The sequence below is a fragment of the Poecilia mexicana genome, unplaced genomic scaffold, assembly GCF_051168715.1.
Source record: "Poecilia mexicana isolate PSO_F unplaced genomic scaffold, ASM5116871v1 scaffold_5, whole genome shotgun sequence".
In the NCBI taxonomy this organism is placed as follows: Eukaryota; Metazoa; Chordata; class Actinopteri; order Cyprinodontiformes; family Poeciliidae; genus Poecilia; species Poecilia mexicana.
Genome location: NW_028263374.1, coordinates 42,864 through 114,952, shown reverse-complemented (window position 1 = coordinate 114,952; position 72,089 = coordinate 42,864).

Sequence of the window (72,089 nt, the reverse complement as noted above, 5' to 3'; positions counted from 1 at the left end):
GCCTTTCTGTAGATTTTATTTTGAAATGTTCATATATTTTATGAATTCATTGTTCAGTGGTCATTTAATGTATTATTAATGCACCAGATAGCTGCTGTATATGATCATACTTTCCATCTTCCAGGGATCTGCAACCTAGATCTCTGGAGACAAAAGTGGCTCTTTGGCTCACAAATTATATCAAATGATGAAATATTGCTCTGATTTTTGTGTGTTTTTTTTCTCCCCCCATTCTTTTGGTGGAAAAACACCAACTATCCTGGCCTCTGTGGTAAATTTGGTCTTGAACCAGCCTCCAAGCCTAACTCCTTATTTCTATAAATATTTTAGTAATACTCTTTACAGTACCAGAATGTTCACATAACTTTTATACTTTTGGCTCTCTGATGACACATTTTGAATATTAAATCAGGTGTTATGATCAGTTGATCAGTACTTGAGTAGTTTACCAAATACTTTTTTACACTTGCTTAATTAAATGTGTTTTTAAGGTATGCTACTCTGATTGGAGTACAATTTTGGGGTACTCTAACCAACTATGCATGAATGATTGCTCTAGGGATCACTTTTTAAAAACAAAAAACACCGCCATAAAATAATGTCTATCACTGCAGTGGAAATCCCACCCCATGAGAGTAAGGCGACGCACCGTGGGGAGCGTCCCTTATTTTAAATTATGAAAGGTGGCAACCCTAACCTACAGTCACGGGTGGTTCTAGATGGAGGCCAACGGGGTACCAAAGAAGTTATACTAAATAAATGTCTTATGCTAATACAGTGGTGGATTTTTTTAACCTTCACAATTTTACTTTAACAATGAATTAAAAATTATAGTGCTGCATTTTAGCTGCTGTATAGGATCATGCTTTCTATCTGCCAGGGATCTGCAACCTGGATCTCTGGAGACCGATGCGGCTCTTTGGCTCACTTATTATATATAAAATGATGAAATATTGTTCTGTTTGGGGGTTTTTTTTGTTTCAAAAAACACTGACTACCTTGGCCCACGTGGTGAATTTTGTCTAGGACCAGCCTCCAAACCTAACGCCTTTTTTGTGTAAATTATTCTGGTAATATTATTTAAAATACCAGAATTTTCACAAAACTTTTATACTTTTGTTCTGAGGATATATTTTGAATATTAAATCAGGCGTTGCGATCAGTTACTCAGTACTTGAGTAGTTTACCAAATACTTTTTACACTTGCTTAATTAAACGTATTTAAAGTATACAACTCTGATTGGAGTACAATTTTGGGGCACTCTAACCAACCTCTATACATGAACGATTGCTCTATGGATCACTTTTTAAAGACAAAAAACACTGCCATAAAATAATGTCTATCACTGCAGCGGACATCCCACCACATGAGAGTCGAGCGACACGTGCCGTGGTGGGTGCCCCTTATTTTTACTTCTGAAAGGTGGCAACCCTAGGTTCGACACATGGGGACACATGGGTGCTTCATCATGCAAGTTCCATTGAAAACGAATGAAGGGACCGATGTTTGTTCATTTCTGTTGCCAAAACATAAGAGGCTTGTAAACCCCAGAAATTTCACAATGTTTGCTATGCTATTATTTTCATATAGTAGGATCCTTAGCACTTATGTAGCCCATTATTATAAATACCCCTTATATATGTATTTTTTTATGGTCTTAAATTTCCCTCAAAATTAATTTTTTTTTATAAAGTTTTAAGTTTTACTTGCTCAAACCTCTTACCAACTCTGCTGGGTTTCTGTTGCAGGCATGGGAGCTCGGGGTTCTGGAGCCAGCAGTCTCAGAAGTTTGTCTTGCTCCTTGGTCTTTATTGGTGCATTCTTATGCTCCGTCTGGTGATGTCACGCCTCTGCCTGTCTTCTGTCGTCCCTTCATTCAGCTTAACGCCCCTAAGATGGATAAAGATCCTGGTTTCAGAAGGGGGAAACAAACCAGACCACGCTGAATTTTGTTTAAATAGCCATCCAAAAGACAAGTGACGAATCACTTGCATGATATATTTTTTTTCTTGCTTGCAAATTTCTTCCTTTGACAAAAAAGTGCCACCCTCCTCCAGATTTCCTTTTTGAAATTGCTTATATGTCCCGAATTAACCTTGGTTTATGATTTTAGACATGGAATTGCCTTAAGATCCACTTTGATGAAATGGTCCACACAAAAGTAGGCAACCTTAAACAAACATGTTTGCAAAAAAAATTATACATTTTTCACCACAATGTAGCTTACATATTAATCATTGGCTGCGCCCATAATTGACCTTGTCAGGTTAACCTAAAAGCATTCATTCAGAACATGTGGTTCACCAAATTGATGGCAATACCTTGGAAAACTATTCACACCCTTTGAACTTTTTTTTTATTTTGTCAGAAAATCAACATCAGTATATTTTTATTAATATCTTATTTTACAGACTAAACAAGTGGAGCACATTAAATGGAAGGAACTTTATGAATTGCTTTCAAAAACTTACTAGCGATGCACCAATATTAAAATTTGGGACGATATCTGATATTAATATTGCTCGAGGCAGTTGAGGATATTGCTGGCAAGCTGTTAATAAATCCTTGCTAGCTAACTAGATGCTTTTTTGCATCTATTGTTGGTAAGTGCAAATGATGGTCAGTTGGGCTGGATGACATTCATCTTTGCCACCTTCTCACTTCTGTTGGAACCCATTCAAGGTTACGTGCATTTTGGACATAAAAGCTCAGCTCTATTACATTTAACCATAAAATATGTAATTTTCTTCTGTACGTTGTCATGATGCAGGTCTTAAATTGCATTCATACTGGTCTTAAAAAGTCTTATATTCACTCCACTTCCCAGTTATGTGCTACTTTGTGTTGGCCTATTTCATAAAATGCGAACAAAATACATTGTATTAATCTGACATAAAAATAATAAAAAGAAAACGTCAAGGGGTTTGGATAATATTGCAAGGTGCTGAAGTCATATCCATTGCAGCTATGAAAAGCTTTCCCAGGCTTTGTCAAATATACGAATGCTGCATAATTGATCAACTGTGCCTGAAACCCACTTATCTCTGACGACTGAAATATTATTAAATCTGTTAGAGTCACAGGCTCGTGAGCTTTAGACCCCTTCCACAACACTCTGATAGATCTTGGCATTTTGCTCTCCATCTCGTGCTCCTCTAAATAATTAATGCCTATCACACTCTGCATTCTAAGTCCAGTGGGGGAAAAAAAAAGAGCAGACGTGTGGTGTAGCTACATCGAGCCGATCTCTCGTGTACTATTCCATCTCTTCATGGAGATGGCTGGCATTCCATGATGAGCACCTGCCACTGCGCACAATGGACCGCCAGATAACAGTGCCTTCACTAAAGTTTCGCCCCAGTGTTTTTCTTTCTTTCTTCTCCCTTTTAAATAGAGTACAGAAGGATTCAGGTTGCTACAGGGGAATTGTTTGCTTTTCTGAAGAGCATCGCCAACAAAAGACAGGAAACTCGGATTGTAAGAAGCAGGCCCTTATCAGAAATGGATGATTACATTTTCATCAGGGCAGGGAGAATCTTTGATGAAAAAAAGGTCAGCTGATTCACAAAAGCTTCAATAGATTTAAATTTTTGATCTTAGTGTTTATGACCTGGAGCATAATAAACGTACGACTCCATCCGTATCATGATTTAGGAGCTATTAATGTATGGGGTAATGGCAGGGTCTTGAGTGTAAGCGGTGCCTAAAATCACAGCCAGCCCCTCATTTTTACCTCCATGTGTTGGACACGCTGGGCTGAAGAGTTAACACAGGAACATTAGTGCTCTGCTGAGGAAGCCCCCATTTTCCAGCCTGTTGTCATTCGAACTGGAGCCGAGGTTTGACTCGTCTGGTCCGGGCAACATTAGCCTGGAAGGTTGAACTTTGAAAATTGAATTATTGTGCCTTTGCCAAATGTTGGGGTTATGTATAGTCCTAAGCTTACAGCCTTTTTTTGTTTTTGTCTGGATTTTGAACTTTCTAACCCTCCCAAAAAACCTCAGTCAAACAAGGACTTGTCGGTGACTGGAAGTTATCACGCCAGTGTCTAAGCAAGTGTTGTGGGACACCAGAGGAATCATAAAGCTCAGAACAGCCGATGTGATCAGGCTGTTGTATCTGCTCCTCTAACTGGATTCATAAAACTCTGCTCTCGTTGATTAGACTCCTGCAGACCAGTCAATGGATTATTGATCTTCCCAGCCCATTTTTGCGGCTGTCACAACTCGGCCGTTTGGCTGAATGATGGCTGAACCCTTATGCACCTATTCTATTGTGTTACAGTCTGTAATGTTTTAAATGTCCTCCACCATTTTCACTTCCTCTTTCCTGTTTGACGACTTTGAAGTCATTATTTTTCTTTTATTGTTTTTGCTTTAACCAGAAGACATCCCATTCCAGGTAATTTTCTGATTTTTTTTGGAAGCTTCCTTGCTGTCCATTTAGAGACATATTTTCAATGTAGTGGTGAATCGTGAATTGCAGCATTGACCTGAAATCGACTATCTAGTTGGCTCTTTTGAGTTACATGTTAAAACAAACCCAACAGTAACTGCGCTTCCATTACAAATGGGCACCAAATTTTTAGCTTTAGACGCCTTACACAACACTCTGATAGAGGGTTGTGTTAGTTTTTTCTACTAATGTAGAAAAAACAGTAGAAGATATAATTTGGATGCAAATTATATTTAAAAAAAAGAAAACAGCACTGATCGACAAGTCTGTATTTCCTGAGTTGAAGGTGTTGTTTCTACTAATGTAGAAACAACACATTAGTGTTGTTTCTACATTAGAAACTTCCTGTTGTCTTCTTCATGGTTTGTGCCAGTGCCACATGTTGATTATTTGACCTGTGTGAGGAGAAAAAAGTGTTTCCATTGAAGTTTTGATAAATAAACAGTTTTGATACATCTAAAAACCCACCTCATCATAGCACCAAAACTTTTTTTTTTTTCGAAATTGCCATTATGCAAATTTATTTTCCAAATGTCAAATTGCACAATTCTAATGGAAACACAGCTATTGTTCTCTAATGGTAGTTGAGCTGTTTTTATTATTGTCAGTAGTATATGAAGTCAGTCACACTAGGACTTAAAAACTGTAACATCCACGTTTAGATTTGCTTTTTCCATTGAAATCAAGTTGTTTTTTACCTTCATTAATGTTTGTGAAAGATTGTAACAACTGAAAATTAAACAAAGGCCACTGGGAGTAGTGTTGGACATATGAAGAAATTGATTTTAAAGAATGTTTTCTGATGCTTTATGCAAATCAGCTGGTTTATTATTAACTCATTGCCAAAAATAAGCTCATTAGCAAATATTGCAAAGAGTGGTAAAAAAAGTTTCACAAAAATAAATTGTACTGTTATAAAATATAATATTCCACTGAGCACATTGGGGACAAAATTTTTAAGTGAAAAAAACAACACAATTTCATCATAAACAAGACATAGTCAGATCTGACTATTTTTGCAAACAAAAAAAAAAATCTAAAGAGTTGTCCTAGAACCAATGAGAACTTTCAGAGAGAAATAAAAGGTAATTTTTTTATATGAAGATAAAAAATAAACAACTCCACTACACTCACTGCACAAGACTCCACTGCTGAAGGAAAAGGCTGCTGAAGCTTGTTTAGAGTTTGCTGTAGGGGATTTAGACAAGTCTGTGAAATACTGGAGAATATAATCTGGTCAGATGAGGCCATAGCTGAACTTGCTGCATGTCAATTCGCCATGTCTGGACGAGTAATGGTGCCGGACGCAGCATCGTATTATACATGGTTCTGGCAAACGTCACGTAACTGAAGGACGTATGAATGGATAACTGAGCACTGGAACTGTTTAAGAATCAATATGAAACAAGTGTGACTTTCATCCCAAACACAACTAAAAGAAAGCCTTAATTAGTCTCGGAGAAGGAAACTAAAAGTTTGAATGGTCCTTGTATCCAATTGAAAATCTACAGAGATTCTATATCCATCACTTCATTTGTGGACTAATTTGCTTTAATCCCATGTATGTGTGGGATGTCTTATCTGGTGTGAATTCACTCTAAGTGTGCTCAATATTTAGACAATATTGAGCACACATAATATTTTTTTCATCATTTTGTGTTTAAGTCTCAAAATGTTTATGTAAGTCATAGAATCTTTCCTTCTCATTCTTTTTAATTGTCCAAGTGACCCTAATACTCTGTTGTACATCTCGAAGTTGCTGTCACACAAACGATAGAAAAATTAATCTTATAAAATAAATAGTTTTTAGCCAGCTTGATGTTATGTCAGTGGTTCTTAACCCTAATACACAGGCAAACAACTTCAGGACTATTTCTCTCCTTGCTTAAAAATACGAGTCTCAAAAATAGACAAAACTGAAATAGCAGCTTTACTTTTTCAATAAATAGTGTGGCTTTTTAAGATCACAAAATCTTATGCCACATAACCTACATCTCATAGCAAATCTGCTTTTTGTTTCCAGTTGGGAGTCCAATCATGTTTTTCCAGACCTAAACAGTCCTAAAAACAGTAAAAAAAAATGTATAGTTCAACCACCAGATGTGGTCAGTTTGTTTGATTATTTTCCTTTTTTTCATACTTTGTTTTCTGATATTAATTTTTGCTAAGTACAGCTCAACATCAACATTTGACACTGTACATTGTTCTGTTGTGACTCGGCTTCAAAGCTCTTTGATAAAAGTGGTCTACTGAATTCTCAAAGGACATACCCTAAGTGTCAAAGAGTATGCTAACATGTTCATATTTTACGTTGTGCAACTGTGGGCAGAGTTTTTTTTTGCTATTATTTTTGTTAAAACATAGTTATAGTTAAGCCTAATGTCTTTAATGTATTCTCATGCTCAAATAAGAAAAAAAAATCTGGCCTTGTGCTTTAATTAATGTTACAAAGTACAATCTAAAAGGAAGAAAGTGATCAGTCAGCTTTATGGATTAAAACTAAAATGATCACAGAGAAACAAGATGTTTATTAATATCCATAAGGTAAGTACAGATAGATTAGCTTCTGTTGTTGGAACAGAGGAGACAGTGTATAATGTATATAGCTTGCATATGATTTTTAAAACATGGCCATCAAAGACAACCTTACTTCTTTTATATAGTGTGTTCTCTGGCTTTAATACTGATGTATTAATCAATGATCTCTGTGAGATACTGACATGTAGAGTGGTATTTTCATATTGAAAAGTAACTGTATTGTCTTGTATACTAAAGTTGTGCATGGTAATAATTGTTAATTTGTGTTTTTTTTTCTATAACTGTAACTTAGTAAAAATGTTTATTCCAACCAATGTTGCCTTTCTTCGTTAATGAAAGATATACCTGCAGGCTGTAGGCAGCCAGTCTATGCATATTAAAGAATAAGTATTTATAGAACAACATATAGGTTCGATTTTTGGTGGAAAACAATTAGGCTTTGAAATTTGTTTATAGAAGAATGCAGTGGTAGAAATACCTCTGCTAATACCAGAGCAAATGTTTGGTTTGGTGCATTATCTTTCTTGCTAACTTTGAAAACACTTTGCAGACTTAGCTTGTTTTTTAAACTTTCAGTTGAATAAAGTTCAACACCTGTGTTGAAGTTTTTGTTGTCAACTGTCAAGAATTCTAGTAGGTAGAAGTTTATATTCACTCTCTTATTTTGAAGTGAGTGAAGATTGTTTCCTTTTCTCGTTTTCTCCACCCCAAAACAGTATAGCAAATGACACTTTGTACCCAGAAAAGTTGCTAGTTTGTAAGCTAAATATAAGCTAATAAGTGTCTCTGTGGAAGTTTTATTAATAATGCTCCATAAACAATAAATAAGGCTATTGACTAAAGCCTTATTGTGGTCAATTAGGCTAACTCAGCGATACTCAGCAATAATCAGCGATAAAACTGAATGTGTTCCAAAGAATCACTTCCTGAAGCTCTAACCGTTCTGATAGGCAGGTAATAACAAATTTTACCCAGCTGAGAACATTAGCTATGCTACAACATAGCTAATGGTAAAGCGTTGGATTTAGCGCTTTACCATTAGCTTCCATTGAACACCATGTTGGTAGCGGAATGATTAGTGCCTTAGGGTTAGTGTATCTAACTTTTTAGCTAGCAGTGCCCACCACTGGAAGATTGTCTAGTTTTTTTTCACTGCGTTTTATCTAAATATATTAAATTGTTTGATCATTATTGTTGCATCATAATGCAGTAATTTGGAACACAAACGCTACTTTCCTTCCATCAAAGATAACAGTTTGGTTCAGAAGAGTGAAACTGTGGTAAATGTTTAATTGAAATTATTTTACATATTGCTGGTATTCCCATGCCAAATTATTCTTCATGGTGTAAAAAGATCACTACTTATTTCCTTTATTACATCACATTAGCTAACAATTACTTTGATGTTTTAATACATAACCTAAAAAAAGGACGTAATATCAAAACTTCATTTTTTTTAAAAAACATTAGAAAACACTCTTGTTAAGATATTAATAGTTTAAATATTTACTGTTTTTACATTGGTTAATGTCTTGTGACACTTTGAAATTTACATGTAGAGTGGTTTATCAATGAAATTTTATTATTATTATTATTATTATTATTATTACATTTTGGCTTATGGGAACTTGCTCTTACTCCCCAACAGTCAGAACATCTAGATTGTCCTTCAACCTTGAAGAATAAACTTTTTAGATGGTAGAGAAGAAGAAACGCATATTTGGAGTTGCTGATAATCATCCCATAATACAGAGAAATAAAGCAGCTGATAAATAAAAGCTCTCTTATTTGAAATTAATTAAAGCATTTGCAGTTTGTACTTCATTGTACTTCAAAACCCCCATCTGATTAAAATGCTTGCTTATGTCATACTCTGTATTAAAAAAAATCTATAGATCCATAAGCCTTGCCATTGAATAATTCATTAACTTTCACAGGGAGGATTTAGCAGATACCAAGTGAAATCTAATGAGTTAATGAGATGTATTAACTGGGAACACAGACGGGTGAGATCACAGGAATGCCTGATCAAACTAAAAATATCCCCTCCCTTAATCCAAAGCAAGAAAAGTTGCAGAAAGCGGCTTCTTGTGGGATTGGCACGTCTCTGAAAGCGGCCCTTTTTGGAGTCCAAGAGATCTAAACAGGATTATGTTATGTCGCGGCAGTTTGTAGAGCAAAGGAGTGTTTCAGAATATAATCACTCAATTTATCAAAGCACCCACCCACTGCCTGTTTGGCTCTGCATTTTATCCATCATTAGAAATGCTCCGTTTGTGGGAAAATAAAGTTTCATTATTGCTAAGGGAAGCTTGTGTTGAAGCTGTTTGATTTAAGCTAATGTGATCAGTATTTGTTTTAAGCTGAATGCAAACTTGTAACTGTCCCTGTGAAGGTTTTATTAATAATGTTTCATACTGTTCATAAAAAAAATATTCTAAGCACAAGGGCAGGACAGTGATGTAGAGCTATCCTTACAGTAGGGATATTTAATAGGCTGCCTTTCTAGAAGCATGAACGTTAGATTAATTACTGCTAAGTAGACCTTCAGAGTGAGACTGCTTGTTTATTTGTATATCCTCATCCATCGTATGCACCATGCTTCTCCATGTATGACAGTCAGGACAGGCTCTAGCACCCCCACAACCCTGAACAGTATCCTGTTCAGGGTTATCAGCTGGAAGTGAATGAATGGATCAGTACTGACAAGGACGAGCTAGCTAGCAAACTGTCTGTAAAAGGGTGTTTTATCCCAATTAGATGACTGACAGCCTAAATATGACTTTATGTTTCTTTAAGATAAATGCAGTATGTACCAATACTTTGGAACTGCAGCCGAGTTTCTTGGGGCCACTTGGTAAATATCTTTAAAAAGCTATTTACCAAATAGCTTTTACCAAATTTTACAAATTTGAAATAATTTAATTTGTCATTGTGTTGTGACAGTGTAGCATGAGACAGACAATTTTTGAAAAAGCTCCTCTGCCTCAGAGTGCTAACTAGAAACAACTAATCACTACAGCCAAGAGGAGGGTCTTAGCGCTATCAATTTTGCTCATGTACTCACCGCTCACCCATACCTCCACTGCTCTTAATCACTTTCAGGGGGAATGAATAGGGTGCAACACAGGTTCATTTCTGTTAACTAGCTTAGCCATATTATCCACCACACAAATTGATCAGGAAGGGAATGATAAACATACAAGCACTGCCAAGCGCTCTAACTACCAACGATGGAGGTGGGCGGAGGGTTGGTTTGAACCGGCAACCCACTGGTTACAAGACGAACTACCACCATTACACCAAACCTAACAAATGCAAGAGGTGCAAAAGGTAAAAAAAAGAATTCCAAACCTCAAGCGTCATTTCAGTTTTTTTATGCAATGCCATTTCATAACAAATGTCATAAGGCACAATCTATACCAAACACATCCAACTTGTACACAGAAATATAAAGTGAACTCCTGGTATTAGCACATTTGAGTTCCATCCTCAAATAGCTGAAATTGGGGAATACTCATCAACTCATCAACCTAAAAATGCTTAGAACTGCCTGCTTTAACAGTTTAAACACCAAAAACACCTTCATATGCATTATTACACACAATGGAAACCATCTTAGCATCACCACAGAAGCTAATACGACCTTCCTGACCTCTTCTCTTGTGGATACAGTCAATCATTCTCAAGGGAAATGAAGAGTACTCCCACAAATGGCAGTCATTTGTGGGAGTACGCAGTACGCAACGCATGTAAACTAGCATTTGCAGCTAAGTATTTCATCTTCCCAAACTGAATTTTCTATTGAATAAAGAAAATCTGTGAACAGGTGAATTGTCCATGTATATTTTCTATGAATAATTAAAATAATTTATGGAAATTAGAATTTGGTTGGAATTTTTAGATCAAAAAAGTTTTCGATCTATAGACCTATCGATCTATAGTTGCTTAGGGGGGGAGGCCTCCTTACAGAAAGAAGAAGAAATATCATTTAACACGGGTTATTGTTGGTTGGCTGGGTGTCCATGACAAATTGGTGCAAAACTTTGTCAGTATTTTGCTAATGTTGAAAAAATACACTTTCCCAAATACAGTGTTTAATTTAATAAGTGGACACAATTAAAATCACATGAATAAGTTTGCTCACATGATAAGTAATGACCCTTCTGTTGATTATGTGACTTGTGATGTGAAAAAAAAGTGTTTCCATTGCAGTTTTGCAAAATAAACCAATTTTGATTTGGCCAAAAAACCACTTCATCCTAGTGGCAAGACTTTTTATGGAAAAAATAATTAATTAATTAATTAATTAAATAAATAAATAAATAAATATTTATTTATTTAAGGGTTCACACACACACAATATATGTGTGTGTGTGTGTGTGTGTGTGTGTGTGTGTGTATATGTACATTTTCAGTTAAATCTTACAATTTAAATTGTTTAGTTTATTCTTATTTTTTGTTTATTTTCTAGTTGATTTATCATCAGAATTTTTGTTTAATTCATTATTTACAATATGTTTTTTGGTTAGTAATTCACTTAATTAGTTAATTAATTTCAGGTTGAGATGTGGGTATTTCACGGTATAAACAGGTGGGTCTCTTATTATGCACGTGGGTGGTCACAAGGTTTTATACCAGTCACTTCAGTCATCAGTCAGAGAACAGGTGCAGGAATCAGAGCAGGAGAATCCTGTGAAGCCTGTAACCTTTTGCCTGAACTGTGAAATAAAACAACCAAAGAACTGCATTTCGACTTTTTGATCTTTTTGGGCTGTGTAAAAAAGAATCCACGGTGAAAGAATCAGGTGACTATTTGAGTTGGATTCACTTTTTGTTTTGATCACTTTTGAGTTTTGAGTTTTTTTGATTTTTGAATTTAAGTTTGGGGTACAAATAGTCATTATATATATAAAAATCCCCTTCTCACCCTGAAGGTGAGAAGGGTGGTCTCTCTCTTTCATCCTCTGAGCTCAGGTCCTCTACCAGAGGCCTGGGAGCTTGAGGGTTCCTCCAGTATCTTGGCTGTGCCTAGAACTGCTCATTTCTGGACAGAGATGTCTGATGTTGTTCCTGGGATCTGTTTTAGCCACTGCTCCAGTTTGAGGGTGACTGCCCCGAGGGCCCCGATGACCACAGACACCACTGTGGTCTTCACCTTCCAGGCCTTCTCCAGTTCCTCTCTGAGGCCCTGGTATTTCTCCAGTTTCTCGTGCTCCTTTTTCCTGATGTTGTAATCACTTGGTGTTGCTACATCCACCACAACGGCTTTCCTCTGTTGTTTATCCACCACCACAATGTCCGGTTGGTTTGCCATTACCATTTTGTCTGTCTGGATCTGGATGTCCCACAGGATCTTAGCTCGGTCATTCTCCACCACCTTTGGGGATGTTCCCCACTTTAATCTCGGGGCTTCCAGTCCATATTCTGCACAGATGTTTCTGTACACTATGCCCGCCACTTGGTTATGTCGTTCCATGTACGCTTTCCCTGCCAGCATCTTGCACCCTGCTGTTATGTGCTGGACTGTCTCACGGGACTCCTTGCAAAATCTACACCTTGGGTCTTGTCTGGTGTGATAGATCCTGTCTGGACGCACTCATCCAGATTCGCTGAGCACATCGTCTGTTGAGGCCTTGTCCTTGATGTACTTATGGATCTTGGATGTTTCATCCTGGACAGTGGCTCTCACACTCACTAGTCTTCTGCCTCCTTCCTTAATTGTTATACGCTATATCTATATCTATATATCTATATATCTATATATATATATATATATATATATATATATATATATATATATATATATATATATATATATATATATAGCAGCTCCAGGGCCTGACATGATCCATGCCTACTAGCTAAAGAAACTCACTGCCCTCCATGAGCGACTGGCAGCTCAACTGAACCAGCTGCTACAAAATGGGACTCACCCTGAATGGTTAACTGAAGGGCGCACAATCCTGATCCAGAAGGATCCCTCAAAGGGTTCAGTCCCATCCAACTATCGGCCGATAACCTCTCTCTCTACAACATGGAAGCTCATGTCAGGCATCATAGCGGCTAAGATAAGCGGACACTTGGATAAATACATGAGCATGGCACAGAAGGCCATCGGCATAAATAGCAGAGGAGCCAAACACCAACTCCTTGTAGACCACACAGTCGCCCGAGACTGCAAAACCCGACACACCAACCTGTGCACCGCTTGGATTGATTACAAGAAAGCCTATGACTCAATGCCACACACTTGGATCATTGAATGCTTAGAGATGTACAACATCAATAGGACTCTAAGAGCCTTCATTGCAAACTCAATGGGGCTGTGGAAAACCACCCTTGAAGCCAACTGCAAACCACTTGCACAAGTCTCCATCAAATGTGGCATATACCAAGGAGATGCTCTGTCCCCACTGCTGTTCTGCATAGGCCAGAACCCCCTCAGCCAAATCATCAACAAGACTGGCTACGGATACCGACTCAAGAATGGGGCCACAATCAGTCACCTCCTCTACATGGATGACATCAAGCTGTACGCCAAGAGCGAGCGACACATCGACTCACTGATCCACACCACCAGGATCTACAGCACTGACATTGGGATGTCATTCGGACTAGAGCAGTGTGGTTGGATGGTTACAAAGAGAGGGAAGGTCGTCCGCACAGAAGGGGCCTCACTCCCAGAGGGAACAATAGCAGACATAGAGCACAGCTACAAGTACCTGGGAATACCACAAGCAAATGGCAACCTCGATGAGGTCACAAGGAAAGGAGTCACAGCCAAATACCTCCAACGAATAAGGCAAGTCCTGAGAAGCCAGCTCAATGGCAAGAACAAGATCCGTGCAATAAACAGATATGCCTTACCAATAATCAAATACCCTGCCGGAATAATTAGTTGGCCAATGGAAGAGATGAAGGCCACGGATGTTAAGACTCGGAAGCTACTAACCATGCATGGAGGGTTCCACCCCAAATCCAGCACCCTGAGACTGTACACAAGCCGTAAGGAAAGAGGCAGAGGACTAGTGAGTGTGAGAGCCACTGTCCAGGATGAAACATCCAAGATCCATAAATACATCAAGGACAAAGCCTCAACGGACGATGTGCTCAGCGAATGTCTCAGGCAATGGGGAACAGAAGACGAGGTGCTAGAGGTACCATTATGGGAGGACAAGCCCCTACATGGGATGTACCACCGACAAATAACTGAAGTGGCTGATATCAGGAAATCCTACCAATGGGTGGAGAAAGCTGGACTCAAGGACAGCACAGAGACACTCATCCTGGCTGCACAGGAACAGGCCCTAAACACCAGAGCAATAGAGGCTCAGATCTACCACACCAGACAAGACCCAAGGTGTAGGTTGTGCAAGGAGGCCCCTGAGACAGTCCAGCACATAACAGCAGGGTGCAAGATGCTGGCAGGGAAAGCGTACATCCTTGTATATATTTTTGCACCTGCCATCTTTGTTCACTTGAAGAGCTAAATAAACTTCACCAAAGTGAACTCTGGCCTTGGGCAGTCATATTTCTGTTTGTCCAAGTCATATGAGAACCCCGTCACACACAGTAAAGCTTCCAAATGGGAATCAGCCATACCTTGTTGTGCTTAGCATAATGCTTTAACTGTTCAGATAAATGTAGTCTGAAAATTGAAAAAGTGTCTGGCTTTTTTGTATTTCTTTGACATGTTTTCTCTTGATGCCAGATTGAGAGAAACCTGTGTATCTGAGAAAATGGGCATGAAAATTGAAACTCAAAACACATGAAAATTTGTAATTCTTATTTAAGCCTTGGGTTGAAGTAATTCAAATCACATTTCATCCATGCTGTCTGACTAACATTAAAGATGTGAGCAACATTAGGTGTTGCAAAAAAAATAATTTACATTTCACCTTCATTCATTACTTCACTGGTACTGAAAGTAACTAAATGTTAATCTCCCTACTAAAGGCCAGAACTTAAATCAACAATCAGAGAAACATAATTTATTTTTATTTTTAATTGTAATCAAACATAAAAATGGCTTTCTAGTTATGCCATTTGTGTTACCAGGTTAGATTTAATAGCACATACATATTTGTATGCATACAATGAGTTGAAGTTGTTCATGTCATTTATACTTTTACATTTTCAGTAATTTCTCATATTAGAGTTTATTTTTAAATGATTGTAGATAATGCATGACTGTTTGGTTGTTATTGCATCCCCTTTTTTGTTGAACCTTGAATCTGAAATTATGTTTCTATCTATACAGTCTGTCAGATAATTAGGAATGCATGTAACTCTGTGCAGTAAAGTAAATGTCCCTTAATCAGTCTTCCCACAAATCTCTTTGATAAATACTTTGCAATAAAGCAGTTTTTATTTGCATGATCCTAATAAACAACATTCTTATCTCCTCAAAAATTTTCAAAGTATCTAAAACAACATGCAGCATTTAGTAAGTGAAGACTTCTGCCACGGCGAGCATTCAAAGACTTTTCTAAGCATCAGCAGCGCTTTGTGTCTGGCCTTATAGAGGCCCCATCAGTGTTCACTAATTAGGAGGGCACCATTTTTTTTCTTTTACAGACAACAAGAACAGGGACACAGGAGGGAGGCTTAGAAATTAATCACCAAGGTTTATTAATGAGGGAATACCGGCCTTGTGTGCCCAGAGAACAATATGAGAAGGAGCGTTCAGAGGTTCGCTCCATCCATCACTGTGGAAACAGCATCCAGCCACCTGCCGGGTGAAGCTTTTACAGGCAATCTGTATTGTAGGCACTAGCGCTGAGAAGAAATAATTTTCCCAATGAAGTTCCTGACCTTTCTGTTTGCTTGTTTGGCTGCTGCATGCATTACATTAAAGGGACGGATTTGGTAGTGATGGGTCCAGCAACACCGATGCGTCGGCGCATGTATCAAGCCCCAACACTCGTGTCGGTGCGCGTATTGGTTTCAGCAAGTCACGTGACCAATACAGGAACTGTTTCAAAATGACGCTGGATGCCAAACTGTGTTTATAAGGAAGCGAATCTGTCAATCTGTCAAAAGCATTTGCCAAACAAATTCTTGATCTTTTACAGCATCAACTACGGAGCAGCTTCAAAGGAAAGGTTCCGCAGAGTGGGACCATTTTGATCTTATACTGGAAAATAAATTTGTTTTCGTTTTTGTCGTTTCATCCGGTTCTTGTCAGTTTCTACTTGATCTATCTGAACCCAAATTCAGCTGAAACTGACTCTTAGTTTACTTTCATATTATGTTCTGCAGGTTAAGTGTCGCATTTGTTTAACTAAGCTGTCTTATTTAAATAAATCCTCCTCCTCAATGCTGAGGCATCATGAGGCATGAGAATGAAGTCCCAGATACACCTAGAATAAACTCTGATATACAGCCATTCTACAAATTACTCAGTTGCGTTTTATAAATTATTTCATATACAGTGATCCTTCGCTATAATGCGGTTCACTTTTCACGGTATCGCTGCTTCGCAGATTTTTTTGTGCTGTTTTTTTCCCCACAGTGTTCTTCGTCCTGATTGACCATATGATTGTTAAAAACAGTCTCCGCGCTACCTGAGTGCCAATAACGTTACGGTGTTTAATACAGATTGGCCACTCAGGAGATGGAAACTGAAACTTTCGATGTCTCCTGAAAAAAAAAAAAAAAAACTGTGGCCAGAGGCAGCGCAAAACCCGACTGTAGGCTCGTTTGATGAGATCCATCGCTCTGCTGTAGATACAACTGTGAATCTCGCGGGGCAGGTTGGAGGAGACGCTTTAATGACATGACTGCGGATCACATTAAGGCCCGATTGATGCACACGCACATCCGCTGACCTGAAAACAGGTTTTGTTCTTTGGTTTCAATGTAAAGTATTTATTTATGCTGTGTAATAACTGTAAAAATGAAGGTAATTATGTAGAGGAATATAATTCTACTAATAGTTAAAAGGCATGTTGTTGGTTGATTCACATTAAGATATGTTTTGTCTGAAAAGAAATGTACTGTGTCAAATGTACTGGGTCAATCTGACCTACAAGTCAGAAAGGAACTCATTTCATGAGTATAGCACCTTTAAATTCCTCTATAACTACTTCACGGATTTCGCCCATCACGGGTTATTTTCGGAACGCAACCCCTAAGAAAAATATTCGCTGTAAATGTAATGTTATGTAATGTTTACTTAATTTTTTTCTACAGCAGGAGAAGTTTTGTCAAAAAAGCGTAACAGGCTAAATTTCAAAAATGTTGTAAAAACTTTTTTTAAAATAAAAATGTGTGGGAAAAAACAGTCCATATTCCAAACACATTCACTTAAATTTTCACTTTATGGTACATATTCACATTCTTTATTGACTGTATATCAAATATATTTTAAATGTAACTGAAGATATGACATAATACAACATATAATATTCAATAAAATACAAAGACTTAAATCTTACTAGGTCATCAAATCACTACGTTGCCTGTAGGAATTTTTAATGTCCAGCAGGTGTCAGTATTGAGCGACACAGTATCAATACAGTGTTGCTATGAGTCGAAACGCCTCATGACGCCTCATTTACTCATCACTAGGATTTGGCTCTCAAGGGCTTTTGATTCTCATTCAGCGAGCACTGCCAGGCAACTTTTACTTCCTCTAAATCCTAAATCAAATGCTTACAATTTCATCCACTGAAGTGCGATATATGCATGTCACAGGGCTCCACAGTCCATCAGAGAGCAAAGGAGCAAGAGCCAAGAAATGTGCAAGTGCTTAATTTCCTTACTGCTTTGCTTAAGAATGTGACCATCTGGATTTAACTAAGCAAAAATTGCAAAAGCCTCACGCTGCAAATGTGCAGCGATAATATGTTTTCAGTTAACATGTTATTTAACACAAAATGATGCATAGAAGAGGTTTTAATTGCTTAATAAAATATCTAGATGATGGGCTGTGGTATTTTTTATTATTAGAGAAGGGGCAGATTTATTGTCTGTGTAGTAAAAAAACAAAAAAAAAAACAGATACTGCTGAAAAAAAGTGTCCGCACTGTAGTAGTGAACCATTGACTAAGTGTAAAATGTGGTCGGGTGAAAAATTTTTACAGTTACAGATGGAATAAATATTTGAAGACATCTAATTAAAATATCCACTGTATAAACTCTTAATGTTTCATTATGAATCCCCATTTCCTTATGCAAGTCACATATAAAAACCTTTGAACTAAAAACTACTGGAACTAAACATCTATAAGTAAAAAAACAAAACAAAAAAACACACACCTAATCAGAATTAAAGTTGTGGTATGTAACTTTTATTAATATTTAATTGATATTTGTCAAAACTCTCACAATACTGTGACAGTATATATGAGACAATTAATCAGAGCTACTATTGCTGTCTGTTTTCATCACTCTCAACCAAAAACAAACAATCAAAGCCAGGAGGAGAATCTTAGCGATGTCAATCGACTTCAAGTACTTGCTGCTAAATGTCCTAACAACTGAGAAGCCCTTAGCACACTGAAAAGTGTACTTCATTAGCAATTACAGCAAACCAAAAGTGTAATTGTAGCATACTGTGAACACACTACGAATATATAAAATATGTAATGCTCATCTACTTAATATACATAGGAAAACCGTTACAAGAAAATTTGCCGGCATGTTGACTAGCATTAGCATTCACAGCAGGCTTTGCTAGCTACAGTATAGCAGAGAGCAACGGGGTAGAAGGAAAAGGGGGATAAACAGCAGCACAGGGGGGTGATTGACAGAACCCGCCTCCTGGCTCTAATTGGTTGTTTCTAACTAGCATTGGGAGAAGGCGGATGAGCTTTTTTTCCCCCAGTACCACAGATTATCTGATTCATATTATTCTGTCCTGTCATAGTGCCAGGTTCAACAAATATGTAAAAAAAATATTTTTTAAACCAAATTACATACTGCAGCTTCAAAGGATTAATTTGCAAGAGAGTAATAAATTGAAGCAAATGTTCCAATGTGAATGACATAGCACCCAGGTTAAAAATAAATGTACTAAGGATGTTAAATTTTAGCATACTTGAAGCCAGACTAATCATCAGTATGCTTGAAGTATGCCATTTTGGAACAACTAATTTTGTGTATTGTAATAGTAACTAAATTGTAGAAAAATCACAATTTAAAGTGTACTAAGTGTACATGCTTTTTTGGAACAACTAAAGTTATACTTTGTATACAGCTTAGACGTGCTTCAATAGTATATTTTAGGTGTACTATTGTTGTGATTGAATTACATTTAAAATATATTTAGGATGTATTTTAAGTAGATGAGCATTACATCCCAGGCAGCCGGTCTCTCTCTCGCAACCGCTAAGTAAGCAGTGACTTGGTGCAGGCAAAGCTGCAGCGTTGTGTGGCAATCAGTCGAGATTCCTAAATAATAAAACAGTTTAAAATAAAGGAATAAAAAACAAGATTTGTCACTCATTCCACCTACCAATTAGGCCAAGCTCTCCACACTTGCACCCAAATGGGAACGCTCAAATGTTGGCACTTTTTGCAGGAACCACCTCACCCACGATCAACGTGGAGGTAAATACGCCCGTCCGTTTCTGCTGATAAAAGGCTCTACATGACTACGATGTATAAGCAGCTGTAAATACGCAGGTAGCCAACCTCACCTGTACTCGGCGCACAGACAGCTCAACACAGAAGCGCGGCGTGTCAACAGCAAACAACGTCAGACTCTTCTTCTTCTTCTTCTTCTTCTTCTTCTTCTTCTTCTTCTTCTTCTTCTTCTTCTTCTTCTTCTTCTTCTTCTTCTTCTTCTTCTTCTTCTTCTTTTTGTTTTATGGCGGTTGGCAAACAACTTTTAGGTGCATTACCGCCACCTTCTGGACTGGAGTATGAACCAGATGTCTAATCCCTATAGTCTCCCTATTAGACCTGTTTTTCTAAGAAACCTAAACACGGAATTAAAAACCACATCTCCAGATGATTTTTGTAGCAGATCTCTAATATTTAATTTAACTTTATTCCTATTTAACTCTTCTACTAATTCCTCTCTTTCTAGATTATATTTATTACATTCCATAAAAATATGTATAACTGTTTCCATCTTTCCACAAAAATTACATAACCCCGTACTATGTTTATTTATTATTTTCAAAGTGCTATTTAACCCTACATGTCCAAATCTTAACCTAGATATAATATCTTCCTCTCGTTTATTCCTATTTTCTTTTCTACACTACCCCACTTTTTTTTTGAATATTATAATAAAACCTTGCTTTCTTTTCACCCTCCCACTGTTCCTGCCACTTCTTTTTGTAATATATTTTACTTATACTCCTTATCTCATTTTTACTATACTTAACTTCCAATTCAATTTCATTTCTCTTACTCGCACTCTTTGCAAATGTATCTGCTAATTCATTTCCAACTATTCCGGTATGAGCCGGAATCCAAATAAATTTAACAGTAGATCCATTTTTTCCCATTTTATGTATTGATTTATTTATATCTATCAGAATGTCTTGTCTTGCTTCCGACTCTTGTTCCATAATACTTATTAATGCACTACTTGAGTCAGAACAAATTAACACTTTCTTTTCGCTTAATTTTTCACTCCATTTTAACGCCATTGAAATGGCCATTAACTCTCCTGTGTATACATTCAAACTATCCGTTAACCTTTTATTTTCCATAATGTTTAAATCTGGAATTATAAATGCTATTCCTACTCTATCATTTATCATTTTTGATGCATCTGTGTATATTTGTAAGTATTCTCCATATACCCTTCTTATGTATCCTTCCACCTCTCCTTCTACCGTTTGTTTTCCTTCTTCCAACAATGTTAAATCAACTTTCATCTCTTTTTGTATCCAAGGCGGATTACATGAAAAATCCACCACCCGGCTAATTAAACATTGATTTAATCCTATTTCCTTTATGTCCTTATTTATTATCCATCCAAAACTATTTACATTTACACTCTTAACACTTTCTTGGCATGGTTGTAATATATTATTTATAGGATAATTTCTTTTATGCCCTTTTACGTTTGCCCAAAACCCTACTCCTAATTGTTTCCTTCTTAACTCCAATGGCATTTCCCCCATTTCTACCTGTAGTGCTGACACTGGTGTCGTCTTCATTGCCCCACAGCAAATTCTTAACGCTTGATACTGTATTTTATCTATCTCTTTTAATAAGTGACTTGAGGCAGACAACACAACGTCAGACTGGAGCTCACCTCTACTTTTATACTGAGCGCCCTCTGGCGCTATTGGCCCACTTGCAATCACCCTGCCAGCAGGTGCAGTCTCCACCTCTTCCTGCCACACTACGTAGCTCCGCACAGCAGCAGCAGGTCTCCTTCACAGGTGTAAACCCAGCGCGAGCGTCGTAGCTCTCATGTTGCGTTTAAAGGCGGGTCGGAAAAACAGGTTACAACATTTTAACAACGGATTAAACAGTTTTAACTGCTGATAAAAGTGACAGAGGACACAAATATGGGAAGTGTGGAAGCCTCTACTGTATCAAATTGACATAGGAATAACAGAGAGTTGGCCATTCTAAGGTAAAAACCCAGCGCATACAGTGTTCATGTTTTGTTTTTTGTTTTTTCATCCAGACGACTTCCCACGCCCCCCCCCCCCCCTGCAATGACACGGCGCCCCCTTTAGGGAACACACAGTTTGGGAACCTCTGTGCTAAGATAACTTTCATGCTAAAATATTATCTGTGTTAGCATAACTTCTGCTGTGGCTTTTGCAATTTTATACATATTCTCTATCTTTGTCACTTATTTGGTTTAAGAAAAAAAAGAATAGTCTGCAAAGTCACTAAATGAAATGTTATCTCTTGAGTCTTCACGTCAGTTGATTTAAACAAAAAAATATCTGGACGTGCTGAGGCATCTTCTGCTGTTTTGGTTTAGCAAATTAGGAGGGACGACCACTCCAAGATGGCCACCGTATTTCCTGCACCCGAGCAGCCAATGCAGGGTCTATTATTCACTATGTCTATGCTGCCATGTCCCTCAGTGTCTCTTGGCTCTACCCACTTTATGTCATCTTAAGATGATGTAAAGTTAAAGAGTCAATTTTACACAATACTGTCATTTAAAACCAACAACTGGAGCTCTCTAAGCTATGAGATATTATGTGCTGCATGTGTAACAACACAGCCTTGATGTTAGCTTGTGTCTTGCAAAGTAAGAAATCATGTAATATTTCCAGAATTTTGTGTCAGCTGATGATGGCTTGTCAGTTGTCTCTGCTGGATTATCACAGGTTATTCTTCCACTAAGTCTGTCTACATGGGTTTCTAGTAAAAAGGTTCCTCTTTTAATTCCCAGAACAGGAAGGGGAAAAATCTGAGCCAGAGATTTTTGTTCCGCCTCCCAAATGGCCTCCATCAAACTGCCCTTAACACACTCACTTAACCCCAATTTGCCCTTGTGGTGCGTCTCAGTGGCCAGCAGCAGCAGCAGCAGCAGACTGTGACTGCTGTCAGTTTTAAAACCAACGACTGGAGAATCCAGTGGAGGTAGGTGAACTGCAGGTGTGACAGTGGAACTCGGGCAAGCAGTGGGAAAAAATTCACAGCGTCTCGAAAGGAGGAAGACACTTCCTCCTTTTGAGAAGCTCCAAGCCAGGAGATTGGGTAACCAGTGGACAACTTCCACGGCGTCACAAGGAGAATCCTGAAGAGGATGCATAAGAAAATATTATTTGGAGCCAACAGGAAAACAATCTCAACAGTATACAGAGGACACGCCCTCCAGGTAATGCAGCCTCATAGCACCCTCTAGTGGACAAAGAGGAGGAAAACAGAAAACAACCACCTCGATTCCCAACAGAGCCGACAGAATGAGCTTAACATGAAGGGGGAAAAATTGTAATGAGAGTTAGGAAGATGTACTCTTAGTAAATTTCTGTGGATCGCTGCTTATTCAGTTTTAGGGCTACAGTCTTGTAGATGGAGAGATGGATGTGGAACCAAGTTTTCAGACACAAAGTTGCTTTTGGAAAAACAGAGAAATAAATAAATAAATAAAAAACACAAATACTCTTCCTTTCCAACTTTGTTCCTTTCTCTCATAAAAAATTAACTTAAAAAAATCACATCTTCAGTGGTGAAGAAGAAGTGCTATGCTAAATCAGTGGAGTCTTTATTGAGTGGGAAAGCCAAAAGTAAACACGGCACCATGTGATTCCCATGTTAAATGCGAGTTCAGTTGCTACAGTAGGATATAGTTTCCAAACTGATGCACTGTTTTGCTAGCCTGGCCATTGACTTCCAGCGCAACTCTGTTGAAAAGAATTCTTGCTCACAGCCTGTTTACAGCTGTCAATTGCTGGAAACTGACAAAGTTCACGGTTGTTTGAAATCTGGTTTTTCGTCCAGTGTATATGTTTGGGAATCATTTTGTATATTTTCACACAGGATTTTAAGATGTATATAAAAATTCTATATAGCAATCTATAGACAATCCAGCATTCAGTTTGATCCCCATTAGGTTTCATAACATGATGACAAATGAAAGCTACCTTTAGATTAACAGAGAAGCTCCTTGAAAGGAAAATGGAAGGAACTCTTCCTCTGCCTTAGCAGAAGTCTGTTGCATCGTAATGATGTTTCTGCAATTACCCACTTTCTCCTTTTATGGTACGTCTTTTCTCTTTGTCTGCTCATGTGGCGTCCTTATCTATTCACCGGCTGTGTGAATGGTATTAAGGTTTTCTTCTGAAGTGCTGTCTTTTGAAATATTCCTGTTTCCCCATGGCAGATGGACACATGAAAAAATATTCCTGACATGCCGCCTCCATTTGCTTTATGTGCGGTTGATCTTACAATCTATATTTGTTCTGTTCCCTGATGCTTTTGAAACCACTCTTCATTTAAGGACATATACAGATATCTGATGCCTCCTTCACTTTTTTCACTTGTGTCTGTATCCAGTTGAAGTCTTGGCATACTGGTCCAGTCTAGATTTGGGGAATTATGAGATCTCGTGACACAAGATTCTGCTGTATTAAAATGTCATGATGATTTTTATGGTATTGCACTTTGTCTTGCAAAGCCTTTCTGTTGATTTAAGCATTGGTCTTCATCTGGTAAAGTAAATGTTAGTTACTATAGATCCACTCAGTAAATTAGAATATTATTGAAAAGTCAATTTATTTCAGGAACATTTCTCACTTAATGAAACACATTAGGTAGTTTAATTACACTAAGACTGATGTTTTAAAACCTTTTTCTCTTAATCATAATTTTCTGCTAACAGCTAATGAAAATAATTTAAAATTAGAATATTAAATCAGACTTTTCAAGATAATATTTTTAAAAACAGAGAAGTGGGCTTTATGACTATGTTCAATACCTGCTTAAAGGTGGTTGTTTTCAAAAGATACTTTTAAGCCTTGTACAAAACATCTTTATAAAACTGAATAAATATCTCCACCACATTGTTTAAAAAATATCATTGTACACATGGAATCATTTTCAAAAATGTTTCCATTGATGTGAACCAGCAGGAATCTGCCAAATGAACCACTTGCAGGACTGAGGGCTGATTCCCTGCAGGTGTGGCTGCACACCTGCAACTCCTCGAACCTCATTTCACCCTGGATATAAACAGCTGGTTGTCAGTAAGTCACTGAGACAAATCTCAGTGTTAACCCATGTGATCTCCCTGAGCCCCTCCTGTTATCTACCTGTGAAATCTCTGTAAACATTCAGTCAGACCAGAACCAGCCACAGCCCGGTTGTCCAAGTCTCCTAACCTACCTTGATAACACATTATTCCACTTTGTAATAAACACCTCTATATTGATTTGTTCTCTCCTGATTGTTTCTCTACATGTGGGTCAGGAGCTTAACAGAGATATAACAAACCTTAAGCAAATCCAAAACAAATGCTTTTTATGAAAATAATAATAATAATAATGAAATACATAATTCCCCTGGAATTATTTAAGGAATACAGCAAAAAAACAAAACCAATTGTTCACAGCCTGATGACTTGAAAATATGAAGTTATTTTCATTAAACTTCATAAAAACATCACTAAAAATGTTACACATAAATATATTTTGTCTTGTTTTAGTTGTAAACAAATGGATTACAACACTAAGCTTGACTTCACACGTTCAGTTATTTTCAAGACCCCACCTTTTTCACATTTTTTCTAATGAGATTATTAGTGTTTCACTCAGAGGGAAGGTTGAGAATGCATTTTTTATATGTGAAAATGAAACTGTCATTTCAGGGGTTATAGTTTCTAACTTACAGGGAGTTCACAGTTTGTGTCAGCCACACAGTAATTTGTAATGTCTGTCATTTGGATCCAATAGTCCACCTGATTGCGTAGGCAGCCCAAAACATTTCTAATTGTGCCAACTGAGCTCTGCTTGAGGATTAGTCTGTCAAACAAGACTAATTGGACAACAGGCAGAAGAAGAGGCTCACTGTTATCCACTGTGTTATCCATGAATGTGCATGGCAACTTATGAAGTATAAACAAAGCTGTGTGTACGTTGAACATATCATCTCCTTTACTTAGCACATGTAAGCACTATGGTTTGTCTCCAACTAAATCAGGGGTGTCCAAAGTCGGTCCTCGAGGGCCGGCATCCTGCACATTTTAGTTCTCTCCCTGGTGGTAGCAACAACCTGTTCAGCATGTCAATATTCCTCTTAGGGGTTCTAACGAGCCATCATTTGATGCAGGTATGTAGAAAAAGGAAACAGGTGATCCAGATTATGAGTTAATTTGCTACAAGTAATCAAAATAAGTTTATTCATGTAAATATGTTAAATTTAAGTTATTGTGTTAAATAAATATAAATAATTAAAGATTGAGAAGCTTACTTTGATTACATATAACAAATTAACTCAATTTTTTAAGTTGTAGCTCCATTCTCCATTTTTCAGTGAAGTCATCACAATATGGCTCCTCTATTAAACCTTTAACGTTTTTACCAGCATTACTCTGAAAAGTAGCTCCTATAATGACCTCAGCGGTGCATTGCACCAGGTGTTTGCTTACTTGCTGCTGGCTAGTCTGAAGGAGCTGAGAGGGAGAGTCTTACTGCTCTGTTAGGTGGAAACTGAAGCTCCAAGGAGGAGCTTCATCCTCGAAGGCAGAGCTATGTCCAACCAGATGTTTTGCACAGTTTAATGGGTGCCATGGAGATTAAAGGATTTCTCAAACATGCATGAAAGAATCAAGGACACACTCCAGGTATGTTTTTGATGAGGGAACATTATAACATGATGTAAAGCTCTAAAAGGATGATTTTACATAAAACTGCCCCTTTAAACACTCACTACATCTAGCTTTCATTATGGGGTGAAAACGTTAGCATACGGACATGTGCAACCATGGCATACGCCCTAACACAGGTGCAGAGTACCAGAAAAGAGGAAAGCAAGGGCAAGTCAATCAGTGTTCATCCAGATCACAGGGAAGTGGTTGACGACAGGGCTTCCTTGATCAGACGCTAGCTTTTTATGGCAGGACCTGAATTTAGTGAGGCCTGTTGGTGTAGGAGAATGTGAATTACTGCTCAATGTTCCTCGACAGTGCAGAGCTGGTGGCTTCATCTGTTCTGACAGGCTCTTGACTGTGTGTGATGATGAGAGACAGCTCTGGGTTGGCGCTCCACACCGGCCCTTCAGCTGACAATGTGAATTATGGAGACCTGAAGGAGCTGAAGCGTGCATCAGCAGACCCCTCTCTCCTATTAATTCTTCCCTCAGAGGTTTCACTGCAAAAACCCCAGTTGTACCTTGTTGCTGCTTACATTCACTTCCAACCCTGATGGAGGCAGTAAACTCTGAAGCACAGGTGACTTGACTCTGTGTCCTTAATTTTTCTCCAACCTAGAAATAATTCCTCACTGCCTGGACTCTCGCTGCTTGATGAAGAATTTGTTTTTCATTTCATTGTCAACGTTAACACACGTGATTTAATATGTTATTATTAGTGCATAACGCAGATTAATCAAACTACCTATTATGACCTAAAAGCCTCTCTGTTGGATGGTTAGCCAGCGTTATTGATCCGACACACTGGGAGCAACCAACGACAGTGAAAGGTTTTCTGTAACATCCGACGGCAACAAAATCTTGTGTTGCTATCCCGCGTGTTCACATCAACGAGTACGAGCTCCAAGTTTTACTTGCTTGAATAACGCCGGTCACTCCGCTGAACAAGAACTAGCAACTGTTGCCTCATCGCATAAGTTCCATAAGAAATGAATGGAGAGGAACATTACTAATTTAATGTTTAAAACAAAATGGCTTCCTTCATGCATGTTTTTGAAAACTTCATACACCGTTAGTTTTTGATATGGGTTATATGGGCCCAGGGCATTATCGGAAAGGGGTGGGACAACCAAGAACTAGAAAATAAAACACTTAGCTGCAGGTACACAGCAAATGCAAAAGTGTTACTTTTTCAGAGTTTGAATATGTAGAGATGTTTTTTTTACTCTGTAGAGTTCATTAATAATTAAATACACTTCCAGTGTTAGAACAGTGTCACCCACTGCGGTTAGTTATTTCTGCAATGTTGGTGAAGAGTTAAATAGAAAAGTCACCAACTCTCACGGTGTGCATTTGTGATTGAGTCTACTCTAGCGGTTCTCAACATGGGCTGTACCACCCCCCGGGGGGGCGTTCAGAGGACGGCAGGGGGCGCTGGCGGAAATTTTAAAAAAGGGGGGCGCTGGGATTCCTTTGGGGGACGTTTGGTCGAAGGTAAACTTTACACCGTAAATGCACAACAACACCAGTTTAGACTTTGAGCAACTTGGTAAAACTGAATTGTGTAACATTAAAACATGCTTGACTGCAACTGTATCAATGGGAGCTCTCCTTCTATTCAGTGTTTGTAGCTTCTTGGCGCAGCTCCGCTCCTGCTACTGGTAGCTTCACCGCATCAGTTCAGCGTTACGCCGGCTGATGACGTTGCTGTGATTCACTTTGTCTGGTATTTTTGTACATATGTTGTGGCAGTGCTGTGATCAAGTCAAAGCAGCAACTTATATTAAAAAGTGTTTTATTTCCATTTGAAAGCTGCACGCTTCCATGAAAGGACAACAGACAATCGCTCTTATAAACATGTAATTACTAAAATCACTATACCCTGACTATGTATCCCTCTGAAAAATGAACCCATTTAAATAAAGAAATCACTCCATGGGTGATACCACAATAGAGAGCGTTCATTTTATAGCGTTAATCAGAATACTGAAATTGTTTCCGTTGTTTTAAAAGGTTTATGCCAGTCTGCCTTTTCCCCATCGATAAGCTTCCCGAACGCTGTGCACCATAGGGGGTTAAAAAAAAAAAAAAAAACTACGCGCACATTGCGCAAAACTCTGAAGGAGAAGCGGGACATAAAAACGGAGCGATGAACTAGATGTGAATTATGGCATAAAAACAGAGAATCCGATGCTGAACAGTGAAAAATTAACACATGATGTGAAACACATGATGATTAGGCGGCACAGCAGGTGATGAGTGAAGATTACTGATGGTCAATAAACGATAAAATAAATCTAGCAACAGGAAAGAAACTAAAGTGGACATAACAATAAACCACGAGAGGATAATACTGATCAAAGGAAATTAAATGAAAATGAATGAAGAACACAATGCAAGAATAAACTAAGAAACTAAACTAAATACAGAGGAATAAACTGGTATGCAAGACCTTTCGGGCAATAATTAATACGGAGGATTGTATGGCAAGAATAAACACTATTTCCAGATAAAAGGTAAAATAATCTTGTTGAAGTGCCATGGGTTTGTTGAAACCATATCTAATACTGAGAATAAATATATCTTACAAACCATAACAGTAAATAGCTTATCACTTATTTATGTTTTTAATTAGATTTCATATATTTCTTCAATATTATTTTTCATGTCAGTGTTAATGTCATGAGGCTGATGACTCCATGCCACTTTCAATTTGACTCATTAGGATTTGATTAAGAACCAGATTTGTTCTTTGTAATTTCTGTCCAGTAAAACTATTAATCTATAAATCAATAGACAGGTCTATATAAAGATATAATCCATGTTTCTGTCTCATATTTGTATGGCATTAAAAGGACCTGGAACTTTAATTTTTCCACTGAAAAACAAAAGTGGGGGGCGGTGAGGAACCTGTATAAAGACTAAGGCGGTGCTGGCCCGAAAAAGGTTGAGAAACACTGGTCTAGGGCTAAGCGATTATTTTAGTAATCAAGTATTCTATCGATTATTCTGACGATTAATTGAGTAAAATTTTGATCAAATAAAATATTGGTAAATTCTATCATAACAGCAGTATTACTATCGGATTTCATATTTCATATTTGTGCATTACTACAATTACTTCCTTGTAGTTCAGAAAATTAACCTTTAACAATAATAGCTCACTTTCTAAGTTAACCTGGACAAAAATGACACAAAAATCAGAAATTACATTCAATTTAATAAGTAGTCAGATTCACAAAGAAACTTCTGAAAAAATGTTTATTCATCTTCAGTCAACTTGATTGATTGATTGATTGATTTGATTAACTACTCTCACTTTGCTCCACCATTTACAGCGTTGATGTTTATGTGAACGGCTATTTGGCTCCTTCATCACACACAGAAACATATCTACCAGCTATGTACCGCCACTGTGCGTTGCGATTGTGATGGAGGTAAATTTATTTTCTGGTTTGTCCTTAATGCTACGTTTACATTAAGCACCAACAGCACCGCCGCCCACCGTGTTCCGTTTATTTGCTCACCTGTGTACGCCTGAAGCGCTCTTCCCCACCTTTCGCTCTTACCCAGCCACCAGGCAGCAGCTCCGGGAGGAGGAAAGCTGTCATACTGCAGCTCAGGCATTGCACAAGTCAGTTTAAGAATGCTTGTTGATCCCCCGAAAAATGATAAAAACCTGGACATTATAATCAATTAATGAAATCACTCTGGACCGAACTTGAAAATTGGATGTTGATGCTAACACTTAGCTTTCGTCAACAACTCGGAGACAAAAGTAAAAGCATTACGCAACATATTCACCTGGCCCGAACATGGTGCTCTAATTAATAAAACATAATTCACCAAAGCTGAATCATGTTGAGGCAAGTAATTTTCCTCGGGGAATTGTAATAATCAAGGCATGGGCGTAGGTTTGGGTAGGGACGGTAGGGACATGTCCCGACCAATATTCACGGGATATGAAAAAGTCCCGACCAATTTTTGCCATATTGGCTCAAAGAACGTGGATCTACGATCTTTGATTAGCAGCAACAGGCGGTGCGCGGAACGGAAGCTTCTTAGTTTGACATTTATTATGAGCCTCCGAGACCGTGTCGGAACGGTGCTGTCGGGGGGAGGGGGAGTCAGTTGAATCGTCGGACGTTCTTTGATTAGCTGCAAAAGGCGGCGGCTAGCTGGGCACACGCGTCTCCTTCTGAGTCTCCGAGACCATGTCGCCACCAAAAAAGAAAAGGACAGACATTAGAAGTTATTTCGCTACGTCGGCTGTAAGTACAGTGAGTGGACCCATAAGTTAGATATCTATCACGCAACGCATTTGTTGTAAAGTCCGGTGTTTAGTAAGGTCAGCACTGAATGTGAGGTAGAATAGGTCTGTTAATTATGTAATATTTTTTCTTTTTTATTTTATTATTGATTTCTTCTTATCTGCAATTGTGTTTGCTGTATCCAGAGGATATTTCTTTTGATCTTACTTGTAACGTTTGCTGAATTTTGTAAAGGAAAAATTAAAGTGTTCTTGAACTGATCTGCTGAGTATGACTGTATCTGGTTGATTCTTGAGAATAGGGACAAAATGGGTTTTAATTTTCCCATATTTTTTTAAAATTATTTCTCAACCTTATGTATGCAAATATGACAAATGATGTTTAGAAAATATGAAGATGCTAAGGTACAGGCTCCCAGTTGCGAATTTTTAAAAATAAATTACATTTTTAATCGACCTGACCCAAAACTTTGTCATCACCATCTGACAAAAATAAATCTAAAATGAGTTTTAAAATACCCCATTAGTGATATTTTTACTCAATTTACAGACAAATGCTTCTCAAGAAATAAAATAAATATTATTTAAAACAAAAAACAAGAAAAAGTCCATCTGATGGAGTTGACAGTGCATGACGGAGTTGACACAGAACTGAAGGTGGTGACAAACTAGTGAGTAAAATGAAAAACTTGATACATGTGAAGTAATGCAATTCATGTAAAATACATTAAAATGAATTAGTTGCACAATTAAGTGAGATTTGACAACAATTTCACTGAAAGAGTTAGAAAAACTCTGACGGAGTTGACGAAATGCCAAACTACCTCAATTTATATGATGTTATTCTGAAGGAGGCCATATTGTAGCTCGTCAGGTCCATGAAATCTTTACATTATACCAAAATTAAGCTTTTATTTCGCAAAATTTCATCAAAGTTTTGTAAATTGTCAGTTATGGAGTTGACACATCATGGTTGTGACAAACAACTTAGGAATAAAACAGAAGAAAAAACTAAAGAATAACTTAAGCTAACCGGAGCTAACTAGCCCTCCTAGCAAAGGAAGAGAAAAGACAACGTCATGGGGTCCTCAGAAGTTCTGGTGCCCCCCAATAATGCCTGATTTTTTTACATTCTTTTCATTTCTGACGGTGTTGACAAAAACTAAGGACAAATTTCAACGGAGTTGGAAAATATCTAAAAATTATTTTTAATTCAATTTATCGATACTTTTATAATTATTTATATGACTACTTATACTTAATTGTCATAATATATAATTTTAGTATTTCTTTAATTGTTTTAAACTATAAGAATGTATTGAGTTCTGCTCCTGGACAAGGGCTTTTACAGGCATCATCCACCGACTACAATGTTTAAAATAAAAAAATATTCAGCAAAAAAAAGAAAAATATACATTGTTGTGCTCACATGACCCAGGTTAGATTAGTTAGATATTTGAAAAAAATATATTTTGTGTATATTTTATTCAAATTTCATGCTTTATCCATAGGACCTGTTTTGTCCCTATTCTCAAGAATCACTGATACACAAGATGTATGATATGGTTATGGTTGGGGGGAGGGGGTTATTAAGCCAATGTGGTTTCCCCCCCCTTCTCAAAAATGTTCGGTGCTCTTGGGCATTTCACTGTGCTGCGGGGGGGTGTCAAGGTCCCCACCAAAACTTAGACCGAACCTACGCCCTTGAATCAAGGTACTCGAATAATTCAAGGAATCACATACATCCATCTCTGATTTCTATGAGACCAAGCTGGCAAAAGAAATCTCACAATGGCTGCTATTCATTGGACCCAAACTCGAGCTCTCTGCTGAAGGAGATATGGTCCATCCTAAAGAAAGGCTCAAAATGGTGCATACTGCATCTAATTCTCCTGCTGGATAGTAAAAATTCACTGCAGTGCTCAGAAAACACCGTCCAGGCTGAACCGTGATGTAAAATCTCCTGGAGACAACAGTACTGGTGAGTGTGTTGTCTCTTTTTCTACTTCTGCCAATTCCACATGCCCACACAAACACATACCCCGGTGGCAACAGCCTCCTTTCCTCGCCCACGGCCCTCGTGGCCCACCCACCACCGAGAACCATCACCATATGAGATTTATGAGCGCTGAGAGTATATAGAAAAGCAAAAACAAACTAGGAGGTGTCCTTCTCTTAGCTCCTACCTCTGGTTAAAAAAAATAAAAATAAAAATATCTCCGCTGTGGGTTGCTATGACAGATCATTCAATGGTAATATCAGGAATAATGGATCTGGAAATGTGTTGGCAGGCAGCAGCTGCAAATCCGTTCGGCGCTGGACCTGAGACTGCCCCGTTGCTCACATGCTGTTGGCTAATTTTATTACTCAAGAGAGCAGCCTCCATCACTGCCCGGTGGCGGTTATCCCCTTTCTTCTTCCTCCTCTTCCTCCCACCTCAGAAACACACACCGCGTGTTTGTATGTTTCTGATTCACTGTCAGTGCATATGTATATGTCGACAGGGATCTTTGCTCAACTCTAATGAAGGTTGCAATTGATTTTACAATCCAGACACGATGTGTTTTCCAAGATGTTTCAAGCATCAGAATGTACACATATTGTGGTGTTGATCAGGACATTTGTAAAAACAATTCCCGTCTTACCTGAATTGATAAAACAGTGTATTGTGTAATATGTTTATTTTTAACAAGCTGCATATAAGGCTGGCATTTGCAGCCTGGGCAGAGACATCAGACTGGAACTTAGGATTGAGAAGATTCAGAACTTTGAGGTGACTCGTTAATTGAATGTCCACAACATCTCTTAGATTTTATTCATGCTAATTATTTTATTAGTAAGGCATTTGCAAGGGTCAGTACAGCTTAATTCAGTAGCAGAAATAATCAGGGGTGGAAGTAGTTTTAAATTCTTGGGGGTACTATGACCAAAAAAAAAAAAAAAAAGAAAAAAAAAAGAAACGTTCAGAAACTACAGCGGCTTTAAAGAGCCACAGCAAAGGTAAACAAAGGTAAAACAACCCGAACAGGTGATCAACTCTAAACCACTCTCACCTTTTTACTCTCGTCTCTCTCTGTCATTTAACCACACCCGTTGCCATATCAACTTCCTGGGCTCCACAAGTCGACCACAGATTACGTTAAAAACATAACATTCAGTCCGTTATGATATTAGGTTTGCAGGCTTGATATTTATTTTGAGATTATTAATAAGCCTCTTATGAACACAGCAGTGGTTGATTAGTTCATTTTAAACTCCTGCTCTGCTAGTTATTTTGGTAATGGATCCGAAACGCACCTTGCGCAACACCTTGTTGAAACAATAATTACTGAGATTATTATTGTTGTTGGGTCATTAATTTGAGCACGTTTTATTGATTTTTGTTGTTGTTGTTCTTTAATAAAGTTACAAACATTTTGATAAGCCAGTCAGAGGAGGACGTGCTGGTCTCAGCGTCCTAACGGTGTTCAGTTTGTCACCTAATGCCGAGATCGACTCAAAACTTTCCACGATCGACGTGTTGTAGCCCTGCTCTAGTAAAGCACGAACAGTTCAGAAACAATATGAAATGGGTAAAAAGTTATTTATTAACTGATTAAGTCGTGTTTTAGATTGTTCTTGAAAAACTAATCACTCACGGCTGATTAGTGGGTGCACTCACGGCTGCACAGTGAACCCATTGATTTTTTACAGCAGACAGCCGCTCCCATCTCTTGCAGGTACTGCGTACCCCCGCTAAATCTTTTAGGGGTACGGAGTACCCTACCGCACCCCCTTACATTCATCCCTGCTGAGGCCCCAATAACTTCTAATAAATTAAATTAAGTGACTTCACTTAAATTACCATCACTTCACTCGCTGGGGTCTGAACGCACTTCCTCCTGGTTCCCATCTGCAGAAAAATTTGCGCTTGGATCTGTCTGATCCAAACCGATCAATTGAACTCTGTGAGTGTTTTACCCTGCGTGGTCCGGTGTGCGCTTTTACCAGGATTTTTTTTTTTTTTTTTTTTTTTTGCGTGGTTTCGCTTCTCGGAAATGGACAGATAGTAAGTTTGCAGCGCTCCTCCAGAACGCCGCTCACCTGGATAACATGCACCAAGGCTCCATTTGTTAAAGCCATTGGATGAGTTACTCCCAGCAGATTTTAATTCTTCGCAGCAGTGGTTGAGCAGCGGATTGCGCATGTTAGAGTCTAAATAACTTCTGCATCATTTATTTCCTCAAGATTAACTTCCGACTCATCAAATGGATTAAAACAACATTGCATTCTCTTTAGTTTTCTCTGGTCTGTAATGGAGACTTGAATTTAACGTGCCAATTCAACCAAAGGTTTTGAATGCGCTTCCTAACCAGACGCTCCAAAGCCACAGGGGCGCAACTACATATTATTCAGGTGGATGCGAAAACATAAATCGGTGCCACCGCAAAGGAAGGTATGTAAGGGTGAAGGAGCGTAGAAAACATATGGTCTCTCTATCCGTAAGAGCGACCGTATGTTTACCACCACCGCCCTCCCCGAGACGAAGACCTACTGCTGCTCAGCATTTCTTAGCTGTCCAACAACTAACAAGGCTGAAAATTGAATGTAAAGCTGCAAAGTCCATTTTTGACTTCTTTCGCTGAGATAAAGCGTTTTTGGCTTCTGGCTTGATGATTATTTGGAACATAAGCAGATCAACTAATTTCAGTTTAATACAGCCAGATCTAGTGCTGCTCAGCATTTCGGAGCTGTCCAACAACTAACAAGGCTGAAAATTGAATGTAAAGCTTCAATTTCACATATAGTCCATTTTTCACTTCTTTCGCTGAGATAAAGCGTTTTTGGCCTCTGGCTTGCTGATCATAAGCAGATCAACTAATTTCAGTTTAATACAGATACAGCCAGATCTAATGCTAATCAGCATTTCGTAGCTGTCCAACAACTAACAAGGCTAAAAATTGAATGTAAAGCTTCAAATTCACATATAGTCCATTTTTCACTTCTTTCGCTGAGATAAAGCGTTTTTGACTTCTGGCTTGCTGATCATAAGCAGATCAACTAATTTCAGTTTAATACAGCCAGATCTAGTGCTGCTCAGCATTTCGTAGCTGTCCAACAACTAACAAGGCTGAAAATTGAATGTAAAGCTTCAAATTCACATATAGTCCATTTTTCACTTCTTTCGCTGAGATAAAGCGTTTTTGGCTTCTGGCTTGATGATCATTTGGAACATAAGCAGATCAACTAATTTCAGTTTAATACAGCCAGATCTAGTGCTGCTTAGCATTTCGGAGCTGTCCAACAAGTAACAAACCTTAAAATTGAATGTAAAGCTGCAAATAAACATATAGTCCATTTTTCACTTCTTTCGCTGAGATAAAGCGTTTTTGGCTTCTGGCTTGCTGATCATAAGCAAATCAACTAATTTCAGTTTAATACAGATACAGCCAGATCTAATGCTAATCAGCATTTCGTAGCTGTCCAACAACTAACAAGGCTGAAAATTGAATGTAAAGCTTCAAATTCACATATAGTCCATTTTTCACTTCTTTCGCTGAGATAAAGCGTTTTTGGCTTCTGGCTTGCTGATCATAAGCAGATCAACTAATGTCAGTGTAATACAGCCAGATCTAGTGCTGCTCAGCATTTCGTAGCTGTCCAACAACTAACTAGGCTGAAAATTGAATGTAAAGCTTCAAATTCACATATAGTCCATTTTTCACTTCTTTCGCTGAGATAAAGCGTTTTTGGCTTCTGGCTTGCTGATCATAAGCAGATCAACTAATGTCAGTTTAATACAGCCAGATCCTAGTGCTGCTCAGCATTTCGGAGCTGTCCAACAACTAACAAGGCTGAAGATCAAATGTAAAGCTTCAAATTCACAGATAGTCCATTTTTGACTTCTTTCGCTGAGATAAAGGGTTTGTGGTTTCTGGCTGGATGATCATTTGGAACATAAGCAGATCAACTAATTTCAGTTTAATACAGCCAGATCTAGTGCTGGTCAGCATTTCGTAGCTGTCCAACAACTAACAAGGCTGAAAATTGAATGTAAAGCTGCAAAGTCCATTTTTGACTTCTTTCGCTGAGATAAAGCGTTTTTGGCTTCTGGCTTGATGATTATTTGGAACATAAGCAGATCAACTAATTTCAGTTTAATACAGCCAGATCTAGTGCTGCTCAGCATTTCGGAGCTGTCCAACAAGTAACAAACCTTAAAATTGAATGTAAAGCTGCAAATAAACATATAGTCCATTTTTCACTTCTTTCGATGAGATAAAGCGTTTTTGGCTTCTGGCTTGCTGATCATGAGCAAATCAACTAATTTCAGTTTAATACAGCCAGATCTAGTGCTGCTCAGCATTTCGGAGCTGTCCAACAACTAACAAGGCTGAAAATTAAATGTAAAGCTTCAAATTCACATATAGTCCATTTTTGACTTCTTTCGCTGAGATAAAGCGTTTTTGGCTTCTGGCTGGATGATCATTTGGAACATAAGCAGATCAACTAATTTCAGTTTAATACAGCCAGATCTAGTGCTGGTCAGCATTTCGTAGCTGTCCAACAACTAACAAGGCTGAAAATTGAATGTAAAGCTGCAAAGTCCATTTTTGACTACTTTCGCTGAGATAAAGCGTTTTTGGCTTCTGGCTTGATGATTATTTGGAACATAAGCAGATCAACTAATTTCAGTTTAATACAGCCAGATCTAGTGCTGCTCAGCATTTCGGAGCTGTCCAACAAGTAACAAACCTTAAAATTGAATGTAAAGCTGCAAATAAAAATATAGTCCATTTTTCACTTCTTTCGCTGAGATAAAGCGTTTTTGGCTTCTGGCTTGCTGATCATGAGCAAATCAACTAATTTCAGTTTAATACAGCCAGATCTAGTGCTGCTCAGCATTTCGGAGCTGTCCAACAACTAACAAGGCTGAAAATTAAATGTAAAGCTTCAAATTCACATATAGTCCATTTTTGACTTCTTTCGCTGAGATAAAGCGTTTTTGGCTTCTGGCTTGATGATCATTTGGAACATAAGCAGATCAACTAATTTCAGTTTAATAGAGCCAGATCTAGTGCTGCTCAGCATTTCGGAGCTGTCCAACAACTAACAAGGCTGAAAATCAAATGTAAAACTTCAAATTCACATATAGTCCATTTTTGACTTCCTGAGATAAAGGGTTTGTGGCTTCTGGCTGGATGATCATTTGGAACATAAGCAGAACAACTAATTTCAGTTTAATACAGCCAGATCTAGTGCTGCTCAGCATTTCGGAGCTGTCCAACAAGTAAGAAACCTTAAAATTGAATGTAAAGCTGCAAATAAACATATAGTCCATTTTTCACTTCTTTCGCTGAGATAAAGCATTTTTGGCTTCTGGCTTGATGATCATTTGGAACATAAGCAGATCAACTAATTTCAGTTTAATACAGCCAGATCTAGTGCTGCTCAGCATTTCGGAGCTGTCCAACAAGTAACAAGGCTGAAAATTAAATGTAAAGCTTCAAATTCACATATAGTCCATTTTTGACTTCTTTCGCTGAGATAAAACGTTTTTGGCTTCTGGCTTGATGATCATTTGGAACATAAGCAGATCAACTAATTTCAGTTTAATACAGCCAGATCTAGTGCTGCTCAGCATTTCGGAGCTGTCCAACAAGTAACAAACCTTAAAATTGAATGTAAAGCTGCAAATAAACATATAGTCCATTTTTCACTTCTTTCGCTGAGATAAAGCGTTTTTGGCTTCTGGCTTGCTGATCATAAGCAAATCAACTAATTTCAGTTTAATACAGATACAGCCAGATCTAATGCTAATCAGCATTTCGTAGCTGTCCAACAACTAATAAGGCTGAAAATTGAATGTAAAGCTTCAAATTCACATATAGTCCATTTTTCACTTCTTTCGCTGAGATAAAGCGTTTTTGGCTTCTGGCTTGCTGATCATAAGCAAATCAACGAATTTCAGTTTAATACAGCCAGATCTAGTGCTGCTCAGCATTTCGGAGCTGTCCAGCAACTAACAAGGCTGAAAATCGAATGTAAAGCTGCAAATTCACAGATAGTCCATTTTTGACTTCTGTCGCTGAGATAAAGCGTTTTTGGCTTCTGGCTTGCTGACCATAAGCAGATCAACTAATTTCAGTTTAATACAGCCAGATCTAGTGCTGCTCAGCATTTCGGAGCTGTCCAACAAGTAACAAACCTTAAAATTGAATGTAAAGCTGCAAATAAACATATAGTCCATTTTTCACTTCTTTCGCTGAGATAAAGCGTTTTTGGCTTCTGGCTTGATGATCATTTGGAACATAAGCAGATCAACTAATTTCAGTTTAATACAGCCAGATCTAGTGCTGCTCAGCATTTCGGAGCTGTCCAACAAGTAACAAACCTTAAAATTGAATGTAAAGCTGCAAATAAACATATAGTCCATTTTTCACTTCTTTCGCTGAGATAAAGCGTTTTTGGCTTCTGGCTTGCTGATCATAAGCAAATCAACTAATTTCAGTTTAATACAGATACAGCCAGATCTAATGCTAATCAGCATTTCGTAGCTGTCCAACAACTAACAAGGCTGAAAATTGAATGTAAAGCTTCAAATTCACATATAGTACATTTTTCACTTCTTTCGCTGAGATAAAGCGTTTTTGGCTTCTGGCTTGCTGATCATAAGCAAATCAACGAATTTCAGTTTAATACAGCCAGATCTAGTGCTGCTCAGCATTTCGGAGCTGTCCAGCAACTAACAAGGCTGAAAATCGAATGTAAAGCTGCAAATTCACAGATAGTCCATTTTTGACTTCTGTCGCTGAGATAAAGCGTTTTTGGCTTCTGGCTTGCTGACCATAAGCAGATCAACTAATTTCAGTTTAATACAGCCAGATCTAGTGCTGCTCAGCATTTCGGAGCTGTCCAACAAGTAACAAACCTTAAAATTGAATGTAAAGCTGCAAATAAACATATAGTCCATTTTTCACTTCTTTCGCTGAGATAAAGCGTTTTTGGCTTCTGGCTTGCTGATCATAAGCAAATCAACTAATTTCAGTTTAATACAGATACAGCCAGATCTAATGCTAATCAGCATTTCGTAGCTGTCCAACAACTAACAAGGCTGAAAATTGAATGTAAAGCTTCAAATTCACATATAGTCCATTTTTCACTTCTTTCGCTGAGATAAAGCGTTTTTGGCTTCTGGCTTGCTGATCATAAGCAAATCAACGAATTTCAGTTTAATACAGCCAGATCTAGTGCTGCTCAGCATTTCGGAGCTGTCCAGCAACTAACAAGGCTGAAAATCGAATGTAAAGCTGCAAATTCACAGATAGTCCATTTTTGACTTCTGTCGCTGAGATAAAGCGTTTTTGGCTTCTGGCTTGCTGACCATAAGCAGATCAACTAATTTCAGTTTAATACAGCCAGATCTAGTGCTGCTCAGCATTTCGGAGCTGTCCAACAAGTAACAAACCTTAAAATTGAATGTAAAGCTGCAAATAAACATATAGTCCATTTTTCACTTCTTTCGCTGAGATAAAGCATTTTTGGCTTCTGGCTTGATGATCATTTGGTACATAAGCAGATCAACTAATTTCAGTTTAATACAGCCAGATCTAGTGCTGCTCAGCATTTCGGAGCTGTCCAACAACTAACAAGGCTGAAAATTAAATGTAAAGCTTCAAATTCACATATAGTCCATTTTTGACTTCTTTCGCTGAGATAAAACGTTTTTGGCTTCTGGCTTGATGATCATTTGGAACATAAGCAGATCAACTAATTTCAGTTTAATAGAGCCAGATCTAGTGCTGCTCAGCATTTCGGAGCTGTCCAACAACTAACAAGGCTGAAAATCAAATGTAAAGCTTCAAATTCACAGATAGTCCGTTTTTGACTAATTTTGCTGAGATAAAGCGTTTTTGGCATCTGGCTTGCTGATCATAAGCAGATCAACTAATTTCAGTTTAATACAGATACAGCCAGATCTAATGCTAATCAGCATTTCGTAGCTGTCCAACAACTAACTAGGCTGAAAATTGAATGTAAAGCTTCAAATTCACATATAGTCCATTTTTCATTTCTTTCGCTGAGATAAAGCGTTTTTGGCTTCTGGCTTGCTGATCATAAGCAAATCAACGAATTTCAGTTTAATACAGCCAAATCTAGTGCTGCTCAGCATTTCGGAGCTGTCCAGCAACTAACAAGGCTGAAAATCGAATGTAAAGCTGCACATTCACAGATAGTCCATTTTTGACTTCTGTCGCTGAGATAAAGCGTTTTTGGCTTCTGGCTTGCTGACCATAAGCAGATCAACTAATTTCAGTTTAATACAGCCAGATCTAGTGCTGCTCAGCATTTCGGAGCTGTCCAACAACTAACAAGGCTGAGAATCAAATGTAAAGCTTCAAATTCACACATAGTCCATTTTTGACTTCTTTCGCTGAGATAAAGCGTTTTTGGCTTCTGGCTTGATGATCATTTGGAACATAAGCAGATCAACTAATTTCAGTTTAATACAGCCAGATCTAGTGCTGCTCAGCATTTCGGAGCTGTCCAACAAGTAACAAACCTTAAAATTGAATGTAAAGCTGCAAATAAACATATAGTCCATTTTTCACTTCTTTCGATGAGATAAAGCGTTTTTGGCTTCTGGCTTGCTGATCATGAGCAAATCAACTAATTTCAGTTTAATACAGCCAGATCTAGTGCTGCTCAGCATTTCGGAGCTGTCCAACAACTAACAAGGCTGAAAATTAAATGTAAAGCTTCAAATTCACATATAGTCCATTTTTGACTTCTTTCGCTGAGATAAAGCGTTTTTGGCTTCTGGCTGGATGATCATTTGGAACATAAGCAGATCAACTAATTTCAGTTTAATACAGCCAGATCTAGTGCTGGTCAGCATTTCGTAGCTGTCCAACAACTAACAAGGCTGAAAATTGAATGTAAAGCTGCAAAGTCCATTTTTGACTACTTTCGCTGAGATAAAGCGTTTTTGGCTTCTGGCTTGATGATTATTTGGAACATAAGCAGATCAACTAATTTCAGTTTAATACAGCCAGATCTAGTGCTGCTCAGCATTTCGGAGCTGTCCAACAAGTAACAAACCTTAAAATTGAATGTAAAGCTGCAAATAAAAATATAGTCCATTTTTCACTTCTTTCGCTGAGATAAAGCGTTTTTGGCTTCTGGCTTGCTGATCATGAGCAAATCAACTAATTTCAGTTTAATACAGCCAGATCTAGTGCTGCTCAGCATTTCGGAGCTGTCCAACAACTAACAAGGCTGAAAATTAAATGTAAAGCTTCAAATTCACATATAGTCCATTTTTGACTTCTTTCGCTGAGATAAAGCGTTTTTGGCTTCTGGCTTGATGATCATTTGGAACATAAGCAGATCAACTAATTTCAGTTTAATAGAGCCAGATCTAGTGCTGCTCAGCATTTCGGAGCTGTCCAACAACTAACAAGGCTGAAAATCAAATGTAAAACTTCAAATTCACATATAGTCCATTTTTGACTTCCTGAGATAAAGGGTTTGTGGCTTCTGGCTGGATGATCATTTGGAACATAAGCAGAACAACTAATTTCAGTTTAATACAGCCAGATCTAGTGCTGCTCAGCATTTCGGAGCTGTCCAACAAGTAAGAAACCTTAAAATTGAATGTAAAGCTGCAAATAAACATATAGTCCATTTTTCACTTCTTTCGCTGAGATAAAGCATTTTTGGCTTCTGGCTTGATGATCATTTGGAACATAAGCAGATCAACTAATTTCAGTTTAATACAGCCAGATCTAGTGCTGCTCAGCATTTCGGAGCTGTCCAACAAGTAACAAGGCTGAAAATTAAATGTAAAGCTTCAAATTCACATATAGTCCATTTTTGACTTCTTTCGCTGAGATAAAACGTTTTTGGCTTCTGGCTTGATGATCATTTGGAACATAAGCAGATCAACTAATTTCAGTTTAATACAGCCAGATCTAGTGCTGCTCAGCATTTCGGAGCTGTCCAACAAGTAACAAACCTTAAAATTGAATGTAAAGCTGCAAATAAACATATAGTCCATTTTTCACTTCTTTCGCTGAGATAAAGCGTTTTTGGCTTCTGGCTTGCTGATCATAAGCAAATCAACTAATTTCAGTTTAATACAGATACAGCCAGATCTAATGCTAATCAGCATTTCGTAGCTGTCCAACAACTAATAAGGCTGAAAATTGAATGTAAAGCTTCAAATTCACATATAGTCCATTTTTCACTTCTTTCGCTGAGATAAAGCGTTTTTGGCTTCTGGCTTGCTGATCATAAGCAAATCAACGAATTTCAGTTTAATACAGCCAGATCTAGTGCTGCTCAGCATTTCGGAGCTGTCCAGCAACTAACAAGGCTGAAAATCGAATGTAAAGCTGCAAATTCACAGATAGTCCATTTTTGACTTCTGTCGCTGAGATAAAGCGTTTTTGGCTTCTGGCTTGCTGACCATAAGCAGATCAACTAATTTCAGTTTAATACAGCCAGATCTAGTGCTGCTCAGCATTTCGGAGCTGTCCAACAAGTAACAAACCTTAAAATTGAATGTAAAGCTGCAAATAAACATATAGTCCATTTTTCACTTCTTTCGCTGAGATAAAGCGTTTTTGGCTTCTGGCTTGATGATCATTTGGAACATAAGCAGATCAACTAATTTCAGTTTAATACAGCCAGATCTAGTGCTGCTCAGCATTTCGGAGCTGTCCAACAAGTAACAAACCTTAAAATTGAATGTAAAGCTGCAAATAAACATATAGTCCATTTTTCACTTCTTTCGCTGAGATAAAGCGTTTTTGGCTTCTGGCTTGCTGATCATAAGCAAATCAACTAATTTCAGTTTAATACAGATACAGCCAGATCTAATGCTAATCAGCATTTCGTAGCTGTCCAACAACTAACAAGGCTGAAAATTGAATGTAAAGCTTCAAATTCACATATAGTACATTTTTCACTTCTTTCGCTGAGATAAAGCGTTTTTGGCTTCTGGCTTGCTGATCATAAGCAAATCAACGAATTTCAGTTTAATACAGCCAGATCTAGTGCTGCTCAGCATTTCGGAGCTGTCCAGCAACTAACAAGGCTGAAAATCGAATGTAAAGCTGCAAATTCACAGATAGTCCATTTTTGACTTCTGTCGCTGAGATAAAGCGTTTTTGGCTTCTGGCTTGCTGACCATAAGCAGATCAACTAATTTCAGTTTAATACAGCCAGATCTAGTGCTGCTCAGCATTTCGGAGCTGTCCAACAAGTAACAAACCTTAAAATTGAATGTAAAGCTGCAAATAAACATATAGTCCATTTTTCACTTCTTTCGCTGAGATAAAGCGTTTTTGGCTTCTGGCTTGCTGATCATAAGCAAATCAACTAATTTCAGTTTAATACAGATACAGCCAGATCTAATGCTAATCAGCATTTCGTAGCTGTCCAACAACTAACAAGGCTGAAAATTGAATGTAAAGCTTCAAATTCACATATAGTCCATTTTTCACTTCTTTCGCTGAGATAAAGCGTTTTTGGCTTCTGGCTTGCTGATCATAAGCAAATCAACGAATTTCAGTTTAATACAGCCAGATCTAGTGCTGCTCAGCATTTCGGAGCTGTCCAGCAACTAACAAGGCTGAAAATCGAATGTAAAGCTGCAAATTCACAGATAGTCCATTTTTGACTTCTGTCGCTGAGATAAAGCGTTTTTGGCTTCTGGCTTGCTGACCATAAGCAGATCAACTAATTTCAGTTTAATACAGCCAGATCTAGTGCTGCTCAGCATTTCGGAGCTGTCCAACAAGTAACAAACCTTAAAATTGAATGTAAAGCTGCAAATAAACATATAGTCCATTTTTCACTTCTTTCGCTGAGATAAAGCATTTTTGGCTTCTGGCTTGATGATCATTTGGTACATAAGCAGATCAACTAATTTCAGTTTAATACAGCCAGATCTAGTGCTGCTCAGCATTTCGGAGCTGTCCAACAACTAACAAGGCTGAAAATTAAATGTAAAGCTTCAAATTCACATATAGTCCATTTTTGACTTCTTTCGCTGAGATAAAACGTTTTTGGCTTCTGGCTTGATGATCATTTGGAACATAAGCAGATCAACTAATTTCAGTTTAATAGAGCCAGATCTAGTGCTGCTCAGCATTTCGGAGCTGTCCAACAACTAACAAGGCTGAAAATCAAATGTAAAGCTTCAAATTCACAGATAGTCCGTTTTTGACTAATTTTGCTGAGATAAAGCGTTTTTGGCATCTGGCTTGCTGATCATAAGCAGATCAACTAATTTCAGTTTAATACAGATACAGCCAGATCTAATGCTAATCAGCATTTCGTAGCTGTCCAACAACTAACTAGGCTGAAAATTGAATGTAAAGCTTCAAATTCACATATAGTCCATTTTTCATTTCTTTCGCTGAGATAAAGCGTTTTTGGCTTCTGGCTTGCTGATCATAAGCAAATCAACGAATTTCAGTTTAATACAGCCAAATCTAGTGCTGCTCAGCATTTCGGAGCTGTCCAGCAACTAACAAGGCTGAAAATCGAATGTAAAGCTGCACATTCACAGATAGTCCATTTTTGACTTCTGTCGCTGAGATAAAGCGTTTTTGGCTTCTGGCTTGCTGACCATAAGCAGATCAACTAATTTCAGTTTAATACAGCCAGATCTAGTGCTGCTCAGCATTTCGGAGCTGTCCAACAACTAACAAGGCTGAGAATCAAATGTAAAGCTTCAAATTCACACATAGTCCATTTTTGACTTCTTTCGCTGAGATAAAGCGTTTTTGGCTTCTGGCTTGATGATCATTTGGAACATAAGCAGATCAACTAATTTCAGTTTAATACAGCCAGATCTACTGCTGCTTAGCATTTCGGAGCTGTCCAACAAGTAACAAACCTTAAAATTGAATGTAAAGCTGCAAATAAACATATAGTCCATTTTTCACTTCTTTCGCTGAGATAAAGCGTTTTTGGCTTCTGGCTTGCTGATCATAAGCAAATCAACTAATTTCAGTTTAATACAGATACAGCCAGATCTAATGCTAATCAGCATTTCGTAGCTGTCCAACAACTAACAAGGCTGAAAATTGAATGTAAAGCTTCAAATTCACATATAGTCCATTTTTCACTTCTTTCGCTGAGATAAAGCGTTTTTGGCTTCTGGCTTGCTGATCATAAGCAAATCAACGAATTTCAGTTTAGTACAGCCAGATCTAGTGCTGCTCAGCATTTCGGAGCTGTCCAGCAACTAACAAGGCTGAAAATCGAATGTAAAGCTGCACATTCACAGATAGTCCATTTTTGACTTCTGTCGCTGAGATAAAGCGTTTTTGGCTTCTGGCTTGCTGACCATAAGCAGATCAACTAATTTCAGTTTAATACAGCCAGATCTAGTGCTGCTCAGCATTTCGGAGCTGTCCAACAAGTAACAAACCTTAAAATTGAATGTAAAGCTGCAAATAAACATATAGTCCATTTTTCACTTCTTTCGCTGAGATAAAGCGTTTTTGGCTTCTGGCTTGCTGATCATAAGCAAATCAACGAATTTCAGTTTAATACAGCCAGATCTAGTGCTGCTCAGCATTTCGGAGCTGTCCAGCAACTAACAAGGCTGAAAATCGAATGTAAAGCTGCAAATTCACAGATAGTCCATTTTTGACTTCTGTCGCTGAGATAAAGTGTTTTTGGCTTCTGGCTTGCTGACCATAAGCAGATCAACTAATTTCAGTTTAATACAGCCAGATCTAGTGCTGCTCAGCATTTCGGAGCTGTCCAACAACTAACAAGGCTGAAAATTAAATGTAAAGCTTCAAATTCACATATAGTCCATTTTTGACTTCTTTCGCTGAGATAAAACGTTTTTGGCTTCTGGCTTGATGATCATTTGGAACATAAGCAGATCAACTAATTTCAGTTTAATAGAGCCAGATCTAGTGCTGCTCAGCATTTCGGAGCTGTCCAACAACTAACAAGGCTGAAAATCAAATGTAAAGCTTCAAATTCACAGATAGTCCGTTTTTGACTAATTTTGCTGAGATAAAGCATTTTTGGCATCTGGCTTGCTGATCATAAGCAGATCAACTAATTTCAGTTTAATACAGATACAGCCAGATCTAATGCTAATCAGCATTTCGTAGCTGTCCAACAACTAACTAGGCTGAAAATTGAATGTAAAGCTTCAAATTCACATATAGTCCATTTTTCATTTCTTTCGCTGAGATAAAGCGTTTTTGGCTTCTGGCTTGCTGATCATAAGCAAATCAACGAATTTCGGTTTAATACAGCCAGATCTAGTGCTGCTCAGCATTTCGGAGCTGTCCAACAACTAACAAGGCTGAAAATCAAATGTAAAGCTTCAAATTCACACATAGTCCATTTTTGACTTCTTTCGCTGAGATAAAGCGTTTTTGGCTTCTGGCTTGATGATCATTTGGAACATAAGCAGATCAACTAATTTCAGTTTAATACAGCCAGATCTACTGCTGCTTAGCATTTCGGAGCTGTCCAACAAGTAACAAACCTTAAAATTGAATGTAAAGCTGCAAATAAACATATAGTCCATTTTTCACTTCTTTCGCTGAGATAAAGCGTTTTTGGCTTCTGGCTTGCTGATCATAAGCAAATCAACTAATTTCAGTTTAATACAGATACAGCCAGATCTAATGCTAATCAGCATTTCGTAGCTGTCCAACAACTAACAAGGCTGAAAATTGAATGTAAAGCTTCAAATTCACATATAGTCCATTTTTCACTTCTTTCGCTGAGATAAAGCGTTTTTGGCTTCTGGCTTGCTGATCATAAGCAAATCAACGAATTTCAGTTTAGTACAGCCAGATCTAGTGCTGCTCAGCATTTCGGAGCTGTCCAGCAACTAACAAGGCTGAAAATCGAATGTAAAGCTGCACATTCACAGATAGTCCATTTTTGACTTCTGTCGCTGAGATAAAGCGTTTTTGGCTTCTGGCTTGATGATCATTTGGAACATAAGCAGATCAACTAATTTCAGTTTAATACAGCCAGATCTAGTGCTGCTCAGCATTTCGGAGCTGTCCAACAAGTAACAAACCTTAAAATTGAATGTAAAGCTGCAAATAAACATATAGTCCATTTTTCACTTCTTTCGCTGAGATAAAGCTTTTTTGGCTTCTGGCTTGATGATCATTTGGAACATAAGCAGATCAACTAATTTCAGTTTAATACAGCCAGATCTAGTGCTGCTCAGCATTTCGGAGCTGTCCAACAACTAACAAGGCTGAAAATTAAATGTAAAGCTTCAAATTCACATATAGTCCATTTTTGACTTCTTTCGCTGAGATAAAGCGTTTTTGGCTTCTGGCTTGATGATCATTTGGAACATAAGCAGATCAACTAATTTCAGTTTAATACAGCCAGATCTAGTGCTGCTCAGCATTTCGGAGCTGTCCAACAACTAACAAGGCTGAAAATTGAATGTAAAGCTGCAAATTCACAGATAGTCCATTTTTGACTTCTTTCGCTGAGATAAAGCGTTTTTGGCTTCTGGCTTTCTGATCATTTGTAACTTAAGCAGGTCAACTAATTTCAGCTTATTACAGCTAGATCTAGTGCTGCTCAGCATTTCGGAGCTGTCCAACAACTAACAAGGCTGAAAATTGAATGTAAAGCTGCAAATCCACAGATAGTCCATTTTTGACTTTTTTCGCTGAGATAAAGCGTTTTTGGCTTCTGGCTTTCTGATCATTTGTAACTTAAGCAGATCAACTAATTTCAGGTTATTACAGCCAGATCTAGTTCTGCTCAGCATTTCGGAGCTGTCCAACAACTAACAAGGCTGAAAATTGAATGTAAAGCTGCAACTCCACAGATAGTCCATTTTTGACTTCTTTCGCTGAGATAAAGCGTTTTTGGCTTCTGGCTTTCTGATCATTTGTAACTTAAGCAGATCAACTAATTTCAGCTTATTACAGCTAGATCTAGTGCTGCTCAGCATTTCGGAGCTGTCCAACAACTAACAAGGCTGAAAATTGAATGTAAAGCTGCAAATTCACAGATAGTCCATTTTTGACTTCTTTCGCTGAGATAAAGCGTTTTTGGCTTCTGGCTTTCTGATCATTTGTAACTTAAGCAGATCAACTAATTTCAGCTTATTACAGCTAGATCTAGTGCTGCTCAGCATTTCGGAGCTGTCCAACAACTAACAAGGCTGAAAATTGAATGTAAAGCTGCAAATTCACAGATAGTCCATTTTTGACTTCTTTCGCTGAGATAAAGCGTTTTTGGCTTCTGGCTTTCTGATCATTTGTAACTTAAGCAGATCAACTAATTTCAGCTTATTACAGCTAGATCTAGTGCTGCTCAGCATTTCGGAGCTGTCCAACAACTAACAAGGCTGAAAATTGAATGTAAAGCTGCAAATCCACAGATAGTCCATTTTTGACTTCTTTCGCTGAGATAAAGCGTTTTTGGCTTCTGGCTTTCTGATCATTTGTAACTTAAGCAGATCAACTAATTTCAGCTTATTACAGCTAGATCTAGTGCTGCTCAGCATTTCGGAGCTGTCCAACAACTAACAAGGCTGAAAATTGAATGTAAAGCTGCAAATCCACAGATAGTCCATTTTTGACTTCTTTCGCTGAGATAAAGCGTTTTTGGCTTCTGGCTTTCTGATCATTTGTAACTTAAGCAGATCAACTAATTTCAGCTTATTACAGCTAGATCTAGTGCTGCTCAGCATTTCGGAGCTGTCCAACAACTTACAAGGCTGAAAATTGAATGTAAAGCTGCAAATCCACAGATAGTCCATTTTTGACTTCTTTCGCTGAGTTAAAGCGTTTTTGGCTTCTGGCTTTCTGATCATTTGTAACTTAAGCAGATCAACTAATTTCAGGTTATTACAGCCAGATCTAGTGCTGCTCAGCATTTCGGAGCTGTCCAACAACTAACAAGGCTGAAAATTGAATGTAAAGCTGCAAATTCACAGATAGTCCATTTTTGACTTCTTTCGCTGAGATAAAGCGTTTTTGGCTTCTGGCTTTCTGATCATTTGTAACTTAAGCAGATCAACTAATTTCAGCTTATTACAGCTAGATCTAGTGCTGCTCAGCATTTCGGAGCTGTCCAACAACTAACAAGGCTGAAAATTGAATGTAAAGCTGCAAATTCACAGATAGTCCATTTTTGACTTCTTTCGCTGAGATAAAGCGTTTTTGGCTTCTGGCTTTCTGATCATTTGTAACTTAAGCAGATCAACTAATTTCAGCTTATTACAGCTAGATCTAGTGCTGCTCAGCATTTCGGAGCTGTCCAACAACTAACAAGGCTGAAAATTGAATGTAAAGCTGCAAATCCACAGATAGTCCATTTTTGACTTCTTTCGCTGAGATAAAGCGTTTTTGGCTTCTGGCTTTCTGATCATTTGTAACTTAAGCAGATCAACTAATTTCAGCTTATTACAGCTAGATCTAGTGCTGCTCAGCATTTCGGAGCTGTCCAACAACTAACAAGGCTGAAAATTGAATGTAAAGCTGCAAATTCACAGATAGTCCATTTTTGACTTCTTTCGCTGAGATAAAGCGTTTTTGGCTTCTGGCTTTCTGATCATTTGTAACTTAAGCAGATCAACTAATTTCAGCTTATTACAGCTAGATCTAGTGCTGCTCAGCATTTCGGAGCTGTCCAACAACTAACAAGGCTGAAAATTGAATGTAAAGCTGCAAATTCACAGATAGTCCATTTTTGACTTCTTTCGCTGAGATAAAGCGTTTTTGGCTTCTGGCTTTCTGATCATTTGTAACTTAAGCAGATCAACTAATTTCAGCTTATTACAGCTAGATCTAGTGCTGCTCAGCATTTCGGAGCTGTCCAACAACTAACAAGGCTGAAAATTGAATGTAAAGCTGCAAATCCACAGATAGTCCATTTTTGACTTCTTTCGCTGAGATAAAGCGTTTTTGGCTTCTGGCTTTCTGATCATTTGTAACTTAAGCAGATCAACTAATTTCAGCTTATTACAGCTAGATCTAGTGCTGCTCAGCATTTCGGAGCTGTCCAACAACTAACAAGGCTGAAAATTGAATGTAAAGCTGCAAATCCACAGATAGTCCATTTTTGACTTCTTTCGCTGAGATAAAGCGTTTTTGGCTTCTGGCTTTCTGATCATTTGTAACTTAAGCAGATCAACTAATTTCAGCTTATTACAGCTAGATCTAGTGCTGCTCAGCATTTCGGAGCTGTCCAACAACTTACAAGGCTGAAAATTGAATGTAAAGCTGCAAATCCACAGATAGTCCATTTTTGACTTCTTTCGCTGAGATAAAGCGTTTTTGGCTTCTGGCTTTCTGATCATTTGTAACTTAAGCAGATCAACTAATTTCAGCTTATTACAGCTAGATCTAGTGCTGCTCAGCATTTCGGAGCTGTCCAACAACTAACAAGGCTGAAAATTGAATGTAAAGCTGCAAATCCACAGATAGTCCATTTTTGACTTCTTTCGCTGAGATAAAGCGTTTTTGGCTTCTGGCTTTCTGATCATTTGTAACTTAAGCAGATCAACTAATTTCAGCTTATTACAGCTAGATCTAGTGCTGCTCAGCATTTCGGAGCTGTCCAACAACTTACAAGGCTGAAAATTGAATGTAAAGCTGCAAATCCACAGATAGTCCATTTTTGACTTCTTTCGCTGAGATAAAGCGTTTTTGGCTTCTGGCTTTCTGATCATTTGTAACTTAAGCAGATCAACTAATTTCAGCTTATTACAGCTAGATCTAGTGCTGCTCAGCATTTCGGAGCTGTCCAACAACTAACAAGGCTGAAAATTGAATGTAAAGCTGCAAATCCACAGATAGTCCATTTTTGACTTCTTTCGCTGAGATAAAGCGTTTTTGGCTTCTGGCTTTCTGATCATTTGTAACTTAAGCAGATCAACTAATTTCAGCTTATTACAGCTAGATCTAGTGCTGCTCAGCATTTCGGAGCTGTCCAACAACTTACAAGGCTGAAAATTGAATGTAAAGCTGCAAATCCACAGATAGTCCATTTTTGACTTCTTTCGCTGAGTTAAAGCGTTTTTGGCTTCTGGCTTTCTGATCATTTGTAACTTAAGCAGATCAACTAATTTCAGGTTATTACAGCCAGATCTAGTGCTGCTCAGCATTTCGGAGCTGTCCAACAACTAACAAGGCTGAAAATTGAATGTAAAGCTGCAAATTCACAGATAGTCCATTTTTGACTTCTTTCGCTGAGATAAAGCGTTTTTGGCTTCTGGCTTTCTGATCATTTGTAACTTAAGCAGATCAACTAATTTCAGCTTATTACAGCTAGATCTAGTGCTGCTCAGCATTTCGGAGCTGTCCAACAACTAACAAGGCTGAAAATTGAATGTAAAGCTGCAAATTCACAGATAGTCCATTTTTGACTTCTTTCGCTGAGATAAAGCGATTTTGGCTTCTGGCTTTCTGATCATTTGTAACTTAAGCAGATCAACTAATTTCAGCTTATTACAGCTAGATCTAGTGCTGCTCAGCATTTCGGAGCTGTCCAACAACTAACAAGGCTGAAAATTGAATGTAAAGCTGCAAATCCACAGATAGTCCATTTTCTACTTCTTTCGCTGAGATAAAGCGTTTTTGGCTTCTGGCTTTCTGATCATTTGTAACTTAAGCAGATCAACTAATTTCAGCTTATTACAGCCAGATCTAGTGCTGCTCAGCATTTCGGAGCTGTCCAACAACTAACAAGGCTGAAAATTGAATGTAAAGCTGCAAATTCACAGATATTCCATTTTTGACTTCTTTCGCTGAGATAAAGCGTTTTTGGCTTCTGGCTTTCTGATCATTTGTAACTTAAGCAGATCAACTAATTTCAGCTTATTACAGCTAGATCTAGTGCTGCTCAGCATTTCGGAGCTGTCCAACAACTAACAAGGCTGAAAATTGAATGTAAAGCTGCAAATTCACAGATAGTCCATTTTCGACTTCTTTCGCTGAGATAAAGCGTTTTTGGCTTCTGGCTTTCTGATCATTTGTAACTTAAGCAGATCAACTAATTTCAGCTTATTACAGCTAGATCTAGTGCTGCTCAGCATTTCGGAGCTGTCCAACAACTTACAAGGCTGAAAATTGAATGTAAAGCTGCAAATCCACAGATAGTCCATTTTTGACTTCTTTCGCTGAGTTAAAGCGTTTTTGGCTTCTGGCTTTCTGATCATTTGTAACTTAAGCAGATCAACTAATTTCAGGTTATTACAGCCAGATCTAGTGCTGCTCAGCATTTCGGAGCTGTCCAACAACTAACAAGGCTGAAAATTGAATGTAAAGCTGCAAATTCACAGATAGTCCATTTTTGACTTCTTTCGCTGAGATAAAGCGTTTTTGGCTTCTGGCTTTCTGATCATTTGTAACTTAAGCAGATCAACTAATTTCAGCTTATTACAGCTAGATCTAGTGCTGCTCAGCATTTCGGGGCTGTCCAACAACTAACAAGGCTGAAAATTGAATGTAAAGCTGCAAATTCACAGATAGTCCATTTTTGACTTCTTTCGCTGAGATAAAGCGTTTTTGGCTTCTGGCTTTCTGATCATTTGTAACTTAAGCAGATCAACTAATTTCAGCTTATTACAGCTAGATCTAGTGCTGCTCAGCATTTCGGAGCTGTCCAACAACTAACAAGGCTGAAAATTGAATGTAAAGCTGCAAATCCACAGATAGTCCATTTTTGACTTCTTTCGCTGAGATAAAGCGTTTTTGGCTTCTGGCTTTCTGATCATTTGTAACTTAAGCAGATCAACTAATTTCAGCTTATTACAGCTAGATCTAGTGCTGCTCAGCATTTCGGAGCTGTCCAACAACTAACAAGGCTGAAAATTGAATGTAAAGCTGCAAATTCACAGATAGTCCATTTTTGACTTCTTTCGCTGAGATAAAGCGTTTTTGGCTTCTGGCTTTCTGATCATTTGTAACTTAAGCAGATCAACTAATTTCAGCTTATTACAGCTAGATCTAGTGCTGCTCAGCATTTCGGAGCTGTCCAACAACTAACAAGGCTGAAAATTGAATGTAAAGCTGCAAATTCACAGATAGTCCATTTTTGACTTCTTTCGCTGAGATAAAGCCTTTTTGGCTTCTGGCTTTCTGATCATTTGTAACTTAAGCAGATCAACTAATTTCAGCTTATTACAGCTAGATCTAGTGCTGCTCAGCATTTCGGAGCTGTCCAACAACTTACAAGGCTGAAAATTGAATGTAAAGCTGCAAATCCACAGATAGTCCATTTTTGACTTCTTTCGCTGAGATAAAGCGTTTTTGGCTTCTGGCTTTCTGATCATTTGTAACTTAAGCAGATCAACTAATTTCAGCTTATTACAGCTAGATCTAGTGCTGCTCAGCATTTCGGAGCTGTCCAACAACTAACAAGGCTGAAAATTGAATGTAAAGCTGCAAATCCACAGATAGTCCATTTTTGACTTCTTTCGCTGAGATAAAGCGTTTTTGGCTTCTGGCTTTCTGATCATTTGTAACTTAAGCAGATCAACTAATTTCAGCTTATTACAGCTAGATCTAGTGCTGCTCAGCATTTCGGAGCTGTCCAACAACTTACAAGGCTGAAAATTGAATGTAAAGCTGCAAATCCACAGATAGTCCATTTTTGACTTCTTTCGCTGAGATAAAGCGTTTTTGGCTTCTGGCTTTCTGATCATTTGTAACTTAAGCAGATCAACTAATTTCAGCTTATTACAGCTAGATCTAGTGCTGCTCAGCATTTCGGAGCTGTCCAACAACTAACAAGGCTGAAAATTGAATGTAAAGCTGCAAATCCACAGATAGTCCATTTTTGACTTCTTTCGCTGAGATAAAGCGTTTTTGGCTTCTGGCTTTCTGATCATTTGTAACTTAAGCAGATCAACTAATTTCAGCTTATTACAGCTAGATCTAGTGCTGCTCAGCATTTCGGAGCTGTCCAACAACTTACAAGGCTGAAAATTGAATGTAAAGCTGCAAATCCACAGATAGTCCATTTTTGACTTCTTTCGCTGAGTTAAAGCGTTTTTGGCTTCTGGCTTTCTGATCATTTGTAACTTAAGCAGATCAACTAATTTCAGGTTATTACAGCCAGATCTAGTGCTGCTCAGCATTTCGGAGCTGTCCAACAACTAACAAGGCTGAAAATTGAATGTAAAGCTGCAAATTCACAGATAGTCCATTTTTGACTTCTTTCGCTGAGATAAAGCGATTTTGGCTTCTGGCTTTCTGATCATTTGTAACTTAAGCAGATCAACTAATTTCAGCTTATTACAGCTAGATCTAGTGCTGCTCAGCATTTCGGAGCTGTCCAACAACTAACAAGGCTGAAAATTGAATGTAAAGCTGCAAATCCACAGATAGTCCATTTTTGACTTCTTTCGCTGAGTTAAAGCGTTTTTGATTTCTGGCTTTCTGATCATTTGTAACTTAAGCAGATCAACTAATTTCAGGTTATTACAGCCAGATCTAGTGCTGCTCAGCATTTCAGCAGGGCCGAGCGCAAATCGTGACACCGCACCTCGTACTGGCACTTCCGGTGGCAGGTCTGACACCTGCCACAAGTGCCACTGCGTTCGGCTGACTTCGGCTGACCTCGGCACCTCTTACTGGCACTTCCGCTGACACCTGCCACAAGTGCCACTGCTTTCGGGACTAGCTGCCAGAGTTGCCACTGTGTTCGGGTGACTTCGGCTGACTTCGGCTGACCTCGGCACCTCTTACTGGCACTTCCGCTGACACCTGCCACAAGTGCCACTGCTTTCGGGACTAGCTGCCAGAGTTGCCACTGCGTTCGGCTGACTTCGGCTGACCTCGGCACCTCTTACTGGCACTTCCGGTGACACCTGCCACAAGTGCCACTGCTTTCGGGACTAGCTGCCAGAGTTGCCACTGCGTTCGGCTGACTTCGGCTGACCTCGGCACCTCTTACTGGCACTTCCGGTGACACCTGCCATTAGTGCCACTGTTTTCGGGTCTAGCTCTCAGTGTTGCTACTGACTTAGGCAAATGGACTACATATCCCATGATGCTTTATTACTAGTAGAAGAAGAACTTAAACACAGACGAAGAAGACAGAATTTAATAATTTTTTTTTCGCATAAATACTTATGTTAGCTGAATTCCTACACGTTTATTATATCATGTATGATTCGTTCATCCTATTTATTCACTAAAGTTCATCTGAATAATCCAGCCGACTCCTTCCGTCTTTGAATTAATCAAATACACAGAAGGTATCAGGGATGCCATTGGTTTCGGCACCTTTGTAACAGCTGAGTCTCGCCTCCACTAGAGCTGCTGTTAGATGTCCAGGATGTTTCAGAGCTGTCACAACTGTTTCCGATGTTTTGGGGGATGGCAATGACAGTTTTTTGAAAACGTGTTACTTATAATGCGTGTTTATAAAAAAAAATTCAATGGTAATTGTATATTTATCCATTTAACACTTTGAATATTTTTGACTGAGTTTAATTCAATCAAGATGGCCAATTGAATATACTATAAAGTGTCACTATTACAGTGGAACCTGTCACTATGTTCAAAGACACATCTGGTTAATCACACATCACTGATAGTTAATAGGACTTTTTACTTAATCAAAATGACATTCAACCCTTGCCCATGTTTATATCGCAGAACAGTGGCTGAGATAGTGCAACAGGAAGCCAAATGTTGCAACTGGATAATAGTAATAATAATCAGACTCTGTATAACGTATATTGTAGAAATTAATAAAGTTTGAAAAATAAATTTAAGCTTAATGATCATAATTTCTCATGGAGGAATAATAAGTTATTTGATCCTGATGTAGTAAATTCACACGTTGACTAAACATGAATTTTACAGTAGACTTCAAATTGCTGTTTAAAGTATTTACATACAATGGCTAATAAATATTGACAAATCAATTACTATGCATATACTTTGTGACATAAACTTGAAAAAATGTTGAAACATATCTGCCAAATAAAATAATATGTAAACAGCACAATTTTCTTTGAAAAAATCATTTGCATCTTAAGTATAAACTAAAGTAATTTTTATTTCCAAAAATATGTAACATTCTTGTTCTTAATGCTGCTTAAGATTCACACATTGTCAAATTTTTTGAGGTGTAAATAATTTGTGTTTTGACTTATCAATATTCAATATTGGTGTAAAAAAATTGAAGTTGTTTTAACTTGAAAGTGAAAATCCTCCTGCTGCCTTGAAAATGCTGTTGAAATGCATTTTTTAGCTCAGATTTTAGTCATTCTCTCATCTTTGAATAAGAAAACTTTGAAGACAATGAACCGAACCAGAAAAAAACACAGAGAAGCAACCTTCATTTATGCCACACAAATCTGTAATAAACTTGACAAATAATGAAAAATAGCGGGGATTAAATGTAATAAATAAAAACAAGTAATAACTATTTAAAAATGATTAACTGGCATTTTTGGAAAATTATGATAACATGTTTCTTTTTTTTAAAAATGCATTATCTTAACAAAAAACACTGAAAGTTATAGTGGCTGCCTGGTCTATTAGATAATAGACCAGGCAGCCACTATAACTTATGACATCCTGTGCACTGTCATGGAACCAGGCTGAACATAATGTCACTCTGGAATTGTCAATATCTCATGTTGCCACTGTCAGAAATGTTAACTAATAAGTCAATATTAGTGAACTTACCCGGTTTAATAATCAATAGCATTATATTAAGGTCATTGTATGAAAATAATTATAATCCGGAACTGACAGGAGCTTGTCAGCACTGACATACCATGGCAACCGAGTGTCAGTTGTAGTGGTAGGTACCTACTGGTAGCTATTATCACCTGTTGCAGAAGAGGTCCCATCTGAAAGCGCAGGAGTTGTCTTTCTCTGTTTAAGTCTGAACACCGGCTGTATATTTAAATATGTATGAGAATTATGTTGTAATTAAGATATATTTTATTTCTATTTGTTTGATCTAAAGTTATTCATATGCTACATTCTGTCTGAAACAGATAGAGAATGAGGTTAGCAGCCTGTGGCACCCATGGCCACCTTACTTGTGTCACCTTACCCAGTGGTAAGGTGGCACAAGTGGCACCTTACCCAGAAGCCCGTGGCACAAGTGACAGCTTATGGCAACTGTCAACATGTTTTCACTGAGGCTGTTTATTGGAAACTGAAATTTGAGACTGTATAAAAAATAGACCAGGGCATATTTGCTTTTTTTAAGGGAACAGAATACTTAACAAGAAATGCAATACTTTGTGCCAGATCCACCATTATTTTCATTAATTATAAATTCATTCATATTAATTCTGACACAGAAGCTGTCACCAAAGAATATTATATTTCTATTCTATTGTTTTCCCCACTAAGCATATTTAAATATGCTGAAGTATGTATAATACAATTAAAAATACTTTAAAAATACAACTGTTTATAAATATGGCTGCATGTATAAGGTTTCCAGTAACAAAACAGCGTGTTATGAAAGATTAAATGTTCAAATACGTCATTGTGCCTGTTAAACATATAACGCTGAGTGGAGCGGTCGAACGCTATAAGATGGCCGCCCTAAATCTCGTGAGCAAAAATAGGCGAGAGGGGTCCGTGAGGCGTGGGAGGTGCCAGTATGAGGTCGTGGCAACCCTTGGAAGGTGCCGAAGTCAGCCGAAGTCAGCCGAACGCAGTGGCAACACTGACAGCTAGACCCGAAAGCAGTGGCACTTGTGGCAGGTGTCAGCGGAAGTGCCAGTAAGAGGTGCCGAGGTCAGCCGAAGTCAGCCGAAGTCACCCGAACACAGTGGCAACTCTGGCAGCTAGTCCCGAAAGCAGTGGCACTTGTGGCAGGTGTCAGCGGAAGTGCCAGTAAGAGGTGCCGAGGTCAGCCGAAGTCAGCCGAAGTCACCCGAACACAGTGGCAACTCTGGCAGCTAGTCCCGAAAGCAGTGGCACTTGTGGCAGGTGTCAGCGGAAGTGCCAGTAAGAGGTGCCGAGGTCAGCCGAAGTCAGCCGAACGCAGCGGCAGCACTGGCAGCTAATCCCGAACGCAGTGGCACTTGTGGCAGGTGTCAGACCTGCCACCGGAAGTGCCAGTACGAGGTGCCGAGGTCAGCCGAAGTCAGCCGAACGCAGTGGCAACTCTGGCAGCTAGTCCCGAAGGCAGTGGCACTTGTGGCAGGTGTCAGCGGAAGTGCCAGTAAGAGGTGCCGAGGTCAGCCGAAGTCAGCCGAACGCAGTGGCACTTGTGGCAGGTGTCAGACCTGCCACCGGAAGTGCCAGTACGAGGTGCGGTGTCACGATTTGCGCCTGCTGTCTCTCCAGCATTTCGGAGCTGTCCAACAACTAACAAGGCTGAAAATTGAATGTAAAGCTGCAAATTCACATATAGTCCATTTTTGACTTCTTTCGCTGAGATAAAGCGTTTTTGGCTTCTGGCTTTCTGATCATTTGTAACTTAAGCAGATCAACTAATTTCAGGTTATTACAGCCAGATCTAGTGCCGCTCAGCATTTCGGAGCTGTCCAACAACTAACAAGGCTGAAAATTGAATGTAAAGCTGCAAATTCACAGATAGTCCATTTTTGACTTCTTTCGCTGAGATAAAGCGTTTTTGGCTTCTGGCTTTCTGATCATTTGTAACTTAAGCAGATCAACTAATTTCAGCTTATTACAGCTAGATCTAGTGCTGCTCAGCATTTCGGAGCTGTCCAACAACTAACAAGGCTGAAAATTGAATGTAAAGCTGCAAATTCACAGATAGTCCATTTTCGACTTCTTTCGCTGAGATAAAGCGTTTTTGGCTTCTGGCTTTCTGATCATTTGTAACTTAAGCAGATCAACTAATTTCAGCTTGTTACAGCCAGATCTAGTGCTGCTCAGCATTTCGGAGCTGTCCAACAACTAACAAGGCTGAAAATTGAATGTAAAGCTGCAAATTCACAGATAGTCCATTTTTGACTTCTTTCGCTGAGATAAAGCGTTTTTGGCTTCTGGCTTTCTGATCATTTGTAACTTAAGCAGATCAACTAATTTCAGGTTATTACAGCCAGATCTAGTGCCGCTCAGCATTTCGGAGCTGTCCAACAACTAACAAGGCTGAAAATTGAATGTAAAGCTGCAAATTCACAGTTAGTCCATTTTTGACTTCTTTCGCTGAGATAAAGCGTTTTCGGCTTCTGGCTTTCTGATCATTTGTAACTTAAGCAGATCAACTAATTTCAGCTTATTACAGCTAGATCTAGTGCTGCTCAGCATTTCGGAGCTGTCCAACAACTAACAAGGCTGAAAATTGAATGTAAAGCTGCAAATTCACAGATAGTCCATTTTCGACTTCTTTCGCTGAGATAAAGCGTTTTTGGCTTCTGGCTTTCTGATCATTTGTAACTTAAGCAGATCAACTAATTTCAGCTTGTTACAGCCAGATCTAGTGCTGCTCAGCATTTCGGAGCTGTCCAACAACTAACAAGGCTGAAAATTGAATGTAAAGCTGCAAATTCACAGATATTCCATTTTTGACTTCTTTCGCTGAGATAAAGCGTTTTTGGCTTCTGGCTTTCTGATCATTTGTAACTTAAGCAGATCAACTAATTTCAGCTTATTACAGCTAGATCTAGTGCTGCTCAGCATTTCGGAGCTGTCCAACAACTAACAAGGCTGAAAATTGAATGTAAAGCTGCAAATTCACAGATAGTCCATTTTTGACTTCTTTCGCTGAGATAAACCGTTTTTGGCTTCTGGCTTTCTGATCCTTTGTAACTTAAGCAGATCAACTAATTTCAGCTTATTACAGCTAGATCTAGTGCTGCTCAGCATTTCGGAGCTGTCCAACAACTAACAAGGCTGAAAATTGAATGTAAAGCTGCAAATTCACAGATAGTCCATTTTTGACTTCTTTCGCTGAGATAAAGCGTTTTTGGCTTCTGGCTTTCTGATCATTTGTAACTTAAGCAGATCAACTAATTTCAGGTTATTACAGCCAGATCTAGTGCTGCTCAGCATTTCGGAGCTGTCCAACAACTAACAAGGCTGAAAATTGAATGTAAAGCTGCAAATTCACAGATAGTCCATTTTTGACTTCTTTCGCTGAGATAAAGCGTTTTTGGCTTCTGGCTTTCTGATCATTTGTAACTTAAGCAGATCAACTAATTTCAGCTTATTACAGCTAGATCTAGTGCTGCTCAGCATTTCGGAGCTGTCCAACAACTGACAAGGCTGAAAAGTGAATGTAAAGCTGCAAATTCACAGATAGTCCATTTTTGACTTCTTTCGCTGAGATAAAGCGTTTTTGGCTTCTGGCTTTCTGATCATTTGTAACTTAAGCAGATCAACTAATTTCAGCTTATTACAGCTAGATCTAGTGCTGCTCAGCATTTCGGAGCTGTCCAACAACTGAAAAGGCTGAAAATTGAATGTAAAGCTGCAAATTCACAGATAGTCCATTTTTGACTTCTTTCGCTGAGATAAAGCGTTTTTGGCTTCTGGCTTTCTGATCATTTGTAACTTAAGCAGATCAACTAATTTCAGGTTATTACAGCCAGATCTAGTGCTGCTCAGCATTTCGGAGCTGTCCAACAACTAACAAGGCTGAAAATTGAATGTAAAGCTGCAATTTCACAGATAGTCCATTTTTGACTTCTTTCGCTGAGATAAAGCGTTTTTGGCTTCTGGCTTTCTGATCATTTGTAACTTAAGCAGATCAACTAATTTCAGCTTATTACAGCTAGATCTAGTGCTGCTCAGCATTTCGGAGCTGTCCAACAACTAACAAGGCTGAAAATTGAATGTAAAGCTGCAAATCCACAGATAGTGCATTTTTGACTTCTTTCGCTGAGTTAAAGCGTTTTTGGCTTCTGGCTTTCTGATCATTTGTAACTTAAGCAGATCAACTAATTTCAGGTTATTACAGCCAGATCTAGTGCTGCTCAGCATTTCGGAGCTGTCCAACAACTAACAAGGCTGAAAATTGAATGTAAAGCTGCAAATTCACAGATAGTCCATTTTTGACTTCTTTCGCTGAGATAAAGCGTTTTTGGCTTCTGGCTTTCTGATCATTTGTAACTTAAGCAGATCAACTAATTTCAGGTTATTACAGCCAGATCTAGTGCCGCTCAGCATTTCGGAGCTGTCCAACAACTAACAAGGCTGAAAATTGAATGTAAAGCTGCAAATTCACAGATAGTCCATTTTTGACTTCTTTCGCTGAGATAAAGCGTTTTTGGCTTCTGGCTTTCTGATCATTTGTAACTTAAGCAGATCAACTAATTTCAGCTTATTACAGCTAGATCTAGTGCTGCTCAGCATTTCGGAGCTGTCCAACAACTAACAAGGCTGAAAATTGAATGTAAAGCTGCAAATTCACAGATAGTCCATTTTCGACTTCTTTCGCTGAGATAAAGCGTTTTTGGCTTCTGGCTTTCTGATCATTTGTAACTTAAGCAGATCAACTAATTTCAGCTTGTTACAGCCAGATCTAGTGCTGCTCAGCATTTCGGAGCTGTCCAACAACTAACAAGGCTGAAAATTGAATGTAAAGCTGCAAATTCACAGATAGTCCATTTTTGACTTCTTTCGCTGAGATAAAGCGTTTTTGGCTTCTGGCTTTCTGATCATTTGTAACTTAAGCAGATCAACTAATTTCAGGTTATTACAGCCAGATCTAGTGCCGCTCAGCATTTCGGAGCTGTCCAACAACTAACAAGGCTGAAAATTGAATGTAAAGCTGCAAATTCACAGTTAGTCCATTTTTGACTTCTTTCGCTGAGATAAAGCGTTTTCGGCTTCTGGCTTTCTGATCATTTGTAACTTAAGCAGATCAACTAATTTCAGCTTATTACAGCTAGATCTAGTGCTGCTCAGCATTTCGGAGCTGTCCAACAACTAACAAGGCTGAAAATTGAATGTAAAGCTGCAAATTCACAGATAGTCCATTTTCGACTTCTTTCGCTGAGATAAAGCGTTTTTGGCTTCTGGCTTTCTGATCATTTGTAACTTAAGCAGATCAACTAATTTCAGCTTGTTACAGCCAGATCTAGTGCTGCTCAGCATTTCGGAGCTGTCCAACAACTAACAAGGCTGAAAATTGAATGTAAAGCTGCAAATTCACAGATATTCCATTTTTGACTTCTTTCGCTGAGATAAAGCGTTTTTGGCTTCTGGCTTTCTGATCATTTGTAACTTAAGCAGATCAACTAATTTCAGCTTATTACAGCTAGATCTAGTGCTGCTCAGCATTTCGGAGCTGTCCAACAACTAACAAGGCTGAAAATTGAATGTAAAGCTGCAAATTCACAGATAGTCCATTTTTGACTTCTTTCGCTGAGATAAACCGTTTTTGGCTTCTGGCTTTCTGATCCTTTGTAACTTAAGCAGATCAACTAATTTCAGCTTATTACAGCTAGATCTAGTGCTGCTCAGCATTTCGGAGCTGTCCAACAACTAACAAGGCTGAAAATTGAATGTAAAGCTGCAAATTCACAGATAGTCCATTTTTGACTTCTTTCGCTGAGATAAAGCGTTTTTGGCTTCTGGCTTTCTGATCATTTGTAACTTAAGCAGATCAACTAATTTCAGGTTATTACAGCCAGATCTAGTGCTGCTCAGCATTTCGGAGCTGTCCAACAACTAACAAGGCTGAAAATTGAATGTAAAGCTGCAAATTCACAGATAGTCCATTTTTGACTTCTTTCGCTGAGATAAAGCGTTTTTGGCTTCTGGCTTTCTGATCATTTGTAACTTAAGCAGATCAACTAATTTCAGCTTATTACAGCTAGATCTAGTGCTGCTCAGCATTTCGGAGCTGTCCAACAACTGACAAGGCTGAAAAGTGAATGTAAAGCTGCAAATTCACAGATAGTCCATTTTTGACTTCTTTCGCTGAGATAAAGCGTTTTTGGCTTCTGGCTTTCTGATCATTTGTAACTTAAGCAGATCAACTAATTTCAGCTTATTACAGCTAGATCTAGTGCTGCTCAGCATTTCGGAGCTGTCCAACAACTGAAAAGGCTGAAAATTGAATGTAAAGCTGCAAATTCACAGATAGTCCATTTTTGACTTCTTTCGCTGAGATAAAGCGTTTTTGGCTTCTGGCTTTCTGATCATTTGTAACTTAAGCAGATCAACTAATTTCAGGTTATTACAGCCAGATCTAGTGCTGCTCAGCATTTCGGAGCTGTCCAACAACTAACAAGGCTGAAAATTGAATGTAAAGCTGCAATTTCACAGATAGTCCATTTTTGACTTCTTTCGCTGAGATAAAGCGTTTTTGGCTTCTGGCTTTCTGATCATTTGTAACTTAAGCAGATCAACTAATTTCAGCTTATTACAGCTAGATCTAGTGCTGCTCAGCATTTCGGAGCTGTCCAACAACTAACAAGGCTGAAAATTGAATGTAAAGCTGCAAATCCACAGATAGTCCATTTTTGACTTCTTTCGCTGAGTTAAAGCGTTTTTGGCTTCTGGCTTTCTGATCATTTGTAACTTAAGCAGATCAACTAATTTCAGGTTATTACAGCCAGATCTAGTGCTGCTCAGCATTTCGGAGCTGTCCAACAACTAACAAGGCTGAAAATTGAATGTAAAGCTGCAAATTCACAGATAGTCCATTTTTGACTTCTTTCGCTGAGATAAAGCGTTTTTGGCTTCTGGCTTTCTGATCATTTGTAACTTAAGCAGATCAACTAATTTCAGGTTATTACAGCCATATCTAGTGCTGCTCAGCATTTCGGAGCTGTCCAACAACTAACAAGGCTGAAAATTGAATGTAAAGCTGCAAATTCACAGATATTCCATTTTTGACTTCTTTCGCTGAGATAAATCGTTTTTGGCTTCTGGCTTTCTGATCATTTGTAACTTAAGCAGATCAACTAATTTCAGCTTATTACAGCTAGATCTAGTGCTGCTCAGCATTTCGGAGCTGTCCAACAACTGACAAGGCTGAAAATTGAATGTAAAGCTGCAAATTCACAGATAGTCCATTTTCGACTTCTTTCGCTGAGATAAAGCGTTTTTGGCTTCTGGCTTTCTGATCATTTGTAACTTAAGCAGATCAACTAATTTCAGCTTGTTACAGCCAGATCTAGTGCTGCTCAGCATTTCGGAGCTGTCCAACAACTAACAAGGCTGAAAATTGAATGTAAAGCTGCAAATTCACAGATATTCCATTTTTGACTTCTTTCGCTGAGATAAAGCGTTTTTGGCTTCTGGCTTTCTGATCATTTGTAACTTAAGCAGATCAACTAATTTCAGCTTATTACAGCTAGATCTAGTGCTGCTCAGCATTTCGGAGCTGTCCAACAACTAACAAGGCTGAAAATTGAATGTAAAGCTGCAAATTCACAGATAGTCCATTTTTGACTTCTTTCGCTGAGATAAAGCGTTTTTGGCTTCTGGCTTTCTGATCCTTTGTAACTTAAGCAGATCAACTAATTTCAGCTTATTACAGCTAGATCTAGTGCTGCTCAGCATTTCGGAGCTGTCCAACAACTAACAAGGCTGAAAATTGAATGTAAAGCTGCAAATTCACAGATAGTCCATTTTTGACTTCTTTCGCTGAGATAAAGCGTTTTTGGCTTCTGGCTTTCTGATCATTTGTAACTTAAGCAGATCAACTAATTTCAGCTTATTACAGCCAGATCTAGTGCTGCTCAGCATTTCGGAGCTGTCCAACAACTAACAAGGCTGAAAATTGAATGTAAAGCTGCAAATTCACAGATAGTCCATTTTTGACTTCTTTCGCTGAGATAAAGCGTTTTTGGCTTCTGGCTTTCTGATCATTTGTAACTTAAGCAGATCAACTAATTTCAGCTTATTACAGCTAGATCTAGTGCTGCTCAGCATTTCGGAGCTGTCCAACAACTGACAAGGCTGAAAAGTGAATGTAAAGCTGCAAATTCACAGATAGTCCATTTTTGACTTCTTTCGCTGAGATAAAGCGTTTTTGGCTTCTGGCTTTCTGATCATTTGTAACTTAAGCAGATCAACTAATTTCAGCTTATTACAGCTAGATCTAGTGCTGCTCAGCATTTCGGAGCTGTCCAACAACTGAAAAGGCTGAAAATTGAATGTAAAGCTGCAAATTCACAGATAGTCCATTTTTGACTTCTTTCGCTGAGATAAAGCGTTTTTGGCTTCTGGCTTTCTGATCATTTGTAACTTAAGCAGATCAACTAATTTCAGGTTATTACAGCCAGATCTAGTGCTGCTCAGCATTTCGGAGCTGTCCAACAACTAACAAGGCTGAAAATTGAATGTAAAGCTGCAATTTCACAGATAGTCCATTTTTGACTTCTTTCGCTGAGATAAAGCGTTTTTGGCTTCTGGCTTTCTGATCATTTGTAACTTAAGCAGATCAACTAATTTCAGCTTATTACAGCTAGATCTAGTGCTGCTCAGCATTTCGGAGCTGTCCAACAACTAACAAGGCTGAAAATTGAATGTAAAGCTGCAATTTCACAGATAGTCCATTTTTGACTTCTTTCGCTGAGATAAAGCGTTTTTGGCTTCTGGCTTTCTGATCATTTGTAACTTAAGCAGATCAACTAATTTCAGCTTATTACAGCTAGATCTAGTGCTGCTCAGCATTTCGGAGCTGTCCAACAACTAACAAGGCTGAAAATTGAATGTAAAGCTGCAAATCCACAGATAGTCCATTTTTGACTTCTTTCGCTGAGATAAAGCGTTTTTGGCTTCTGGCTTTCTGATCATTTGTAACTTAAGCAGATCAACTAATTTCAGCTTATTACAGCTAGATCTAGTGCTGCTCAGCATTTCGGAGCTGTCCAACAACTTACAAGGCTGAAAATTGAATGTAAAGCTGCAAATCCACAGATAGTCCATTTTTGACTTCTTTCGTTGAGTTAAAGCGTTTTTGGCTTCTGGCTTTCTGATCATTTGTAACTTAAGCAGATCAACTAATTTCAGGTTATTACAGCCAGATCTAGTGCTGCTCAGCATTTCGGAGCTGTCCAACAACTAACAAGGCTGAAAATTGAATGTAAAGCTGCAAATTCACAGATAGTCCATTTTTGACTTCTTTCGCTGAGATAAAGCGTTTTTGGCTTCTGGCTTTCTGATCATTTGTAACTTAAGCAGATCAACTAATTTCAGGTTATTACAGCCATATCTAGTGCTGCTCAGCATTTCGGAGCTGTCCAACAACTAACAAGGCTGAAAATTGAATGTAAAGCTGCAAATTCACAGATATTCCATTTTTGACTTCTTTCGCTGAGATAAATCGTTTTTGGCTTCTGGCTTTCTGATCATTTGTAACTTAAGCAGATCAACTAATTTCAGCTTATTACAGCTAGATCTAGTGCTGCTCAGCATTTCGGAGCTGTCCAACAACTGACAAGGCTGAAAATTGAATGTAAAGCTGCAAATTCACAGATAGTCCATTTTCGACTTCTTTCGCTGAGATAAAGCGTTTTTGGCTTCTGGCTTTCTGATCATTTGTAACTTAAGCAGATCAACTAATTTCAGCTTGTTACAGCCAGATCTAGTGCTGCTCAGCATTTCGGAGCTGTCCAACAACTAACAAGGCTGAAAATTGAATGTAAAGCTGCAAATTCACAGATATTCCATTTTTGACTTCTTTCGCTGAGATAAATCGTTTTTGGCTTCTGGCTTTCTGATCATTTGTAACTTAAGCAGATCAACTAATTTCAGCTTATTACAGCTAGATCTAGTGCTGCTCAGCATTTCGGAGCTGTCCAACAACTGACAAGGCTGAAAATTGAATGTAAAGCTGCAAATTCACAGATAGTCCATTTTCGACTTCTTTCGCTGAGATAAAGCGTTTTTGGCTTCTGGCTTTCTGATCATTTGTAACTTAAGCAGATCAACTAATTTCAGCTTGTTACAGCCAGATCTAGTGCTGCTCAGCATTTCGGAGCTGTCCAACAACTAACAAGGCTGAAAATTGAATGTAAAGCTGCAAATTCACAGATATTCCATTTTTGACTTCTTTCGCTGAGATAAAGCGTTTTTGGCTTCTGGCTTTCTGATCATTTGTAACTTAAGCAGATCAACTAATTTCAGCTTATTACAGCTAGATCTAGTGCTGCTCAGCATTTCGGAGCTGTCCAACAACTAACAAGGCTGAAAATTGAATGTAAAGCTGCAAATTCACAGATAGTCCATTTTTGACTTCTTTCGCTGAGATAAAGCGTTTTTGGCTTCTGGCTTTCTGATCATTTGTAACTTAAGCAGATCAACTAATTTCAGCTTATTACAGCCAGATCTAGTGCTGCTCAGCATTTCGGAGCTGTCCAACAACTAACAAGGCTGAAAATTGAATGTAAAGCTGCAAATTCACAGATAGTCCATTTTTGACTTCTTTCGCTGAGATAAAGCGTTTTTGGCTTCTGGCTTTCTGATCATTTGTAACTTAAGCAGATCAACTAATTTCAGCTTATTACAGCTAGATCTAGTGCTGCTCAGCATTTCGGAGCTGTCCAACAACTGACAAGGCTGAAAAGTGAATGTAAAGCTGCAAATTCACAGATAGTCCATTTTTGACTTCTTTCGCTGAGATAAAGCGTTTTTGGCTTCTGGCTTTCTGATCATTTGTAACTTAAGCAGATCAACTAATTTCAGCTTATTACAGCTAGATCTAGTGCTGCTCAGCATTTCGGAGCTGTCCAACAACTGAAAAGGCTGAAAATTGAATGTAAAGCTGCAAATTCACAGATAGTCCATTTTTGACTTCTTTCGCTGAGATAAAGCGTTTTTGGCTTCTGGCTTTCTGATCATTTGTAACTTAAGCAGATCAACTAATTTCAGGTTATTACAGCCAGATCTAGTGCTGCTCAGCATTTCGGAGCTGTCCAACAACTAACAAGGCTGAAAATTGAATGTAAAGCTGCAATTTCACAGATAGTCCATTTTTGACTTCTTTCGCTGAGATAAAGCGTTTTTGGCTTCTGGCTTTCTGATCATTTGTAACTTAAGCAGATCAACTAATTTCAGCTTATTACAGCTAGATCTAGTGCTGCTCAGCATTTCGGAGCTGTCCAACAACTAACAAGGCTGAAAATTGAATGTAAAGCTGCAATTTCACAGATAGTCCATTTTTGACTTCTTTCGCTGAGATAAAGCGTTTTTGGCTTCTGGCTTTCTGATCATTTGTAACTTAAGCAGATCAACTAATTTCAGCTTATTACAGCTAGATCTAGTGCTGCTCAGCATTTCGGAGCTGTCCAACAACTAACAAGGCTGAAAATTGAATGTAAAGCTGCAAATCCACAGATAGTCCATTTTTGACTTCTTTCGCTGAGATAAAGCGTTTTTGGCTTCTGGCTTTCTGATCATTTGTAACTTAAGCAGATCAACTAATTTCAGCTTATTACAGCTAGATCTAGTGCTGCTCAGCATTTCGGAGCTGTCCAACAACTTACAAGGCTGAAAATTGAATGTAAAGCTGCAAATCCACAGATAGTCCATTTTTGACTTCTTTCGTTGAGTTAAAGCGTTTTTGGCTTCTGGCTTTCTGATCATTTGTAACTTAAGCAGATCAACTAATTTCAGGTTATTACAGCCAGATCTAGTGCTGCTCAGCATTTCGGAGCTGTCCAACAACTAACAAGGCTGAAAATTGAATGTAAAGCTGCAAATTCACAGATAGTCCATTTTTGACTTCTTTCGCTGAGATAAAGCGTTTTTGGCTTCTGGCTTTCTGATCATTTGTAACTTAAGCAGATCAACTAATTTCAGGTTATTACAGCCATATCTAGTGCTGCTCAGCATTTCGGAGCTGTCCAACAACTAACAAGGCTGAAAATTGAATGTAAAGCTGCAAATTCACAGATATTCCATTTTTGACTTCTTTCGCTGAGATAAATCGTTTTTGGCTTCTGGCTTTCTGATCATTTGTAACTTAAGCAGATCAACTAATTTCAGCTTATTACAGCTAGATCTAGTGCTGCTCAGCATTTCGGAGCTGTCCAACAACTGACAAGGCTGAAAATTGAATGTAAAGCTGCAAATTCACAGATAGTCCATTTTCGACTTCTTTCGCTGAGATAAAGCGTTTTTGGCTTCTGGCTTTCTGATCATTTGTAACTTAAGCAGATCAACTAATTTCAGCTTGTTACAGCCAGATCTAGTGCTGCTCAGCATTTCGGAGCTGTCCAACAACTAACAAGGCTGAAAATTGAATGTAAAGCTGCAAATTCACAGATATTCCATTTTTGACTTCTTTCGCTGAGATAAAGCGTTTTTGGCTTCTGGCTTTCTGATCATTTGTAACTTAAGCAGATCAACTAATTTCAGCTTATTACAGCTAGATCTAGTGCTGCTCAGCATTTCGGAGCTGTCCAACAACTAACAAGGCTGAAAATTGAATGTAAAGCTGCAAATTCACAGATAGTCCATTTTTGACTTCTTTCGCTGAGATAAAGCGTTTTTGGCTTCTGGCTTTCTGATCCTTTGTAACTTAAGCAGATCAACTAATTTCAGCTTATTACAGCTAGATCTAGTGCTGCTCAGCATTTCGGAGCTGTCCAACAACTAACAAGGCTGAAAATTGAATGTAAAGCTGCAAATTCACAGATAGTCCATTTTTGACTTCTTTCGCTGAGATAAAGCGTTTTTGGCTTCTGGCTTTCTGATCATTTGTAACTTAAGCAGATCAACTAATTTCAGGTTATTACAGCCAGATCTAGTGCTGCTCAGCATTTCGGAGCTGTCCAACAACTAACAAGGCTGAAAATTGAATGTAAAGCTGCAAATTCACAGATAGTCCATTTTTGACTTCTTTCGCTGAGATAAAGCGTTTTTGGCTTCTGGCTTTCTGATCATTTGTAACTTAAGCAGATCAACTAATTTCAGCTTATTACAGCTAGATCTAGTGCTGCTCAGCATTTCGGAGCTGTCCAACAACTGACAAGGCTGAAAAGTGAATGTAAAGCTGCAAATTCACAGATAGTCCATTTTTGACTTCTTTCGCTGAGATAAAGCGTTTTTGGCTTCTGGCTTTCTGATCATTTGTAACTTAAGCAGATCAACTAATTTCAGCTTATTACAGCTAGATCTAGTGCTGCTCAGCATTTCGGAGCTGTCCAACAACTGAAAAGGCTGAAAATTGAATGTAAAGCTGCAAATTCACAGATAGTCCATTTTTGACTTCTTTCGCTGAGATAAAGCGTTTTTGGCTTCTGGCTTTCTGATCATTTGTAACTTAAGCAGATCAACTAATTTCAGGTTATTACAGCCAGATCTAGTGCTGCTCAGCATTTCGGAGCTGTCCAACAACTAACAAGGCTGAAAATTGAATGTAAAGCTGCAATTTCACAGATAGTCCATTTTTGACTTCTTTCGCTGAGATAAAGCGTTTTTGGCTTCTGGCTTTCTGATCATTTGTAACTTAAGCAGATCAACTAATTTCAGCTTATTACAGCTAGATCTAGTGCTGCTCAGCATTTCGGAGCTGTCCAACAACTGAAAAGGCTGAAAATTGAATGTAAAGCTGCAAATTCACAGATAGTCCATTTTTGACTTCTTTCGCTGAGATAAAGCGTTTTTGGCTTCTGGCTTTCTGATCATTTGTAACTTAAGCAGATCAACTAATTTCAGGTTATTACAGCCATATCTAGTGCTGCTCAGCATTTCGGAGCTGTCCAACAACTAACAAGGCTGAAAATTGAATGTAAAGCTGCAAATTCACAGATATTCCATTTTTGACTTCTTTCGCTGAGATAAATCGTTTTTGGCTTCTGGCTTTCTGATCATTTGTAACTTAAGCAGATCAACTAATTTCAGCTTATTACAGCTAGATCTAGTGCTGCTCAGCATTTCGGAGCTGTCCAACAACTGACAAGGCTGAAAATTGAATGTAAAGCTGCAAATTCACAGATAGTCCATTTTCGACTTCTTTCGCTGAGATAAAGCGTTTTTGGCTTCTGGCTTTCTGATCATTTGTAACTTAAGCAGATCAACTAATTTCAGCTTGTTACAGCCAGATCTAGTGCTGCTCAGCATTTCGGAGCTGTCCAACAACTAACAAGGCTGAAAATTGAATGTAAAGCTGCAAATTCACAGATATTCCATTTTTGACTTCTTTCGCTGAGATAAAGCGTTTTTGGCTTCTGGCTTTCTGATCATTTGTAACTTAAGCAGATCAACTAATTTCAGCTTATTACAGCTAGATCTAGTGCTGCTCAGCATTTCGGAGCTGTCCAACAACTAACAAGGCTGAAAATTGAATGTAAAGCTGCAAATTCACAGATAGTCCATTTTTGACTTCTTTCGCTGAGATAAAGCGTTTTTGGCTTCTGGCTTTCTGATCATTTGTAACTTAAGCAGATCAACTAATTTCAGGTTATTACAGCCATATCTAGTGCTGCTCAGCATTTCGGAGCTGTCCAACAACTAACAAGGCTGAAAATTGAATGTAAAGCTGCAAATTCACAGATATTCCATTTTTGACTTCTTTCGCTGAGATAAATCGTTTTTGGCTTCTGGCTTTCTGATCATTTGTAACTTAAGCAGATCAACTAATTTCAGCTTATTACAGCTAGATCTAGTGCTGCTCAGCATTTCGGAGCTGTCCAACAACTGACAAGGCTGAAAATTGAATGTAAACTGCAAATTCACAGATAGTCCATTTTTG